Here is a 60948-nt window from a genome sequence, read left to right on the forward strand (position 1 = left end):
TAATAGAAACAGGGCCCCACAGCAGAGCTCTGAAGCAGAGCCCTTTAAAACCAAGAAATCCCGGTGTCTTTTCAAACACTGTGTGTAGAACCCCTCCAGGAACCCAGTGCACAACACTCTGATCGACGTCAGGCCCCCTTTCTTTGTGGTTCACTATGGATCACAGTACTGGCAGACCATACTGCAGCTTTAACAGGTAAATAAAAAAAACACCAGCTGTAGCATTGTGTTTTCCACCTGCATGAGGTTCTGAACATACTGGAGCATCAGTGCTGTAGCTGAGAGTTAATGTCATCAGGTCAAACAGCTCAAACCCCAGTAATGTGAAATGTTTTGCACGCGACCATTAATGGTCCAATTATAAAAAGGAACCACAGTCTTTCCAAAAGACACAAAACCAACAAGCCCAGCTTGGTACCAGTACCTTTCAGGAGACTGAGGGGGTACTGGCGCAAAAACAGCTTAGACTTGGGCTACGTCCACATTTGCTATGTTTACGCCCACTGTCCACGCAACTCCAGAGGTTTCCAGCCCATAAAACAGAGCCATTTGGAAAAACAGTTGCATTTTAATTTCAGGATGCATTTTAGTGTGGATGGGCAGAAACAGACTTTTAGAAATGATAATACAGTCACCCGTACTCTACACCATGGCTGTTCCTCATTTTCAGTAATTTCTGCGACCAATCAACCAAAGCAGTTGTAGACCATATTTCTGATACAGAGCTGAAATGCTCATCTGAATGGCCATTGTGTGGACGTAGCCTTACTGAGTGCATTAGAGCCTGGGAAGAACAAAGTGATGTGCACTGTGTAAGTTTGCCTCCAATGAAATGGTTTCATGTGATGTGGCATGCAATGAGCCCCTCAAACCCACAACTAATGTGATACTGTTTCTAACCAAAGTTCTAATGCAAACTGTCTGCCAGAAAAATAGTCCCTCAAGTTAAATAATGATAAAAATGTATTGCATCATGAAGAATCCATAAATTACTAACAATAAAATAAATAGGTACCATCAGTAAATTTGACTTAAATTCTAACAAATCTCAGATTCATTATACAAAAACTTGATAATTTTAATTAAAATTTTAGACTTTAAATATGTAGAAATGTTTACTTCCTCTTCTTTGAAAGTGCTTAGATTGTACTTACCTCCTATATGATACCTAAGTTGTAATTACTCTGCCTATCCAGTCCTTCATATGCGAACATATTTTAAAAGCCCAAACTGTTCAATTCCTTCCTTTCTCCATCCCTATTCTATAACTAACTTTTGTGCCCTGTCCTCTCTTTCTGTAAGTGCCAACATGCAGGTGCAGTTTTGTCCCAGGTGTGAAAGTGGAGGCGCCTCAGCGTCGGCTCACCTGAAGGCCCGTCCTCTGCCTCTGGGTGGTGTGTAACCACTGTAGTAGCGTGCGCGCGACGAAAAGCTTCCTCCCCGTGATCGAAAGCGAGCCCGAGGAAAGCCACGGTCTGTGGTGCTGATACCTGGTCTGTTTGTTCTTTTAGCGCCCACCTGAGGAGAGGGGAGGTTACAGAAACAAAATCCATATAAGGCAACAACTAAAACAAAGTCATTAAAATCATCAGAATTAGGGGGGTAGTCAAAAGGAGAAATTATGCTCATATTCAGGTTCATGATTTTAATTTGTGTCATTACTTTAAAAATGTTGACGTCCTCAAATATTCAGAAAACATCACTTTTCCCCACACTGTCCATTGCTGCATCTCCTCTTTTCAGCCTCTGTCTGAAACGTCCTTAAAGGCCCTCTTCTAAATAAAGCCCAGTCTGCTCTGATTGGTCAGCTGAACCTGTTGTAATTGGCCAGCCGCTTCCAATGTGTGTAGGAATGTTAGCCTCAGCGTCACCTGGCTTTGTTAGGGGGTGTGCCAGACTAACCACTAGGCTCGGTCATGCAAATGTAGGTCATACCACGGAGTGTTTCAGGAGATTCAGAAGCTCCCTCTACTGCGCACGTTGGGTTTTTTAACTTTGCAGAACTTTTTCAAACAATTGAAATTAAGAAACGCTCTCCGATAAAAGTCTTCTTAACTAGGGAAATTACTGAGTCAGAAGGTAAGACCTTTAAAAACACGGTACAACTCCCACCAACCTGACACAGAACTGGCAGGGTGATCTAATTTGTTTATGTGCCGTTGCTCCAAACATGTAACCAACAGTGTTTACTACTATACATTCAGTTCATTGTGTGAACACACAAGTATTCACACTTTGACAATTCCTAATGATTTAAGTGTTTCTAAATCATTTAAACTTCACATAACCCTATTTGCCATTTCCTCTCACAATGGCATCACTTCTCTTCGCAGTCTGAACCTTTCAGTTGTTTTGATTTTACAATTTAAAATCTCTTACCTTTATCTGCCTTCCTCTGAAAAGGGACTCATCCAAAGCCATGGCTGTCCTTACAGACTCCTTGTCTGCAAACTCGATGTAGGCAAACCTGCAGAATGAAAGTAGAGTCACTCCACTGCAGCAGCACTCACAGGTAAACAAGCAGCAACATGCAGAGAATATCATGGTTTATTATAGGCATAACAATGCTGTATATTGATAACAAATCCACAATGTTTCGTTTGGGAGCTACTATGACTTTTCAGCCCAGCCACTATACAGAGGATTCTACACAGACAGCCAGGGCCTGTTCCTGAAAGTAGGTTAAACATAATCGGACTCGAAATGAACTCTGACTTGATGATGGAAAGGGTTTGGTTCTTGATCAGCTGCTCTAAGTTAGTTCAGTTGACTGAGGTAAGTGTTTGCCTGGTGAATGAATAAAAATCATCATCAGAAGGCACTCACTGCGACTCACCATGGCAACAAGTAAATAAAGGGAAGCTCCCCAATTGTAATTTGCATGCCTTCATCTGCTTTGAAGTATGAATGAGGAGGTGAAGGTTGTTCAGCCTCAGCAGGAGGAGACAGAGAAAACTAAGTTTGTTGCAGAAAGGCTGCCGGCGAGCACGCTGGAGTCACAGAGACAGTAACCATGGTAACTGAAAACTCAGTCTTTTCCTCATTTACTAAGCCAACTTTCTGGAATACACCCTGGCGATTTTTTTGTTGTATATTTTTTTTTTTACACATAAAATGGTTGCCAAGATGTGCAGCCACAACTGACAAAATTGAGTAACAATGGTCCAAAAGACACCACATTCAAACATCCAGCAGTGAGAGTATGGTAATTTCTTTACAGATAAAATGTCATCCACACATCATCTGCCACAAAGTGAAAAGGTAAGAATGGCAGTTTTTACCCCTTGGGATGCCCTGTGTATTTGTCACACAGGATGGTGACTCTGTTTACTGAACCGCAGCCATGAAAATGAGCCTCGAGCTCTTCTGCAGTGGCACCATAGTCCACCTGTAGAAACAAAGGGTAGAGGTCAGACATCAGGACTAATTCTTTGGTATATACATTAAAGAAACAACTATACAGACAGCAGTGTAAATACAACTCAAGTGGCTATAAGAGTTAATAGCTCTCTTGAAGTTGTTAGATTCACAATAAATGTTTAAAAAATGCGACACTGACCAACAAAATTGTCTCAAACTGAAAAAGAATTCTTCACAAAAAAAAAACTTGTGTTTTTAAAAGTCCAATAGTAACTACATTGATAAGGTGCAAAAATGTCAATTGTCAGTTCCCAAACAAACACTTCATTGTGAAGACAAAAGTTCATCTAAACTTCAAATGTCAGATGACACAGTGTTATTAATGTTCCACTGGGAGCTACAAACCACTCTGAAGAAAAATCTGGTCTCTGTGGCCTGAGACTGGAAACAAAACCTGTTGGTCGTGTTCAGTGACCAGTTCACTACCTAATAGGATAGTTTGCCAGAAGGCAAACAGGAAATTTGCGTAGCTACAAACAAGAGGTCTGTCAAGATAAGTGTCTTTAAAATAGCAATAATAAAGTCCTGGTATGCAGGAGTTAATAACCGTTCTTTCACAGTGTTACTTCAAATAGCTTGAATAGAGATTGATTGTGGTTTCATCTTAAAAAAAGTACAACAAGACAAATGTGACCAAAAATAACATCTGTATGAGACAAAGACAGTTACTCACATTCCGACATAAATAGATCTGCCATCTGCTTCCATCTTCGCCTCGATGGACATGATGACAGGGCGACTGCAGGGGTGTGCACAAGAGACAAAATATTTCAATTAAACCACGACATTTAAGTGTTGGTTCCTGACTTGTTACAAAACAAGCATCTACAATGTGTCTTGCTTTAGAACAAGATGAACTGGTTTAGGGTTATTTTAGGACTTCATTCTCTCCATCTTGTTTATTAACTTAATAAAACACCAGTACTTTAAATTTTGCTGTATATTCAAGCCTAAATTTAATGTAACTTTCCTATGATGTAAACCTTGATGTGTAGGTGGAGCATTAAGTAATAGACCTATATTTTTCATGTAGCAAACTGCTTTTAATAGCACCGTGCAGTTACAGTTCACAGCAATTTCTCTATTACTAAATCAAGTAAGCAGCTAGTAAACCAACTATGTTTAACAGAACAGACTTGTGCCCAGTCACAGATTGACTCAGGGCAGAGAAGGACACATAGATGTTTTCTAAGAGATCCATACTCTAATCGCACTAGTACTGTAATAATTCTCTCTGTGAAGGTCAGCATGTTCAGGCTTTACTTGCAGAGCTGTTGATTCAACTCTATGATGATTTTTGAGGCAGCAGGACCAGTGTATTACACAGCAATATGTTTGTGTACCTGATATGACTGTCAGTTTGGGACCACTAATTAAAAGTGACATACGGTACAAAGGATCTGATTAATGAGATTATTATGGTATGGCAGAAAGACAGCATATGTGGACATATGGTAAGAAAGAAGTGATCTCCCTCTAAAGCACATACACACCTGGTGGGGGGCTCAGGTTCATCTGTTTCTCCACCTCGTTCTGCAGCTCCTTTAGCTTCTCTGCCTCTTCCTCCATCTCTCGGACCCGAGCTTTGATTGCCTCCAGCTCCTGCAAAGCAGACACCGTTTTGTTTAGAGCTCATACACAGATACACTTTAGTTTCACGGTGATACAATCGCTGCACTAACAAGTTCTGGCCAAGTACAAATACAACCATGAAAATGCTGTCATGTGCAAAGGGCACAATAACTACGTGTCATAACACAGCAGTGAGGATTCTGCATCAAGATGTTGTACTTGTGAGTGCTGGTGCTGTTATAACACGCCTTCAATCTAAAACAGTGGAAGTGTTTAACATAATACACACAATAATCCATCCACACTCTGCACCTTCATTGTGGTTGCACTGTTTTTTCCATGGTTGCACATTTTCACAGTTGTTTTCACTATCCAGCCTAAATTTGGAAGTCGCTGCCTCTTGCAACTTGACCCTAAGGCAATGAAATAAAAGTGCCTCATCCGGCTATAACACCGTCCAGCTGCATCTAAAACATAATGGACACTGATGAATACATCAGCGTGACCCTGTTTTATGTTTCCCGGCACTTCATAATGAGGTGCAAGCTAACGCTCAGAAAAAACATTTATGACACAACACAGGACCCAAATGAGGAGGACACATTGCTTTGGGCTCATGCACCAGACCATGGGCATTTGCTACTTATCTCTAAATATCAACATCAATCAGTAAATCTACCATGTTGCAGCAGAAACCCAATTAACCCCCGTTTTGGAAACACAATCGGAAAGGTATTTCAGGGGGGGGGGTAATGGGGTCAGAGGACAAGCCTGAAAGCAACACAACGCCGACTGGCACCACATTAAATATTCCTGTGGTGAGCACAGAGATGGGAGACGACCCTCCTTGTCTGACAGTGCTGCACTGCAGCACAGTGGAGTCACTCTAGCTGCATCCACAGCTGCTGCATGTGCTGGCGGTTTATAATGCAAAGCTGTGGGGGGACACAGACTGACCATGCGATGATAAAATGAGTAAATCTGCACGATGATTTCGTGGTAGCATGATGTGCACGATATAACCCGACACATCACATGTCAACAAGCTCCATGGTCACATCGAGGGATCCACACACACACATTCGGAGGGATGCTGGAATGAGACACCCGACCACGATGTTAGTCGCGTTTTTGTCGCATATTCCGTGACCCCCTGTCCTCCCCCCTTCCCCGATCAGTCCAACAAAACAGTGTAGGATGCAATAACCCAGCCCCTGAAATACCGCAGACCGATGCATCCTCGCTGCAGCCAACCTGCACAAGACCACGATTTAAATGAAATCCAGCAGCCCTGACTGTGCCATCATCCACCATCTCCACACAGCACCACGTAGAGCTCATGTCCCGCTGATGCCTGACACCAGATGTGGTCTAACACGACCGACGGAGGTGGTCAGGTGCATGGGAGCCATCTCCACCCCAGCTTTGTTAGAGGCGGCTGGCTTGTTAGCTAGCCGGAGCCCCGGTTATCTGGTGGTATGGGCTGTAGCAAGCATTCTTACGGCAGCTCCATATTGAAATGTTGCATTCTATCTTGTGGGCTGGAGATAATGGCCGAAGGATCGCTGGTCATTTCAATAGCTGCACATGATGCCTCGGTGGGCTAATGATAGCCCTCCGCCGCTGGGTCATTAGCACGAGCCCACCCCGGCGCTGGAGACGCAGCCCCGGGCTGAAGAAAGGTGTCGGGGAGCTGGATAAAAGCATTCCGTTACCGTAAGCAGGTCGCCTTCCCGAGGAGATGGACTCGCACCGCGGCGGCCTGTCCTACCCTCGCCCCGGACGCTCTCCTGCTTCTCCGTCTCGCATTTTTTTCGCGACGAGGATTTTTTTCTCCCCCAGCGGCTCGAGCTGCTCCCTGGCGCAGAGAAACTGGTGCCGCTGTTGCGCCAAGATGGCTGCCAGCACCACGCATGTCACCACCCATTTTTACTGCACTGCGTGAACCACAATGGCGGTTAATGTCGACCAAGCAACTGCTAGTAACGCACACGGCATGTGACCATCGATTAGTGAAAGAAAGAAAAACCAAGCCGTCCGCCTGTTTTCACAAACTGATCCGACCTGACCACAGCGTGCCCCGGTCCTCCATGTGGGCTCACGGGGCTCAGACAATGCCCTTCACTTACCGGGTCTTCGATCGCGGCCTCTCCCTCTTCTAACCCCGGTTCTTCATCTCCGACACCCGGGTCTTCCAACTCGGGATGTCCGGGGTCCGAGTCTAGTAGGGATTCCTCCGTCAGTCCGTTACCGAACTCCGCCATCGCCCTGTTCCAGCTGTTCCGACGCTCCTCGTGGCCAAACCGACGCTGCAGGCCCCGACTCTCACGCGGGGGTAACGTTAGAGTGAGCGGGGCGACGAGGAGAAAAAAAACGGCGGAAAACGCCGCTCGGTAAAGTTAAAATGCGGAATAAACTGCGGGCGAGAGTTGCAGCCACTTCTCGAACAGCACACTACGATGGCCGGGGGCTACCGTCTGACCCGCTGCCTCCAGGTTCTGGTCCCGGTTCCCGGTTTATTTACTAAAAGTGTGAACGCGGAAAGACGAGGACGCTGTACCGTCCCTCTACTCCAGACATGGAAGCCGGAGGCGGAGCTACGCGGCACTGCGGCCGTAAAAACTTTCAATCCCATTGGTCCGCGCACGATTCGTCAAATAAATCTCTGGCGTCTGCTGCGTTCCCATTGGCTAACCCAGCAGGACGTTCCGGTTCCCCAACGTCTCATGCGTGGCTTTGATTGGACTAGATAGCTGTCGATCAAACCCTGACAGCTGTAAATCAATTGGTCGAGCCAATTGTTGATTAGATCGATAGCGAGTTTATAATTTTATTCTGAGAGAAAGAAGCCGGGAAATCTAATCAGAAGAACTTTGTTTTCAAAGGATCTACAGGTATAAGGGAGTTAAAAAAAAAGAATAAAGTATAAGAAAAATGGAACAGCAACATTGTAATCAGTAAAAACAACTTCCCAGAACACAATATACAGAGATTTGGTAAACAGATTTTATAAATTAATTTGGAATTACTTTACAGTGGGTCAGATTCATGCAAATTGATAGACACTCCCTTCTTTGTTTAATACACTGAAAATTGACTTTGGAGCCATGAATTAAACTTTGCTTTATGCTCTTTTATTCTTCATTTTTAATTGCTCATGTTCTTTCATTTTGTTTTGTACATTAAATGGCTGACTTAGTTTTTGGTCCTTTGTAAGGTAAACTTCCAGGCGTTTCATTCCCGACCCGATAGGGATATTATAAATATCTTTAAGTGGTGTGTAATGTATCATTTTTAAATGTAATTTTAATCGTGGAGCATAGGGGAATTTATCTTCAATAATTGGTGGATGGTAATATCTGTACCTGGCACATTTCCTTTTTTAATGCTTTTTTCATGTCAATACAATTAAGGTAAACTGCACATTACTGGTGCTAATATACAAAATATAGTGAAATGGGGAAACCCTGAGAGATTCCTACATTCCTCTTAAAGCTGAGAGTGCTGTTTGTCAGTGTGACACAGCTGCTCATATTCTGATATAGTCCATGAACTAGAGTCCTACATTTTACTTCAGAATGTTCTACCAAAAATACCCCTGCGGACGCCCTACACAGTCAAAGGTTTTATAGAAAAACCATTACATTTCTGTATTCAGCAATGTCCATTACCAGACTTACATTATTGTGGATTTATCCTTAAGAAACAGGATTGTGTTTTGTGCAGTAAGATTTGAAATCCCTGTTTGAAGACGAGCAGTGAAAATGTAGGTTAGCAGTTTGTAGTCCGACTTTCTAAGAGTATTACTCTTCTGTTTTCTACTAATCTGGACTCTTTGTCCGGCTTTAGGGACAGTAATCCCTTTTTTCATTGTGGGTGGACGTATATAGGTTTCAAATATTTCCATAAAAACTCAATACAGTGGTTTTTTATTTCTTTCCAGACATGCTTGTAAAGATCTCCTGAGACCTGTCTGTTCCAGAGCCTTTGTTAGGGGATAGGAGACCAATTACAGCACAGCTCTATTGAAAAATGTATTTAGAACTGTAAACCTGGCTATAGAATTTGAAGATTCAGGATTTAAATTACATTTTTAATCAGTGATTCCTATTGACTGCAATCAAGGATCTGATGTTCTCATTTTCAAAACCACAAATATCAAGCCCCTATTTCATGTTGTCATAGAAACCATGTGACCATGTGATCACACACCACTTACATGATGAATTTAAACCTGTGGTGAAACCAAAATCAAGAGCAAATCATAAATTCCCCTGCGGCACTGCAATTACACAGGTATACTTTGTTGTTCAACTGATTTTATTTCTTTTTCTGTATATCAAAGAAAGCATAATGGAGACCAAACACAAAAAGGCAGGTACAAGTGAGGAGGAAAAAATAAGCTTAATCAAAAATCTAACAATTCATAACAACACTGCCACTATTATTGTTCAATATTCAAAGGAATACCATACTCTTGATGAGCAGAGGTGGCATTTAAACCATTATGGATCAATAATAATCAAAAAACAGTGATGAGTAGTAATGATAAATCGTATAAGTAGTAGTACAGTTATAACAATAGTGATAATCAAAGTGACAAAACATAAGATAATAAAAAGCAGATCTCCATAAAAACCTATCTAGTTTGGACAGTGCAACACCGTGTGTTTGAGTGTGTGTGTTTGTGTGTGAGATCCCAGTCTTGAGGTCCAAGCACTGCAGTCCTTGCTTTACAGACAAGATACAGTTTGCAACAGGAGTACAGGTTATTATTCATGAAAGCGCATTGTTACCCTCCTCCTCATTTCGAAAAACCACACCGAGTGACTCTTAAATGTCGTGTTAATGGCTGTGTTCTTTTTAAAATGTCTGTAGCTTGTGCAAAAAAATTGTGGACTAGTGCAAGTGTCAAGCCGTGGGATGTCCTTTACAGTTTGCATTTATGAACACCTCTCCCGCTCTCTGTCGACCTCAAGATAGCTTTTTGGTTTTTGAATGACAGAAAAGCAAAGGGGAGGATTACTTTGGAATATCAGTTATTTTTTTAATATATTTCTTTACAAAAGTTCACGTTTTCATTTTGCATTTTTTGTTAAAACTATCAATAGTAACATTAATATACAACTTAAATCGAAGGAAAACATCTCTAGTATGTTATGTGTCCTTCAACACAGCACCATCTTATTAGCTCTCAGTCAACACATTTAATTTTTCCCAATTCGCTTCCAAGACTGAAGTATCCATTAGTCCCTTAAGGATACTGGTAAAAACCCAACTTTCTACCGCGTCACTCACTGTTTCAGGTCTCTTCACAGCACGTGCTTTACCAGGATTAGTAAAGTCCGAAAAACGGGGACAGAAAAAATGTGGGACACAGCCCATTTCAAGCCCCATTCTTTTAACATTAGAGGTTTGGGTTTGACCTAAATAAAAAAATCTGTTAAACCGATTTTTAATTGCTTGTATTGTCATTTGTATAAATACTGAATTGAATAGAACGGAGACCATAACTTTGTCTTATGCACAGAACTCATGGAAAACAAAACTGTAAAACTTTGTGGAATCAATCCGACCCTTCGTGCCAGATGTGGATGAAATTCACCAACATTACACAATGATCACCTGGGCTTAAGCTGATGTACCTGGTGGTGTTTCCTCATAAGGCCGTCATATTTCTACACCCACACTAGGTGCAGACATCATCTTCCAACAGGTTTGAAGAGCTGTATTCCAACATGACATCTAAACATTTGGGTGAAAAGTTTAAAATCCACAGGATCAAACCAATTTGTTGTAAAAGCAATAGAGTTGGTAGTTCAAGTCCTTGGCCACGAGGATAATGAGAACTTTACAGGCAGGATTCCTTATGTCCCAGATAAAGAATACGACATTCAGAGACTTTCCCCCCCAGACATGCATTTGAAGACATTTTGGAACAGAGCTCTTCACCATTTTTCCCCAGGATTTTTTATCTTCCACAGATCATTCTCACACCTAAAGCATGTTTCATTACACTAGAAAAACAAATTTATTTCACGTGATTTATATTAATCATCCAAAATGCTTTACTGTATCTTTCCATAAAAAGACACTTGCATTAGAATGCTTAAAAACATTTCAAACTATGTAAAATGTGTCAAAGTGCCGTATGCCAGGATTCTAGGTTCCTCAGCCTCTTTTTGCCCTGTCTATTTGGATTGTCGTGAAAACTGCAAACAGGTAAAAGGGGACAATTAAACAGCCCTATTCTCTCTTAAGTACCTCTTTTTTTATATATCCCAAGTCAGTAGACACAACACTTGTCTGATCACACTGCCATAGCAAATTAAAAGGTGACAGTCAATACCAGTTAATCCTCTTTCAATGGTTCAGTCCAGTCCTGGTTTCTCCAAGCAATCTTTGCTCTAGAGGTGAAAGGAGGTGTAAGAAAAGCAATTCCACAGGAGCAAACTGGGAGTTACTAATGTGAATATCTCGTGTTATTATCCCAAAAAGTGTTTCTGGGCCGACCATCAAATGGCCACTTCCAAAGAGGAAATACTTTTGCATCAGTCTTTAGAGTAGGACAGTTCAAGCATGGCAAGTTGAGTGCCTTTACAAATTATGGGAAGGTCACAGAAGGAAGGTTTTTTATAACCACAGGGTTAGGACCAAAAAAGTTTGGACAAAGTGTGTGTTAGGATCGGGGGGGAACTTGAGACGCGTTCATCACTAATCAGACAGTAGCTGATTAGGTGGGAAGCAGCATGGAAATAGTCTGCTGTTGTGTTGAATTTCCAGGTGTAGATTATGTAGAGACAGTGAAGGTGGAGCAAATGATAACGGGTGCAGCGGAGCCAACTTCAAAAACTAAACAATATTAGCTTTTGATTAGTGCTCAATTTTGTTTATTAAAATCTGAGGAGCCCAAATGGGTCCGAGAAAAGTCAGTGTGCAGACCAATCGTGATCTGAGTCTTTTAACTGTTGCTGGTGGCCGTTGGTGGAGGCGACTCAATAACCATCTCCCCTCCAGAACCAGTGCCCGAACTGGTAACCGGAGTGGAATGAGAGACCTGCGAGCCCGGCGCAGCACTTCCGGGTCCGCCATTACCGGTGCCGTTCTTGTTGACGGTTGTCGCTGGTTGGCCAAAGTTAGTGGTTCTCAGGGTTGCCAGATGCCGTGGGGAGAAGACGTGGGCCCTTGCTGCAGCTCGGGATTCGAAGCAGACGTTGCAGGCATCGCAGCGGCCTGTCAGGGTTTCCTTTGGCACCGGCTGGCCGGCCACTGGGGAAGCTGCAGGTTCAGTTATTGTGAGATGAACGGGTTTGGGAAGGATGGGACGATTAGCTTTGAGAGCGTTGTACTGCAAGTAGGTTCCTGAGCTCATGTCCACCTTTCCACCTGACAGAGGAGACTGGGAATTGGAGGGTGGGGTGGAAAGACGGGAACAAGTTTAAAGCCATGACTGTTTAAAGCCAAATTTGTTGCAGTTTTGATTGAAAGAAAATATTCTCCATTGTCGACAGTATCATAATGTTCATGCATTAAAATTTGATTACCTCCACCAAGAAGTTTGTATTTCACCCATGTCTTTGTTTATTTGCCAGCAGTGTAATCTGCAATACTGAACCGAGTGGCACCGAACATGGTGGACGAACTCGTCAAAACTGAATCAGTTAAGAGGGGTAGATACAAAATTTATAATGGCTTTTTTCTTAATTTTCATTAAAAAATATATATTTGTGTCTTGACATAAAAATTTGACATGGGGTGTTGTTTTAGGAGTTTTGTTTTTGTACGATAAGAGCGAGACAGACACGTAGGATTGTATAGCCTTGGCAGAGGTATGCATTTAAGTGCTTTTACAGTTTAATATATTGTTTGTCTTTATGGATAGCAAAGTGTGACTACTTGAAAATTGGTGAAAATTAGGTCTCTGTATAATTATATGACAACAAAGTTACATTAATACCAAATATTATGATTAAAATAATGCTGGACAGTATTTTCAGAAGTCAAACATTTTTCTGTCAGAGAAAATTAAACTTGAATAAATTAGGGCTGTGCAATTAGGTTGAACTCTATTATATGATAAATGGTTTGTTTATATGAAAGTATGTGGAAAATATAGCAAATTAAAATAAAATCAATATCCAATGTGAAATTATTGCACAGTAATGGTCATAAAGGCCTGTAGTTTGTGTGTGTGTACTAAAGTTAATTAAGCTTCAATTCCACTTACCAATTTTTCTTGCTGCAACCTCCATCGCTTCTCCTTGGCTCTTGTGTTTTGGAACCAGATCTGCACCACTTTGAGCGGCAGACTGAGCTCAGTGCCAATCGCCTCACACTCCATGGCATTAGGATGAGCACAGGTCTCGTAACAGGACTGCAGGATGGACAGCTGTAGGCAGGACAAGTGTGTGCGTGGCCTACGGCTGGATGAGTGGGACAGAAAGCCGCTTTCTGTTGGACTCGATTTAGCCACGACTGGGGTGGAGGGGCTGGCTACTTTGGCAGAGCTGGGGGTGTTCGGGCTAACTGGTGCAATGCTGGGGGTGGGGGGCGGGGGGATGGTGCGAGGAGGCGTATGTGTGGGAAGAGCCAGCTGTTCTCTTGATAGAGTGTTGATCTTTATGGGGACCTTGGGGGTCCAGTAGTTCAGCCCATTCTGTTTTTGTGGCACCACCGTCGTGGAAGGAGGCCTGTTGTTGATGGGAGTCAACTTGGGCACCATGCGGTTAGTGCTCCCTGGCCCAGGACCAATCTCATCCTCATTGTCTCTATCTTCATCAGTCTTTTCCTCGTCACTCTCCTCTAGTTTTCGTTTCTGGGCTGGTCGTGGGGCAATGGGGATTGGATCCTTGGGTGGGGCTAAAAGGCCAGGAGTGTTGACTTTGGGTGCAACTTTGACCATAGTAACATTGCTGGTGGTTTCAAGCTTGGTCTTTGGCACTGCAGAGATGCTGCTGCTGCTCAAAGGAGAGACCACAGTAGAAGAAACAACCTCTTTAGGCTTTATGGGAACTGGGATGAATTTTTTTACCATAGTTGGTTTGCCCAGCTCTTTTACAGGGTCCCGCTCAGTCTTGATAAGCGTGCGCACAATTGGAGAAGTTGTAATGGACCCAGTATTGTTTGAAGCAGGCTTGTTGGAGAATATGGGTTTGGAGAGAGGCCAGGTAAACTTGATGAGAGGCTTGCCAACTGCAGCCAGAGTGCCATCACTGATAAACCTGACCTCACCCTTTCGTTCCCTTGCCCTCATGTTCTGGAACCAAATCTGAACAACCTTCTTTGGAAGGTGGACCCACTCTGAAATCTGTTCAAACTCATGCTTCCCAGGATTTGGGTCTTTGAAATAGCAGCCATACAGAATGTCAAGTTGTTCAGCTTGAATGATGGTTCTTGAACGACGCATGTCCCGATACCTTTTTCCTTTAGCCTTTCTTTGCTGCTGGTCTTGGTCTCTCTCCTTTTCCTTCTCGTGTTCCCTTTCCAATAATGTTGCATTCATTTTCTCTGTCGCCCTCATGTAAATACTAGACTTTGTCATGTTATTGCAGTTGACCAGACTCATGCTGCTGTTGGAGGAGGGCATGGCACTAACAGATTCAGGCTTAACTTGGACGACTACCAGACCTTTGGATGTGGGCCTCAGGCCAAGCCCATCCAGCAGCTGCCCCTTCTGTGCTGCAATTTTATCAGCCAGGGAGGAAGAAGCCGATTTTGAACTGTTTTTCCCCATGCTGAGGTCCAGGGCAGACTCACAGTCCCCGCCGTTTGACAGATAATGAGAATTTTGGTTGTGGGAGAGGGACTGCGAGAGAAGGGAGCTTGAGAAGCGTGTGATGGTTGGTGGATTAGTAAAGACTGGTACTTTATTCCCATCTCCAATCATTGAGGGAGCAAGAGAGAGGACATATGGGCTGAGGAACTGAGTAGAAAAGTGAGCGAGGGACAAGGGAAGTGAATGCAGAGCACTGGTGGGAATCCCAGGATGATTCACTGAGTGGGAGTGTGAACTTGGAGGATCCCCTTGGGCCTCCAACTCTAGATCCACATCTGAGTCCAGTCTCTCCTTCTTGACCTTTACCTCATCGCGCTCAAACTCCCCCTTTCGTTTTTTCCTTCGGGCCCTCTGACCTCCTCCACCCTCCTCATCTTCATACTCCTCCTCAGCATCAGAGAGAAACACAGTTGTGGAGCGCAACACCTTTCCTCCAACTGATCCTTTATCACCATGGACCTCCCGCTGTGCTTCACCTTTAGCAGGGCTCTCAGTATCCTCCCTCACAGACCCACTTTGACTTTCCTCATCAGACACAATGACAGAGGTGTAGACCTCATTTTCCGAATCAGAAGTGAGACAGGAATCTCTCCGACCCGCCATTCTCATATCCCTCTGTCTGCGTTTCCCTCTTGTACGAGACAAATCTATTGCCTGACTCCCTGAAGCTTCAGCATCCTCGCCTTCTGCTATAATCAGTGAGTTTTCCTCGTCATCATAATCATTGTCAGAACTCTGGGAGTGCCTTGTAAATCCTGCCAAACCTTGCAGGTGGTCTGCCTCGGTTGCCCTTTGCCTCTGTCTGGCATGTCGCGCTTGTCTCATCCACCTACGTACTTCATCCTCGGAGAGCCCAACCTCTCTGCCCAGCGCCTCACAGTCTTCATGGGGAGGACTTGCAGCATCAGCCTCGCTACGTGACTCAAAGAACGCCCAGAGAACCTCAGACTGGAACTCTGACAGCACTGGAAGGTCTTTATAAATTGATCCTATTATATTACAATGGGATCGAATTTGGTTGTTAGTTAAGGCATTTGTACTTGGACTGGATTTTGGGGTGCCAAGGGAACCACAAGGGCTAGTCCCAGATTGTGATTTTTGAGGGGTAGAATCAGGACTAAGTGTAAGGTTTAAATTAACAGGACTGAGGGTTGCGTTGCTGGGCACAGATGCAGAAGGCGAGAGGCTGTTATTGCGGAGGCTTTTCTCTGTGCCCGCTGGGGAGAGATTCAGGCTAGCTGCTTTATCACCTTCCAGGTCCAACTGATTAGTCGAGCGGTCCCCATCTGTTGTGCTATCTCTATGTGCCTTCCCACTGTCTTCACTATTCTCAGCTGTCACTTTTCTTTCTATATCAGGACACTGTACTTCTTTGGTGTCCTTTTCCTTAACTTTCTCTGTTTCCAAGTCATCTGTCATCCTGCTATCCCTGTCCTTAATCTGAGCTGAGACCTTCTCCTCAACTGTCTCCTCACTCTCTTGTTCTCTCTCACACTTTATAGTCTGTTTTTGCTCTTCTGGGCAGAGCTGTATGTTTGTTGGAAGTCCTGCAGAGGGCCATTGGCTCTGTAAGCTGTTAAGTCTTTGGGTTAGGAGGGCTTGCTGGGCTGTGCTGAGACCTACAAATGGCACACACTGGGTTAAGAGCTGGCCTTGCTGGTTCTCTTGGTGCTGCTGAGTTTGGGCTTGCAGCCCGTTCAAGATCAAGGGCATGACCATTTGAGGCTGAGGCACGAGCTGATGTGCGGCTGCACCAGGAGCAGCACCGGCAGCAAACAGGGAGGGGAGGAGGGAGTGAGAGAGGGTGAGGAAGGCTGAGACTGCCTGAGCTGAGGCCACGGGGGAGGTGAGGAGGGAGGGAGCCACTTGTGCAGTCTGAATTTGCTCTCCGTCTTTTGTAGTAGTCACCATCACGGTTCCAGGAGCCGTACAGTTTGTGGTGGTCACTAACTGAGTGGATGCACTTCCAGATGTGCTCACTCCAGCATTTGGAGCAGCTGAGGTGCTGCCTCCTAAACCAGCAGTGGCCACTGCACTGTTTGCAGCTTGTGCAACAATTCCAGCATTCCTGCTGCGAGTCTGGTGCAAGACAGATTTCATATGGCTCTCAAGGGTGATGGCATGATTGTAAGAGACTCTACATACAGCACACTGGTAGGGTTTGTTTGATATAAATGGCCGAGACAGAACAGGAACTGCGGGAGGTTGGGGATCGCTTTCCCCACTTTGTTTTGCAGGGCCTGTCGTCATCCTCTGAATGTGGGATGTAGAGTTGTAATGAACGCTCAAGGCAGTTTTGCTAGGAAAACTTTCCAGACAGGCATTGCATTTGAATGACCGAGTGTTATTTTCAGCTGGCACACCATTTTTACCAACTGACTTTTCGCTGGCGTCTGGGATTTCTGTGTTTTCAGTTGCATTTTGCTGTTTGGCTCCTGTCAATTGATTTCCCTCCTCTTCTGGCTCGGGCTCAGCTTCACATCCCTCCTTCTCCATTATTTTCTCTTCCTCCATCTCTTTGTCTCCAACTGTCGGGGTAGCGTCTGAATTCTCGCTTGATTGGCAGGGCTCTGAACCGCCGTCTACAGCAGGCTTTGATTGTGAGGCTTCAGAATCTGATAAAGGAAAATAAAAGGTTTAATTTTTATGTTATAGTAAATGGGGCACTAACTAAAATCAGAGGTAAAAATGTACATAATTAATCATTATATCAACCCACATCGGTGAAACATTTCCACTGTAAATAAATGGCTTAAATTCCTCAGAACTTTTCCAGTCTTTGCAGAATTTCTAAAGTACAACTAACAGAATTTTTGAAAAGGTCCACATTCTACAAACCCATCCAATAATCAGAATGTGTTAATAGTGGTCAATGTCGTGATTTTCTTCATTTAAGTTTTTTTCGAGCTTACCTGAAGACTTCTGAGCCCCTTTGTGCTCCGCTCTTCCACTGGCACTGTGTTTCAGAACAGCCTGTAAAAACAATAAAAGGAGACAGTCAGCAAAATCACCACAGAAAACTTTGCTCTCAACCGGTTCCTTTCAGATGAGTTTAAATCTACCAACTCTTTGAGCAGCCCGAAATTTGGGCGTGACTCACTGATGTTATACACAGCTTGCTTGGCTAGCCTATGATTTTCAAATTATCCTAAAAGGTGTGTCATAAACTGTCTGATCAATTCATTCACCGCATTAGTTCCCTATTAAACACTTACGCACATACTAAACTGTCATGGACCCAACACAAATCATGAGTTCACCGACATGTTTATTTTTGTGATATTTACTCAACCCTTTAAGCACTAATCCAAACATTACAATAATAAACATGTGTTGACTGCCTTAAATTAATCTGCACAAAGAAGTCATCTCCCTCAGTCACAACTCAAACTTCTCATTTCTAATGTATCAAGAGATTATGCAAGAATAAGTGTAAATTTATGTTTTAATTTTATTTAGATTTCATTATGTTCACATCACAATGTCAACACTCATCCATCAAATAATGACGCAACGCTGAGGTTGTTTGGATAATTTTAGTAAAATCTGTATAGTCATTAGGTTGGATAGAAATCCTTGTATTTTGATAAAATATAAACTGAATAAAAGATTTGTTGATGAGCTCTTACCTATGTTATTGCACTGATAATATATTATAAACAAGTACTAGACAAAGAAACTTTCCAGTGCATCTATTCTTTGTAACCTGTTTAATATAGTGTATGCGTGACCACAGAAAGGGATTAATAAAGCTATGGGATCCTTTCTCATAAATACGGCAGATTTTAGACAAAATAACAGTAAAAGAACAGTTAGACAACAGTCACTTCTCTTTGGCGAGGCTAATGTGTGTTAAAAGTTAATTCAAAACTTTGTGAGAGTCTATTTATGACAATTGTTTCAATTTTGTCAACGAGATTTTTGATCATTCTATACAACTCTCCACAAAACACTTTGTTTTTGTATTGTTTGTTTCTGATGCCCCAAAGTTGAGGTATCTATTTTAAAGCTTAATTTACATCAACTGCCTCAAAAGCTGAAATCAACCTCTCAGACTCTCACAAAAAGGAGAACTTAATTTTAACCACAGAGCTACAAATTATAATGTGTTTGTACCACTCCTGTTCATCAACCAGCAACAAGGGGGCTCATTAAACAATATGTACAAAAGTTATGTATGACCCAGAGTAACCATGTCTCACCCTTCAGGGTGTATACTATGTGTAGGGAATATACATTGGCCATATCACCCAGCCATACTTACAATGTCCAGCAGTCTGTTGACACAAGATGGAAGTACACTGTGTTGCTCGGTTAGATGCAGAGACAGGAAGGATCTGTCTGTTTGGCCTTTTTGGCAGAGGGGGCACAGCCACTCTGCCACCCCATTGCTTTCACTGCTCAGTGTCTCTCCAGACTCCTCCTGACAATTACAAGAGCATGTTAGAGAATCCTTCTCAATTCTGGAGCAGCAAATGTTGATCACAAAAAGACTATATAAAAAAGGAGTTCACAAGGCGGCAAAATGGGATGCAAGAAAGTAATTTCATGTGACCAATTTTAAGATAAAAGCATATTTGTGACCAGCCTTTATCATGCACAGCCCTGATCTGCAAGTCCCCTCTTCAATTAGCATGCAACAGTAAAACTAACCCTAGCTCAGTATCTCAATCCTGCAGGCTTTTAAAGTTTCATTTGTGGTTTCTTCAAACATTAACTACGGTCTGTAGGGAGGTTCCCAACATTCTGTCTGGAATGAGTGTCTCAAATCACACAATAAAGCAATTGTCTTTGAAAAGTAGTGGAGGATCCATCTAATGATTGCAGTGGGTTTTTACAATGCACCATAATAAACTGGGCTCCAGATTTAACAAATACCATTGTGTCAGACTCCTTTGCATTCAATCTCACTGCGCACACTGATCCAATATCACGTGAGCACATAAATGTAATAAATGCAGAACAGACTGGAGGAGAAGCAGCAAATGATAACATGTGCTGCTTGACAATTTACAATCACTTCAGTGCCCCCTCCCACTCAGTTTGACCGATACACGGAGCATGTGGCCAACATGTTAACTGGGATCCCAGATCATACTTGGCTCCAGCTCGGAGCAGTGAAGTCGAGAGCAGACCTCGCAGCTCTGGTGGGGGTTTTTTTTCACCCTGCTGCAAACATCCATAATCCGAGATGCAGCCGGACAGCAGTTGAACGCCACCACAGCTACAGTCCTCACTTCCTCCTCATGCCAATTAGCAGGCTAGCGAGGGGTAATACGACCACATAATGTCCCGACGAGGCTGCATCTGCACACTATACCATCTTTATAACCCACCCTTAATCACCATCTCATAATTAAAAGCCGAGACAGAGCTGGACTGACGCCTCTTCGAGCGTAGTTGGCTAATTAACGAGAAGTCTAATTAGCTATGCCGAGCGGAGATGAATCAATTAGCTAGCAGCTAGGCTTGATCGGCGGCTGAAACGTCGCATTACAGCGGTGTTTCTGTGCGAGCTGGTACCGTAGTTGAGAGGTAATAATCCCCGCAGTGAGAGCCGCTCACTTCTGCGTGACAGGCGTCGGATCGGGCTGGCTGCCGTTCCTCTCCGTTGAAAAACTCGTAAGCCCGAAATGAACCAGGAGCTCGGGAACAGTCGTGTGACTTTGCTAGCTAGCCTGTTAGCAGACAGATAATTAACTGCACCCCCCTCCCTCCGGAAAAACTCTGCCCGGTCCAGGTGGGAACTGCAGCTCCAGCAACAACCGACTGGTTCAGCGGGATAGAGGAGGGAAAAAAGCACAAACACACACCGACTTCGGGTCACAAACCTCGGCCTCGAGTTAGCTCCGTGCCCCGCTGGCTGAGGACGTGTAGCGCCGTTCCGCCGCCGCCGCCGAGCGCAGACCGAGGCCTACACAGCCGTTTAATTAACGAACGTGGCTCCGCTCACAGATGTGTTAGAAAACACTGCCTCCCCCCGTCCCTCTCACACATACCCCCCGCCCAGCAGACCCCCTTTAGCCGCGTCCTAGCGCTGGAATCCACACCTTAAAAACACTTCGGTGCAACACATGTCCATGTAAACTATGATTTCACCCGTAACTGGCTCCGAAGAAGAAGCGCACACACACCAGCTCCGAAAGCGGAGGCACGGGCCCCGACGGTGGGGGTGGTGTCGGGAGGGAGCAGGGCGAAGGAGACGGAGGAGGAAAAAAAAAAAAGTTTGGGTTTAACGTTGGATTCGTGCGGGGGATCGGGTCAGCGGCAGGCTCGTCACCGTCGCCCCTCGGTGCCCCGGCGGTCGCAGGCCACTCTCCCGCACGAAGCACCGCGATCAATCGATCGGGGGAGCGCGTTTAATTAAGTTGAGAGCAATTAGCTAATGCGTTTTACCTGCATGGTCTCCGCTCCAGCACGCACACACGCACACGCTTCCTCCGTGGCTCCTCAGAAGTGAAAAGTTTTCTTTCCTGCCCTCCCCTCTCCTCCTCCTCCTCCTCCTCCCTCCTCTCCTCTCCGGCGCTCCCCCCTCCCTCTCCCCTGTAGTAAACAGACCACAGCTCCCCCCGAGGCTCGCTGCTGACATTCAGAGAGGGGACACGGAGATAAAGCCTTATATAACCCGCATATCACTCTTATTTCGGTATTATATCAGCGCTGATCGCCGATCATCGATCCCAGATCAGTGCCTGGATCCATTAGAGTCCGCAGATTACGCTGATCCCACCCTCCTATCTCCGCCCCTCCCTTTTAATATTAAACCTTCCTCATTCTCACGTTAAAGGTGAACAGGAGTGAAGTCCCCCGTCCCGCCCGCCCGCCTGCACCGTGGCGCGGTGGCGACCCTTATGACAGCTGGATGGAGGGCCAGGCCTCTCGTGTTTTCCTCGCCACACCGTCCCGTGTGAAGGAGGGTCTTAGCGGGGTAAATATTGACGGAGCAGGGCGGATTAAAACGGCTCCATTTCTGCCCCCGCTGCCTGCGTTACTGGGGCAGCAGAGGTGATGCTCCTCAACACTCCCCTTAGCTGTCCGCCACTGCGCCTGTGCAGAATTAAATTTTCGCTGACGTGTTGCAGCTGCCCGATTTGGTCTATCGCTCCGTTTTTGACGCCGAATGACACGGATCTCAGAACCTGACCTGCGAAGGTGCGTGAGGGGGCAGTACGCGCGGTTTCACGGGCTTTTTTAAACGCCCCGCGGTTGAGTTTGTGGATTTATGACTCGGAGTTCGTGCCATGACCCTGCATTAGCTGCGTGGGCTGAATAAGTCAAGCCTGATTAGAAAGAAATATCACTTTACACAAACGTGCAACTGAGCACTTAATATTTACAAAGCAGTGACGAACAGGTTATAGTAGTAAAGGGTTCGGAAATAAGAATTAATAGCTAACAGAATAACTGAATGCACGTTGGGGAAATCTAGGTTAAATACCAAGGTAAGGCTATAAGTAACAGTAGTAATGTAAATCTTTGCCATTACAAGTAAGGGTCACAGAAAAGAGGAAGAAACAGAGGGTTTATTATTGTTATTATTATTATTGCATAGTTCAGTTATTGTTTAAATGTTTTATAATGTTGGTAGTTGTATCCATAATAGTGCTTTATATCATAATCTTTTTTTACATTAGTAATAAATTACTCTGCACAGTAGCTGTTGCTGTTGCAGGGTAATAAAGTACAATGTCTCTTTCTGAAAATACTTAGTTCCTCAAAACTAAAGAAAGGTATTCTCAAGTAAATTCCAGGTTCATTAAAACTGTACTTACTGTATAGTACTTAATAAATATGCATAGTTTATTTTCTCTGGTTTATGTATAATGCATTCAAGTTAGTATTGTGGTAAATGTAGAGTCTATTGCAAATGTTATTGTTGTTAATGCCATTATTGTTAATATCATTATTATTATCATTAAAACATAAAAAAAACGATACACTTTCAGCAGAAGAATAAAAAAACATAACCTGGTTATATAGGATTATGTTGCTGGTGCATAACTGTCTTTGAGTATTATTTTGGTAGTAACTGCTAACTGAAGCTGTAAGGGGTAATAAAGTACACTATATCTGTGTGAAACAACTTAGTTGTTTAAAACTAACAAATGCACTAGAGTTAAGATAAGATAAGAAGTCCTTTATTAGTCCCGCAATGGGGAAATTTGCAATGTTACAGCAGCAGAAGACATCACATAAGTAGCATGCAGTACATGTGTGAAGGAATATAAAGAAATAGAAATATACAACAATATATAGAAAAAATATAAAATGTGATTAAATCGGTATATACAGTGTAAAGAAAATAGAATGTGTTAGGTTCAGGTTCCACAAAACTGTACTTTCTGTACTATGCATTGTTAATTTCCTCCGCTGGTTACTGTTTAATACATTCAAGTTAGTGTCGGGGTAAATGTTGATGGATAGGTAGATTATTTCCTAAAAAACATGGCAAAAACTATAATACAGCATATATTACAGTGCATTCTTATTTTTATTGTTCTATTGTTATTATTATGATAAAATGTTAAAAATGAATACCTTTTCAGTAGAGAAAAAAAACATATCTTTACACCTGCCTGTTAGGTTACTGACTGTTAAGGCTTGAAGCAGGTTAGAGGTAATTTAGCCGGACTCAAGATCCTACAGTACCGTCGGTGTTGATGACACTGTGTCCATTTCAGATGAGCCTGGAAGTGGAGAGAAAGTTTATATGCGACGCTGACACTCTGAAGACTCTGGAGGAGCTCGGGGGTACGTGTTAAATTTGTCTACCACACATTTAACAGATGGGTAATTTTAGAGTCCAGTTATTTATCCGATGCAGTGATCCCTGTCAGCTTACAAATGTTCACAGAAATTATTTTCCAACCTCTAACAGTGCTCGTCTCTGTGGTTGGTTGATGTTTAACTGCAGAAACACTTCATGGCCATCTGTGTATTTATTTAACCATCTCTCTTCCCCCTCTTTTCTTTCCTCAGCCGTCTGTGTTGGTCAGCAACAGTTTCTAGACCAGTATTTTGACAACCCCCAGTTTGATTTGACATTGAGAGACATGTGGCTGCGTAAACGTAAAGGATGCTGGGAGCTCAAGTGTCCAGCAGAGGAGACGAGTGGGGAGCAAAGTAGAGCGGCAGCACTGTGCACTCGCTACAAGGAGATAATCACCCTGCATGAAATTCAGCTGAGAGTGGCAGAAGTCATCCCAGACGTTTGTGAGGACAGAGACGCAGAGACGGCCTCCTCACACCAGGACGAGTCTTGGCTGAGCAGAAGTAATCTGGCATGCTTTGCAGAGTTTACGACAGTGAGGCAGTCGTTCAATTTAGAGGAGGGGGGCGTGCAGATAGATCTGGACCAGGCGGACTTTGGCTACCATGTGGGGGAGCTAGAGGTGGTCGTACCTGAGGGAGGAGATGTGCAGGCCGCTCTGGAGAAGATTGAAAGAACAGCTCAAAAGCTGGGTGAGCTCAAAGCTGTCATCCTGCTCAGCCATTTAAAACCATACAGCACCATGTATCATGATATTAAATTGCCATTTCTTATCCTTTACAGGTCTGACCGGAGATCAGCGAGTTGAGGGAAAAATGACGATTTTCCTCAAAAGATATCACCCAGAGCACTACGCGAAATTGCTAAGTGCGCACATTTTGTGAGAGACCACTGATGGTTTTAACATGTGTGTAAAGTGAGATATTATTTATTAGAAAAAGATTTATCTAAAATGTGCCAGTAACTTTAGGGATGCTCAAAGTTGACGTGTATCTCTAAGACATTTCCTGTACATTCAAGTTGGGTAAAGCAACAGACCTTTCCTCTCAACCTGAACTTTATTGGCCAATATATTGTAAAACAACAGTTGTGTGAGAGTAACTGTAAATACTGAAAATAAACAGGGTGACATACTCTCCATTTACCATCAATGATGATTGTTTTGTACTGCGATGTTATGATTAGACAGACAGCACCAGATAAAGAGCTGGTGACTATGTTTATTCTCAAACCACAATCTGATGGTCTCAGACTTTTTCTTCTGTCAGAAGTTACTGCTTCGTGTGCTGGAATCAACAGCTGCAACATTCCTCTTGTCTTTTAACAACAGTTCAAACTCACGTCAAGTTTTCACAATTAAAAATCTTTACATCCATGTTTATGCCTCAATAATTAACTGGGGCTTTGCCCCTGTACGTTGGGATGGGACATGGGCCGAGAAAGAACTCGTTAAACTTTATTCCTGTTCTTTTTCACTTTCTTTAACGTTGCCAGATGAGGGCGTTTTTTTGACATTTTCACCAATTTCCTAGGGAATACCGCCTTAAAACAACATTATGAAATACCACTTTACAATTGACACAAAATGAAGATATGAAATAAAACAGAATAAAAAGACAGGTAGAAATAAAAAGGGTAAGGGGTCGGGGAGGGAGGGGGGCATTGTATTCATGAAAGGGACCTCGGTCTCAAAATAAGACGGAAACCTTTGCCAGATCTTATTATAGTTCTGGGTGGAGCTATGGGGTGTGTATTTAAGACGTTCAAGGTTAAGATTGGACAGGCCCCTCTGGCAGCCCTTTGTGGTGGTTACATGACTTTAAGATAAATCGGGTAATAACACACACAGCGACATAACTTTATTCTTTTAGGTAAAAAATAAGAGGAGGCCTGTTTAATCTCTTCACAAACCTTTGAGCAAGTTTGGAGTAATTTGGGATCTTTTTTTTTTTTTTTTTAAAGCATACTACTGGACACCCATCAGGGCCTAATGCATTTGTGGTTCAGTTTTTATAATCTCTCCTGAAGATAAAATAATATTCTGTCTAGATACATCCAGTTTACCAAAGAATTCCTCAGGCATGTTTATGCTGAATCAATATGTTTTTGGTTTGAACATGAATTAAATTACTTTTCTATTGTAAGTAAAAAGGGGGAGCTGGAGCCAATCACAGCTGACGTACAGATAGATGCATTACTTTGGAGTGACTTTGCCTCTCAGATTTGAACCAAGACGGTGCTAACCACTGCATCACCATGCCATGCCACTGACACAGTTCATATGCAAAAACATGTTTGCATATTGAACTGTGACTTTAAGTCAAACGGAAAGCAAATCTGAAAAGGTTTATAAAGAGAGAAACCTGATTCATCCCATCAGCAATCATGTAGGCTTATTAATACATGAATGCTATAAACATAGAGTCAGACATCCAGAGGAGGGACGCGTTTAAGTGCAGAGGCTTTTAGAAGATGTGTAGAGCTGCAGTTGTCAATCATCACTGCTCAATAGTTTCAGTTGTAATAAACACATAATGCACTGTTAGGTAGAATTTGTAGTTTTAGCTGTAGATGGTTGTTTTCTATCAAAGAGAAATATCTCTTTGAACGCAGAAACTACTGCATCAGCCACATTAGAAGGAACAAATTAAACTGTAATGAAGATAAACGCAACAGAACGCAGTGCATCTTGCAGAACAAACATGGTATGATTATGTGTCACTTTGCACAGACACAGCACAATCATGAGTAAAACAGATATGTATAATACAGTGGCATGCCCTAATGTTTACACATGTCTAACCCAAAGCCAGGTTCGATTGTCAATATGCATGCATGAAAATGCTGCTCCCCATTCACCTCGACTAACCCTGACTTTGTCTAAGGACACACCCAGGAAAATGACTGAAATGACAAGTGGCATCAACTGGTAGTCAAACCAGCTTCTAAACACAACAGCCTCCTGTCACCACAAGTGAGCCACAAAACAACATGATCACAAATGGGCAACCTCAGAGATAAGGAGAGAGGTAAAGCGTCCACTTTGTTAACACCAAACTCATGTTAAAATAACATTATGTTTGATTTACATACACATACTCTTAGGTCCATAACAGTATACAAATAAAATAAAAAGGAGCTAAATACAAAATACAGCACAAAAGGATGCAATGCAATAAAATACAATCATTAAACACATACAGACTTTTGTTTCAGTGTTCCCCAAAACAATAGCTTTTTACCTTTACCTAGCTCTTACGATCCCATTTTCTGAGTCAGTTAATTGAAACATAAAATGATCAATAACATTTCTCAGCAGAGCCTGGCAGGGTGGGCCTCTTCAGAGTGAAGATGTGTTTCACAGATGCTTTGTGAATCGTCCACGTTGTCGGGTAAATAAACTCAGCACCATGGTCGTCACTGTCTGAGGATGAGCAGGAGAGATGCTGTTCGTCGTAAAACACTTTCCCTCGTCTTTGTACACATTCATCTGATAAGTTAACTATATTTCAAGTTGCACATTTTAATCTCTGTGCCTTTGTTTATGCTATTTCCCTGTATTTCTAGTGTAAACAGAATCTGAATCAGAAACTGGTTTTATTGCCAAGCAGGTTTACACATACAAAGAATTGGCTGTGGTGTATTTGTGCAAGTGTAAATATAACAAATATATAACAAATATAAAAAAAGAAAAATACTATAAGCACCAGGGGAGGGGTTGTGTAAGTACTTTGTAACATTGGTGTTACACAACAATGACCTTTGGGTTTTTCTCGGTGTCATTATTCAGTGAGATAATATTGTTGGGGGGGGTTACTCCTTGTTTCATTAGTGAAACTGAGTGTGTCACATGACAGTGAACGGGCACGCGCAGTTTTTTTTTTTCTCACACTTTTGTAAACAACATGGCGGCTGTCGGAGTGGCCCAGCGAGCAGACTGATCCCGCACCGAGCTGTCAAACCCGCAGCTCTCAGGGGGCGAACACCTCGTCACTGTCGGAGTCGCACCAGACACAAGCTGTTCTCTCGGTACCGACCCACGACGAGCTGGACCGACGTGCTGCCGAGAGGACAGACAGACACACGGTGAGGTTGACGCGTTAGCATCTGGAGCTAGCTCCACTAGGACCACCAGTGCGTACGGGCGGACGCGGTGCAGAACAACAACCGGGGGGGGAGGCGGAACACCCCGGGACAGTTTGTTCTGACAACTCCCCGTGGTGTCCGCTCAGCTCGTGCACACGTGTGTCGCCCTGCCATTGTTAGCTAACTTGTGTTTGTGTCCGATCGTCTCACCCCACTGTCTCTAACCAGGCCCTCCTCAGTCTATGGGCTCTCAGTCCAGTTCTGGGATGTCTGGTGGAAGGAGCTCCTCCAGTGACAACCCAGCGGAGCGGTCTGAAGCAGCAGAGCCGAACCGGAGCCGCAGGACGGCGGACAGACAGACAACAACAGCATCATCATCAGCAGCAGCAGCAGCAGCCCCAGCACCAGAGGAGGACGTCGACCTAGCTGAAGTGCTGGCTTACCTACTGAGGAGGTGACATGACCCGGACACTGATTTAAACACCCTGAGGGGTCGTTCCATACCGTGTCAGATCATCACGCTGTGGGGCCACACTGCCACAGATCGTAATTTACTTTGTCATGCTGATTTGGTCACATGAGGAACCTATGGAACTGAAATTTCACCTGTCTGGCATTTAATTAAGATAAGAATAAGATAAGATGTACTTGCATTGAACCTCCGTAGAGGAAATGCAAAGTTCACACAGCAGCACAAGGGGAATATATATATAGAATAAAAGATAAGAATACGACAAGAAATACTATATTTACTATAAAAATGAAATGGTCTGGTGGCAAAATGAGCCCCCAAGCGCTTTGACGCACAGAGGGAGATATGGGCTTCCAACGTTTTTTTACTGGTCATATTTGCCTTAATGTAAACCACAGAGAAATGGTTATTACACTGTAAAGCTCCTTTCCAGCTCCATATTCAATCTAAAAAAATAACAACTGTTTTATGACTGATCATTACAGTTAAAATTGAATTGCATAAAAGAACGATATTTCAACATTTTGACCAAAGTTAGCTCTCATCAAAACCTCCAGAAAGTTTGGTCTTTGGTTTTTGAGTTGTTGCTGGTATATCATTAGTAATTCCTAACAGTGTTGTCTAACAGCAGTGAGTGAACAGTGTGTGTGGTCAGGCACATGGTACGTCTGATTTAATGTTATTAAATTATTCAAGTGTTTGTTGTGATGCACAATTTTCATTTCATTTCAGATTTCTTGCCGATGTATGTTCCTACGTGTGTTCCTCTTTAACTTACTGGTGGTTGAACTGGTGTGTTGTTTGTGTGTGTGCAGGGGCCAGGTCAGACTGGTCCATGGCAGTGGAGCCACAGGGCTGCAGCTGGTCCAGTCGTACTCTGACTCTGACGAGGACAGCGATGGAGCATGGGAGGGTCGGCTGGGAGACCGCTACAACCCGCCAGGTAAGTCCCCACCCACTGCTGACAGATTTCACTCTCCAGGCTGTTGGACTGTATCACCAAATGCTCTCCAATCTCATTGTCTTTCCAAGCGTCTAATACGTGTTTGGCTCCTCTTTTTCATCCTGAGATAGTTGTATTCTTTTTGTATCTTTTTCCCATCGCATATTAGAAACCTAATCAATACGCCCATTCACTTGCTCACAGTGAATCCAAATCCTCCAGATAAGCTCCTGCTGTAGTCTCTCATGAGCTCACAAGGACAGTCTCCAGAGTTTTTACTCAGTGGGGGTTCTGGTGTCAAAAACTCTCGAGATTGTCTGGAGCATCTGACTCTGACATTTGCATAGACACATACAGTCCCTCCGGTTCAGTGCATGTCTGAAAGCATCTATATACTCTGGAGGGCCAGTGAATATTATTTAAAGCAAAAACTCTGTCTCCCAGTATTAAATAGCAGTGTGTTGGTACAGTATGTTACTGACTGTGTAATTGGAACCCACCCAATTCCCAGTATCAGACGCAGGATGAGCTCATACCAGTAATGTATAAGATTTCAGTTTAAGATACAAATAACTTCAGGGTAATGGTATTGCTTTGTCAATCAGATTAAAAATAGATGTTTTGAAGATGAAAGGAAGTTAAGAGTATTTTTTTGCCTTTAAGCATATACAACGCTCTTTAATGCTCATGAAATGAACACATTGATTGAACAAACTCACAGTTTTATTCAGCTAGTGAATAGTAATTCCTGTTTCTTCTACTCTATATCTACTTGCCCACGCTCCCCTTGTCAGAGAACATCAGTAGAAATTTTTTGTGTTTAGTTTGTCATTGAAACATTAGTTATTTGTTTAGAGGTCCAGCAGTTTGGTGTCATAAATACATAGGACCATTGAATCTCAATGAAATGTATGTAGAACGTCCAGAAAGTTTGTTTACTGTTTGTGTTACTTTTCCAGTGGACACCCAGCCGGACACACACGAAGTGGACCTTAGCGAGATCCGAACTCAGATCCTGCTGGCCACAGCCTCGTCTGTCCAGAAAGGCCGACGCAGCTTCACACACATGCTAGCAGAGGTCAGCGCACTCACACGGAAACTCATGAGCAGACTGGCAAATTTCAAGCACTTTTGAAAATAAAGATGATTTAGTTCTCATCAGTTTCACGTTGTTGACTTAATGTGATGTTTTCTTTACATTTTAGAGGGAAAAAGGCAGATGTAAAGGCTCCAGTTTTTCTCATGGGGAGTGCAGTCGTATCCGCACACAGTAAGCGCCTCAAACAATTACACATGTCTGATATTTCTCAACAAATTACCAGAGGGTGGCACTGAGAAAAACATCAGTTCAGAAAAGCAGCACATTAAAAAACCTGATTAAGTATTAACTTCTGTCTGTTAATTTATGTTAACCCTTGTTTTCCCCTCACAGTTTCTTGCCAAACTATGTATCCCACAAGGACACATACCAGCAGAAAGCGTTCTGTGGAGTGTACAGCGAGGAGGGCAACATGTTCCTCTCTGCCTGCCAAGGTAAATAACTCCAGATCCAACATGAGAACCCAGAGGAACCGATTCCGATCTGATCAGGATTCTTTGTGGTTGTTTAAAACTGCTTAGAAATCAGAGGAAAAACATGTTGTGTTACGTAGAGAATGTAGTCAGTCCCAGGGAACCACTGTTTTATTTTGTAGTTCCTTGATACAAAATGTATCTGTGTAAAAATACCAGAAAACACCACAACTACTAAATCTAGTGGCAATATGTTTATTTTCACGATTTAATACATCATTACTTTTTTATGCAGTTGCTGTTTTGCTGTCAGTTTTTCTTTTCTCACCAAGATACAGATGTTTTCCTCCTGGAAACACTGAATTAGAAGCCAAATGCTGTTTACAGGACTGTTAAATATAATGATTTGTATTTTCGGTTGCTCTGTGCAGACCAGAACATCCGCTTGTACGACACCACCAAGGGGCGTTTTAATCTGCTGCGAACGGTGAGGGCTCGAGATGTAGGCTGGAGCGTGCTCGACGTCTGCTTCACTCCCGATGCGCAACATGTGCTCTACTCCAGCTGGTCTGATTACAGTAAGGGTCCTGTCTTTCACCGTGTGATACAATGAGCCAATCATTACAGAGCTTTGGTAATACAGGAGTTGCCTGCCATCCCCCCAAACCAATTCAAAACATGAGCTAAATGTGATTTTGTGTTACTACCTTCCACAACCTGTGAGAAGTTTTCTCTCCAAACCACCTGTGCCACACGTTTCTTGAAAGGTGACAGAGTTTTTTTTGTGTAATATTGCTTAAAACAAACACAAACCGAGGTAATGAAAAAATAATTTCAGCTCACTAATTGAAAAACGCTTCAGAAAACACAGAGAATCAAGTTTTTTGTAAATTCCATTATCATGACTGTCAATATGCTGTTTTATTCATGTCCGTTTTATCTGTCTGTGTTTTCCCCACAGTTCATTTGTGCAGTATAGATGGCGACAGTGAAAACCACACCTCCCTGGACCTCAAGTTAGTGTTTCCCTCATAGTATCTTATAACATAACAGAGAAGGTAATCCATCATTCCCTCCGTTCATTACCACCTGGATGAATGATGCTGTCATCACCTCAACCCCCACCCTCTCGTTCTGTGTCTTCTGTTCATTGATTCACACAAAGCACTGCTATTAAAACTCATGCACTCCTAACACTAGCATTGTTTAATGTGTGCCTTCATCAAGCTTTATGCTGTGGCATGATGCAGTACACAGTGTAGTTATGATTCAGTGATTGTGCCACTGCTGCAGTGTCAACCTGTGTGTGTGTGTGTGTGTGTGTGTGTGTGTGGGTGTGTGTGTGTGTGTGTGTGTGTGTGTGTGTGTGTGTGTGTGTGTGTGTGTGTGTGTGTGTGTGTGTGTGTGTGTGTGTGTGTGTGTGTGTGTGTGTGTGTGTGTGTGTGTGTGTGTGTGTTTAGTCCAGATGAGAGGAGGTTCTGTGTGTTCTCCCTAGCAGCCTCCACAGATGGCAAAGAGATCCTGGGAGGGTGAGTACACTTCACGTTTATGATTCAAGGGGGCGTGGAAACCAGGACTGAGGCTACTTCCACAATACTACGTTTTTGTTTGAAAACACCGTTTTATTTTTAATACCCGTCCACACAAACAGTTGCATCATTGTAAAATGCAGAATTTAACTGCACAGCAGCTGTTAGCAAAGACAACAGGGTCAGCAACACATGTAATTAATTATCCATGTTGCGTTCTACATAAGTGGCCGAGGCTAATGCTGGTTGTTTTCTACCGGAAGAGGGTCATGTGATAGGAGCCTGAGGAATCAGCAAAGGCTACATTGTGACTGAAAAGAACCAATCAGCAAGCAGTTGTGAGTGTCTACGTAATGTTTTTCCAAACATCTCATGCAGCCCTGGAGTTTTTCCAAACCTCTCGCCAGGATATATCTGTAGCAGAGCATGCGTTTTCAAACAAAGACTTAGTAATGTGGATGTAGTGCGAAATGTAAATCCGCACATCTCTTCTTTTTCTGACAGACGTTCGAGCGAGGTGGAAGTTGAATACATCTTTTCAACTTGTAGCTAGTGCTGTTAGTTCTTGAACTTTTTTACAGAAAACAGACCAACATTTAATACATACACGCAAACATTCACTTTAAACTACTACTTTTAATCCATTCAGTTTATCGCTCCTCTCCTTTCAGAGCAAACGATGGCTGCCTGTATGTTTTTGACCTTGAGCAGAATAAACGAACGTTGAAGGTGAGTGTGTTCGTATTTACTTTGTATTTGTATTATATGTGTTTTCTGTTTTTGCTTTGCTGGCATTGCTGCATCTTTGCATGTACCTGTAAAATCCACCACTGTTAAAGCGCTTTCTTCCACCTCCTGTGTTCAAGGTGAGCAGAATAGTAACTTATCAAGCTCACATCAAGTTTTACACCACCCTGCCGCCTGTAAAGCCCCTTTTCCATTGGTCAAAAAACCCACCGACACCCACTAACATCTGGCTTTTGGCTGCAATGGTAATGAATTCAATCAGCTTTTACTCCCGGGTCATGTAACATCTTCAGTAGACACAGGTTTTAATCGGCCCCTGCTCCGATCGGCAGTGATGGAAACATGACTAATTTGGCAAGACAGTGAGGTGAGACAACGCCTCAGTTGTCGGTGCATTTCTGATGTCAAACATGACTTAGCAGGGGGGGGAAACAGAAAAGGCAAAGTCCTGCACTGTCAATGGGAAAGAAGTCAATCGCCTTTTTCTTGCTAATTTTGGTGCAGCTGAGGTGTAATGTAGAATAACAGAAGGCTGCTGCCTTCAGAGGGACTAAGGGGGTTAAATCCACCTCCCTCCTCCCACAACCTCCCCCCGTGCAGAAGTCAGTCTCTGACCTCTACCATCTGCTTCAGCATGATCTTACACTCTCTCAGTCCGTCCCTAATTACCTCTGCATTACCGTGTCTGTGATTTATTTTGAACTTTTGCCCTTCTCTGCTTTCCTTTAACTTCCTCATGTATGTGGCTGCATGGAAAAGGATTATTCTTTGAATTTTCTTAATTTGAACATATCCCATTAAAAGACTTAACCTACACCTACTGTCTCCGACTAACAAGCACTGTAATATATTTTACTGAGGGAGAGCTCCAATGTTTCGAAAGACTATTAAAACATCCCGCACTTTCATCACCATGAACACACACCTTGTGTGTCCTCCACTCACCAAACTCCTACCACCAATACACACTCCAGCCCCACATAAGGATTAATCTGCTGCTGAAAGTAGTCTTCCAACATGCTCTGTTTCCTCCAGGTTAGTTAAACACTACAGCGAGCAGGACAGTCAGGGAATGGCCCACTGTCCGTGTTCTACAAACACATTGTCTTGCACACCCTGCAGTCTTAAACACACTGAATGCTTCTGACGTGTCTCTGGTCACAGATTGATGCCCATGAGGATGACGTGAACGCAGTTGCATTCGCTGACGGCTCGTCCCAGCTGCTCTTCTCTGGCAGCGACGACGCACTATGCAAGGTGTGGGACAGACGGACGCTGCGGGAGGACAGACCGCAGCCTGTCGGACAGCTGGCCGGACACCGAGACGGCATCACCTTCATCCACAGCAAGGTGGGGAACACCTGATTAATTAAATGCCAAACTTAGCTGAGTAGACACACATTCAGTCCATTATATTGGTCTCAGAGCATCTGAGGGTTGTTTTGTTTTCTTTTTAAAAATCTGGTTCTTCCACTTGTGTCCCGGTTGTGCCAGGGTGATGCACGCTATCTGATCAGCAACTCCAAGGACCAGTCCATCAAGCTCTGGGACGTCAGGAAGTTCTCACCCAAAGAGGGCTTGGCAGCGTCCCGCCTGGCTGTCACCCAACAAAACTGGGATTACCGCTGGCAGCAGGTTCCACAGAGAGGTGAGGAGGGGGGGGTCATATGAAGGAAGAACAGAGGAGGAGGTAAAGATTAAATGACCGCGCCAATGGGAAGTCTGTGATTAGTGAACAAAAATAGTTAGCAGTGTTTATTTACCTACTGGCCCTGTTGTCCCTTTCAGCCCTGAGGAGACACAAGCTGACAGGTGACACATCGGTGATGACCTATCGTGGTCATGGCGTGCTGCACACCCTCATCCGTAGCCGCTTCTCACCGGAGTTCACCACCGGGCAGAGGTTCATCTACTCCGGCTGCTCAACCGGAAAGATCGTCAGTGAGTGTCACCCCGTGGGCGCATGTGTCAGTTTTAGTGCGTTGATAATACGCACATCTACAAGAAGCTGCATTGGTTGAAATGTTTGTGTGTGCGTGTTTGCAGTTTATGACGTCCTGACGGGCACCGTGGTCTCCAGACTGTCGGGTCATGACGCCTGCGTGAGGGACGTCACCTGGCATCCATACGAGGACACTATCATCAGCAGCTCTGTGAGTAAAAAAAACCCCCCATGATTCCAGACAGCTTCATGACATCATCATACTAGATCTTTTGTTATTGTTTTTATTGACAGACCCCTAGCAACCAAAGTTACATATTGTACGCTTTAACGTATAGATTTCAGCTTTGATAAATCCAGAAGAAAGTTTTTAAATATATCACTGAAGTCACAGAGGAATTTGCTATCTTTGCCGCTAACCCATTAAAAATGTGAGTCGTGACACCCTGTCCTCGTCCTTCTCTGTTTGTCCACAGTGGGACGGAGCGGTGCGAATGTGGGAGCACAGACAAACGCATCCTCTAGACGAGGAGAGAGACCGGGACAGAGACTGACGGCGAGAGAAAAGAGACAAAAAGGAAAAGATGTCGGGGGAAGAGACATCACCACAGACGGAGAGACTGGCCCGAACAGAGGCCGATGATAAACCCAGAGGGACTGGGAGAGACTTTAAATATTTCCTAAAGTTAATGCTGGATATTAATGATTCCAATTATAGCGTGGATGTGAAGTGATCAGTTGGAAAGCACCATAGCCTTGACATTGTAACGGTCAGGTTAGAGGGACACTGAGGACAACCTGCTTCTGTTTGTCTGGTTTTCTTATGTTTTTTTGCCTCACTTGTTGTGAACAGAGTAAACAGGCCAAACATTTTTCATTTGGCCTGAAACTCTGAAATATGTGCTGGAGCTGGAAAAAAAGCTACACGGCACTTAGTTAATGAGCTGTTGAAAAGTAATGGTAAGCTAGTTCAATGTCAAATCAATGTTGGATTTTGCAGGGAGCAACTGAGGAGGATGATTCTGTATAAATGTAAAGTACTTTAATGGTATGTGCATTCAGGGAGTGTATTTAGATTGTTGTTAGTGCTGATTTGACTTTGCTTCAGAGATTCCACATGTAAAAAAACATATTGTATATGAAAATATGGAAACAATCCAGTACCGTACTTGCCCTACAATAAACCTATTATGTCATTTTGTAAACCCGGTGGTCACCAGGCCCGCCCGAGCACACTGTTAGTTTACAGTCGACCTCACGGTAATGTTAGTCCTCTTTAAAGATGTCTTAAAGTGGAAAGCAGCTCCTGTATTTAAACACAGCACTGGTCTTGAGCACTCAACTCTGTAAACACCAGCCCTGAGCCAATAAAAACAAATTGTTGGCCAATATAAGCCTGTGATCTGCTCAAAAAAGGTTTGAATGTGTGTAATAATGTGTTAGAGACAGAAATAGGGGACGGGGGATATGAGTGTGTGGATTAAAACATACACACTCATCTGTTTATGCAATTTTCAGGTGTTTATATCAAAGCCCATATTTCTCTCTCTGACTGTTGTTTTACAGTAACAATAAAATCTTTATTTAAATGTTCTTGGTGAAATTACACTTTCATGCAAAAAATGCTACAATTTCATATTTTTACAGGAAAGTGTGAAGCTTACACTATAAAACACTGGAAACACATTTTTACGTTATTCAGACTTTTATTTTTCAATTTGACTATTTTCCTAAACTAATTTGTCCATTTAACTTGGTTTGAATGCCTCTGACGAATATGTGTTACATAGCACATAGCAGACAGCTGAGTCTCAGCTGCTGCAGGAACCAAAGCAAAGTCGTCTTTAGGTCGTCGTAACGACCAGTGCAGTAAGTGCTCTAAAATTAGACTCAGGTTCTTTTTATGGCTTGTCTGCTTTCATTTACACTTCTTGTTCCCACTTGAGTCCAATGTGTTTCTTATAAAACCTCAATGACACAGTTGTGGTGATAATTGAGTCTCGGCTACTGTTTCGATGAAAAATCGTTTTTTTGATTATTTGGTAAGAAAAGTAGTTGCTACTTTATTTTGGATCATGTGGATCCATATCTCTAAAGTCATCAAAATGCCATTTTGCTATCAAAGTATTACACTGTGATGCCTTTTGGGATTTAGCAGTTACATAAAAGAAATGAGAAGAAATTATGTGTAAGCTACTCCCACACTACAATTTAATTTTACATTTGTCAGAACATAAAATCACGATTTTGGAGCCATTTTTTTGGGGTGGGCCTTCAGCCAATCAGACGTAAGACGTTGAGTGGGATGTTTAGACCGAAACCACAAATATAAATGAAAACTTACAAATTTTCTATTTTTCCATTTAATCTTTCCAAAATAGGAAATTGGAAATATAGATTTTTATATCATTTTGACAAATGAAAAACAGGCTACATACATACAGGCTATTTTTACTTTTTTTTTTTACTTTGCAGATGAGGTTATGGTTTTGTCTCTGTTTATTAAGTTGGATTACGTAAGAACTCTCCAAGCAATATTTATGAAATTATTTATATATTATTCATATATCTGTAAATGGATTGTGGTCGTCTGTATTAGTAGTGTGGCTTCATGTCCCCACCAGTGGGTTTTACTCAGCATGAATGCCATGAATGCAGAGACTAATTTACTCCATTTAGCTAAAGAGGTTGTGGATGACTCAGGCCCGGGCCTAGAAATAAAAAGTGCTGAATGCAGCCGTGTGCGGCACCAAATGTGGAAGCAGTTAACAAATTAAATTAAGTGTTGAGTATTAAATGTGTGGCTCCAGCAGATGAGTGTAAGAATGTGGGTGAGGGGGAATAAAGGCGAGCCAAAAAAGGAGGGCCACATGTGAGGCTGGTGTCGGATTGTTGTGGAGGAGAATGGGGTCAGCGATGTGCCATGTTTCCACTTTCAGTCTGTGCTGGACGGGGGGGAGGGGGCATTAGAGGGTAAAGGGGCAGAGGGGTTGTATTTTTATAAAACATTTGCTCTCCTGCACGCCTGACACTGTTAAAGCAGAAAGGGCCCACAGAAGGACTGCTGTGCCTTTCACTCAAAAGGACAGCGAGGCACACTCCGGCCTGGAGCTGCAATTTGGACACAAAGAGAAAAGAAAAGTGTCAAAAAGAACGAAAGAAGATGGATGTAAAGACTAAAAACTCGGACATCAGCCTGGAGAAGTTAGGCAGGATGGCCGAGGAGCTGATGCTGCCGGGAAGGTTTATTCTCCGAGTCCTTAACTCCGCTCTGGAGTCTGTCACAAACGTCCTGGCTGCGATTTTAGGAAGTCAAGTGGTCAGAAGACACTTCCACCTGATGCTGTCTGGTCTGGTTCTGTTTGGGCCTGTGCTGAGTCTGTGGGTGTCAAAGTTCAGCATCTTCACAAACAGCCACCATTACCTGTACAGGTAAGAGCCCCTTTAAATAGACAGCGTCATTTATATTTAACCGAAAGGATCCTTGTCCTCTTTAAATCTGTCATATCACAAGTGTACTTTCCCTGGACTGAGAATCTGACTTCCTTTTACTTAACAGTTTTTTTTAATCCTGGCTCCGAACATACTGACTATGTAAGCTTGGGAAAATGTTTTAATTAATTTTGTTATTTACTTTTCTCATGAATGTTAGAATTTATTATATAACCATGTGGTGTGGCAACAGATGGCTGATGCGAGCTAGTTCTCCACTCGTTACACAACACTCAGTTGTTGAGTAAAACTCACTTGGTTTAATAATGACGGACATATAATATTAATTGCAGTAATAACAGTAATTTATGACACGTGGATGCACTGCAGCTACATGAATGTGTCACATTATTAAATAAGCCACCTGCCAATCCAAATTGTAAAACTAATAAAACATGAAAAAATGTGGAATTAAAAGTAATTTCTGATGAGAACATTGATGACATTTCTCCTTTACAGGAAGTTTCTGAAGTCCACTTGGGGTTGGACCTGGATCTTCAGCGGCTCCTTCATCCTCCTCCTCTCCCTCTCTGCCCGTCACTCCCTCTCTCTCTCCCTCCGCCACCTCTCTCGGATTGGGGTGGTGGGCTTGCTTTGGTGGGGGTGTCGCCGCCTTCTGACCCTGCTGGAGGACGCGACGGGGACCTGCTACGAGCCGATTGCCCAGGAAACCCAGAGCTCTGCCTCCCTGGGACTTCCACCGCCGCTGCTGCTCTTGCATGAGGGCCGGAGCAAGGCCTCCTGCCTCAGGGACAACATGGTGTGGAGGGGCTACGAGGTTTCCCAGGACGTCCTCATCCTCTGCTTGTGCTGCCTGCTGCTGGTGGAGGAACTGTCCGTCTTTGGCCCTCACGTGACCCGAGCGAGGAGGAGTGGTCCCCCCGGGGCCCCGTTGAGATTCGTCTTCCTTCTGTGTGTCGCTCTGCTCGCCGTGTGGATGTTCCTGCTGCTGTGTATGCTCTCATACTTCCCAAAGTTCCCCTCGCAGCAGCTGGGGGGAGCTCTGGGCTACCTGGGCTGGAAAGGACTTTATCAGGGATGGTACACACTCGGGCCGAGCTGGTGCTTCACTGGTTTGCCAGGAGACGGACCATTAACAACCACGGAAACCGGAAAACAATCGGAGTAGATGATATTTAGGGGGTGTGAGTGTGACCTCGAAAAGAGGATTTCCCATTAGGTCTTCGGAGGCAATCTAGGTATTAAACACTGTGTGTAAACGACACCACGAGTCTGGCATCACGTGAATATGCAGGTTCATTTCACTGTTTGTAACATTAGATACAAATTCCCATTCAGACAGATTAAGTTCAGGCAGATTTATTGGAATCATGTTGCTTTATTTTGTAATCTGAACCAAAATGCATGATATGAGATGACACGAGACGTTTTTGTCAGAGCGGGTTTTTTGTTACTTGATGGCAGCGTCACACGAGACGAGCTGCATCTTATCTGAGAGCCCGTGAGTGTGCTGATGCCCGTCTCAGTAGATGAGAGCCTTCCCGTCCCCTCGGGGCTTCTTGATCTTGTCGTAGTTCTTGTTGATGACGTCGAACAGCACGGCCTGTGGAGAGAAACGAGGGCGAGAGTCAGGCAGACACAGGCAACAGCAGAGATGTGAGACGGAGCGTGAATAAGACAGAGACGCATAGAGCACTTTCTGTATAATCGTGTCCTTTCATCGTCACCTGCACCGCCGCATTCATAAACGGCATCAAACGCCGCAGGAAGTAAAGATTAATGGACAGGAGAGGGAGCACAAATCACTTTAACACAAGCACAGCAATTAGTTTAATTAGCGTCCTATTAAGAAGGAAGTGATTCCATTTAGCCTCCGTCCCTGCTGCGGAGACACGGCTGGAATATTTAACAGATGTGAGGGGAGTTATATTCAAAATTCAGTGTTTGATTACCACAGATGAGATACTGGGTTCAAAAAATAAGTATTCAGTCAAACATTATCAATCGAATCAATACCACTTGGGTTTTTTCTACAATAAAGTTTTTATCAAGTTAAAAATGTCAGAGGCCTGAGAGTGAAGATCAAAGTATCGGTATCTCACATATGTGTTGCAGATGTCCTGGAGCACGAGGAGGAGCTCGAAGTACTGATACTGGTCCAGCTCGTGAACCAGCTGCCTGTAGTCTCCCTGCACCACACAAACACAAAACAATTATGGGTTAGGGTCACGACATTACTCAAATGAAGTCTTAAAAACTAAAAAATTTACGAGAAACTTAAGTCGTAATTTAATGAGAAAAAAGTCATAATATTACAAGAAGTATTACTTACTACTACTTAACTAAAGCCTTTTTTCTAGTCATGTTCCGATTTTCTTGTAGTTTGACAACTTTTTTCTGAAAATACTACAACTTCGTTATTGTAAAATTATGAGAACTTTTCTAGTAATATAAAAAAAAAATCCTTGTAATATGACTTTTTTCTTGAAGTCTCGAAGTGGCTCTAACACTCAATTACTTACTTGTATATTATTTTGTCTGAATTCATTCTATCACTGACTGTGTGAGCGCTATCACACAGAAACACACGGACACGTAGGAAAATATGGATCAAGACAACATAGGGTACTGACCACGTGGGGTTGTTTGGAGGCTTTGGCCACAGCGTCACCTCTCTCATTGTAATATCTAACAAAACAGGGAAAGAGAAGTGTCATTTTGAACAGATACTATCTAACACACTTAAAAATCCCTCTGAGGTCCTCACTAAATGTTAAAATGTCTGATTCCAACATGACGTCTCTGAAACCGACAGTCAAGTTCTGGTTAGAGCGCGAAATGTGTAACCCGCTAAAATATTCACAGCTCAAGAAGATTCAGAAGATTCTCCTGGATTATTTTTTAGTTGCAGGTCCTGGTCTTTTTCCCCCATGAATCTTAATGAATTGTGTTTTTGAACTGCATCCTTTGGTTCATGCTGACTGAATAAAGTGTCCACTCTGTCACAGTCAACCTTTGCTGCACCTCTTTTTTACGCTCTGCATAGCACGTCACACTGATTAGGTGGTAAAACATAAAACTCACATTGGTTTGTCTTGGCTTTTAAAAGTTATCTGTGAGTCTACAGCAGTATACAGTAATTCACTTAGTGTGTGAGGTGGTGCAGTGGTAATGACAGGGGGCTGGGGGTGGACGGCTGGGAAAACGGATTAAATAAATGTCATCTCGCACATTTCTGGGACTGTGAACTGTGAATGATCCAATTCTTTTGACCGGCTCTTTGGTAGGAACAAAGATAACTGAGTCTTAGGCTAATTGAGCTGTTCCTTCTATAATCTGGCCCAACTTTTGCTGCCCTAGACGAGATTGAGAGGGGACTTCTCCGCCCTCATTCACTACATTGATATGGAATCAAATCCACACATGCATAAAGAAATTGATGGGATGTTTGATTCTGATCTAAATCCCCAAAAAGAACCAACGGCTCTCTGAAACAAACGCCGCCATAAGATCTGTATCTCTTCAAAGAGCCAATATTCATATCACTACTTAGTTAAAAAATTTTAATTCTGAACTATAAATTCTACCAGCACAAACCCATTTCACAAATGAATAAGTGGTAAATTAGAAAAAAGCCCTGTAGGTCCGCCTAGGTTCAGTTATTCTCTACACACTGCCCTACTTGTGATTATAATTAGTATTATTATTACAAGCAAGGCCTCCTTAGCATTGCGTGGGCCTGTACTTTGTACAGGATTGACTAACAGCTCAGACCTGTTGGGACATGACAACAGGGACACGAAGGCACAAAGTTATGATACTATAAAGTAAATGGTGTCTGTATGATCTCAGCAAACTCCCTAGCATCAAAAGAGCTCTGATCAGCTCAAAAACACAGACGACAGCAGTGTGTGGACGAGGGAGGACCGGGACATCACATGTTACAGCCACTGCATCTAAAAATGCTGCTATAAAGTAGCTGTTTTAATGTGGCAGGGGCGCTCTTACTTTGAAATCTGAGTTTGGAATCCCTCGATCTTGGTGCGGGTGTTGGTGAGCAGCTCGAACACTTTCTCCTGTTGGATTAAAAAGCAAAGCTGTTATTATATAAACCAAACTGGCTTCTTCTCTCCAAAGAGATCAACATCAATTAGGAAAATGCACAAACACACAAGACGTGACGTCACTAAAAGGATCAGCAATTACTGACCTGCACAGCCACTCCAAAGTTGTTCCCGTCTTCAATTTTAGGGATTTGGATTTGCATCCACATTGACACCTTCCAGAGATAAAAATATGAATATATTAACCTGTCTGTCCATTTTAAACTCTTTATACCACTGCAACATGGGGCCTGCGCTCCTGTTGCCTTAAATCATACACACTCCTTCCTTGTGTAAAGCCAACTATGATTTTCTTTGTTGAAAATGATCCAGAAGACTAATCCAGAGACTGACCGTGTTGAGCTTCTCCTTCAGTGTATGGATCTGAGGCTTCACCTCCTGCAGGAGACTCTGCACTCGCCCATTGATGCAGATGGGACCACAGGGAGGCTCTGAAGGAAAGAAACGCCCCATAACATCACTCACATTAGCTGCTTTCAGTTATTACATCATTTTATTATCAGTACAGTTTGCATTGTGCATCATAGATTTATAAAATAACAGAACACATTTTTCCACTTATATAAATAATTCTCCACACCTATCTTCAGGCAAATTTTCTTCAAAATTTAAGACTAGTAGCATCTCATCACAATAACCTGGTAACAATAACAGAAAACTGTTATCACACAGAACTTGTCGACCTTGTGACAATGACCGGTGACTTTTAAAATATAATACTAATCTTATAAATATCCTATTTTATTTATAAATACTCATCCAGCAGTTTTCTTTATCACCTCTCTCTCCCCATTTACCTGAATCTTCGTCGTCATCGCTGTCCTTATCTTTCTTCCCCTCCTTCGCCTTCGCCTGTGATAAAAGAACAAACGGCAATCGGAAATCATTAGGACTGACATTTATATCATCTGATATATTATCTGTGATAATGATTATGATTTGGATTTTGCGAATATAAATAAATATTTTATTCAGTTACTGTACGTTTCTGTCCACATAGTTCAATTTGGTGATAGAGTGGCCTTGGTGGAGTTATCCTCTCTCTGAGTGCCCTTACACTTTAATTTATGATTACCAGTTGATTGAGACAGCAGAGCCTCAACATTACACCGTGTGGGACCTACCGCCTCCTTCTTCTTCTTGCGTTTGGCCTCCTCTTTCACAGGGTCAGGCATCGGGATGTCCAGCGGAGCCTTTAAGGACTCCAGGTCGGCACAGCAGGGAGCCGACTGGCAGCAAAAACACAAGAGATAAATGTCCTGACGTGTCTTCGAATAGAATCACAACAGACTTATCACAACAGGGTATTTCTCTATGTATGTGAAGGCGGACACGACAGTCACACTGCAGGTTTCCTGTTTCCTTATTATTCTAATTCTTTTTTGGTCACAATTTGTGGGCACAAGTCGCCAAAACTCTTGCAAACTTCCACTGATTTTAATCATTTAAATAACAAAATGTTCAACTTGTTCGGGACATGTCTGTTCTCCTTTTTCTTTTTCCAACTCCTCCCTTAAAATAAAATTTTGGGGACATCAAGCAAGGACCTGGTGACATCATCACATGCATTTACAGCGTGATTCCGCAAAGCATTTACAGCAGTTTGCCTCAGGACCCCCCCTCACCCCCAAGTTAAGCCCCCAAATACACCTTTCAACACACAGATACCTTCAGCAGCGTCTGCAGCTCTTCAATCTTCTGAGGGAAGAAAACTGCAACCAGCTGCTCTGCCTGCAGGAAAAACACAATATTTATTACAATAATTATTATGTAACACAGTTGAAGGTGAAAGGATTGATTTAATGAAAGAGTCGGAATATATTTCTGGAAAAATTACCTCTTTGGTGAGTTTCTGGCAGAAACCATCCACCTGCAAATCAAGAGATAGGTTGAGACTTTTCATCTAGATATAAAACATCCCATAGTCATCTTGTAGAATGAAAATGTTCATTTATTGGACTCCTCTGTGTCATTGTCCATTAGAATTTTTTTAATTTAAAAAACAGTGAAACTATGTTAACAAACTTAGGGGCTTACAATTCAGAATATTAATAAATATTTGAAATGTATAACAATGACTGAATTAAGTAATTGGAAGTGTAGAGTAATATTAATGTCTTTAAAAATTTTCATAGCAGTTTTGGGAGGGAACATTTTTGTCCTTAACATATAGTGAGGGAGTTTTTGTGATGTGACACAATGATGCAAAAACACAAATGCTGTTGCTATTCGACTTCAAATTAAGTCATTGAAAGTGTAAAATAGAATACGAGTTTTACAATAATAATAACTATTTGTATCCAGCACTTTTCAATACAAGTAACAAAGTGCTTTACAACAAACAATGTGAAATTCACGGAGTCAAAATCAATGGAGATACAGATAATAAAAGACATCATGCCATAAAAGCTGAATCTGCCGTCTCATCTCATCTGCTTCCATTTTGTCCTTAACATCACCAGAGGAAGTGTTTTTAAACGTGGTGCATATTTGATTTGTAATGAAAACGTCATTCACACTGTGAATATGAGATCTATTCTTCCCTCTGTTATACTAACATATGTCCCATTCTGTGTCTGATAGTAATAAATACACTTACACAAAAAAACACAAAAACCAATAGAGCAGAAACATTAGATTTTGTAACCAGCTCTTCGGCCTGTTGTTAAAACAATGGAAGTGTTATGTAATGTGACACATTTCAGATCAACGTGAACGGGTTGAGCTCCGGTTAGAAACGAGTGTGACACACGATCGGGGAGCTGATCTCGAACCTGATCACCAGCTCAGGAGTCGGAAGGACACATGGATTTAAAGGAATCCGTGTAACTCAGGTTCAACTCTTCTCACCTGTTTCTTTGACGCCTGTGGAATATCCTTAGCAGCCATGTTGTGTCTCCACGTGAACACTCAAGTTTAAATAAAGTTTTGAAGCGTTAAATCCGATCTGGAGATAACAATATTAACGTCTTTACTCGTCTCGACACGAAGAAGCTGCTGCGCACTAAAAGTGAAAATGAAAGTAAAAGCGCATTTTCAGACAGTTCCGTACTTTCCCGTTTGGAAAGAAGCGACTCCTGTTGCCTTGTGGGACTTGTAGTTTTTTATTTTCAATTCCTATAACCAGAGCCGCTGATGATAAATACTGATGGATGAATTTCAAATGTCAACAGTCTGTTTGATCTGTTTTTGAACGTGTACATGTATAAATATGCAACATGTATGAAATGCTGCACATGTATGAAATGTTGTACATATGTGAATCATATTAACTGCATCTTGTTATTTGTATTATTATTATTAATAGTATTATTATTATTACTAGTATTAGTATTAATAGAGGTAGTAGTAGTATTAGTATTTGTATAAGTAGTAGTAGTAGTAGTAGTATCTTCGTTTGCATACTGTACAAGCACACTTGTTTTATTCGTGGATGTAGAAAAAACATGTTATTGATAGCCTTATCCTAAAATTATATTAGTATATTCCAAAGATCATAATCAACAGCTCACAACAATTTATATATCAATTAATTCTCACATGTAATCGATCACATATAAATATTGCAGTTTCTTCTGTAGGTTCTAAGATTGTCCACTAGATGGGGCTGCTGCTCTGTATGAAATAAAGCAAACTGTCCTGTGGCAAAATACAGGAAATAGATAATGATTGACAGCAGCTGAGTAAACTTGTTAAAACTGTGTTTTGAGAGAAGATGTAGATGTAGATTAAAAGGTGGAGAATAAAAGGAGATCTCATAGAAAAACAGTCTGAATGTGTATTGTTGGGTTAAAAACTTAGTTCAGATGAAGTTGTTACGGGGAATTTCATTGTTTTTCCCATTTTCTCAGGGTCAGACACTAATAAAGACTTTAGGACAAACCTTATTATGTATTTGGGGCAGACTGATGTTATATCAAACAGCAACAATAGGCCATTTCTGCTCAGTTGTCATGGGATCAAATGAAATAATCATGATCACACTGTCACCAGGTAAACCACGGTCACTCCAGATGCCTTTTTGCAAGCTTTGTCTGACGTGACGATAACACAACCTCTGCTTTAGGTGACTATTGATCAAAGCTGGGGGCCAAAGTGCGTCTGCTCTTACGCTCCAGCTTTTCAGGGGCCTGCCGTCGCACATCTGATGTCACACGGGGCCTTTAATCAGGAGCCGTGTGGACAGAGCCGGTCTGACACAGTCGGGTTAAAGCCTTGAACAAATACAAGATCCTGAGTGGACAAAAAGGACGTCAGATGCTCCCAGTGTCAACACAGCACTGATCATCTCACTGTTACACACAATCATTATACCAACGTTAACTGTTCAATCCCATCAGATATAGATTTAATCACTGGGCTGATATTTACTCAATATGTCGTCCTGATTATCCTTAAAACCTTCTGTGTAAATTCTAGTTCTCTTTCTTTTTAACCTTTTAAAATCTGACCCTTTTCTCATGCCCAAAATTAATAGAGTATATTTCTGCAACTACAGGGTCTATATGAATAAGCTTGGTCTCTACACAAAGGTAACACTTGTGAGGTTTCTGCAAAGGCGTAAGCATCAGTATATGTTACTAGGTCAGAGTAAATGAAGACGGAACACAACAACATTTTTATATTTCATGTATTCCTAAAAAAAATGGTGAAATCTGTCCCCTCTGAAATTGTGCAGGTGAAGCCGAAAATCCTCAACTAATCCATATCCCAACATGTGAACACTGTGTGTAATCTGCAGCAGAGCAGTCTGAACATCTGCAGCTTTTTACCACCACAATAACACGACACCTGGGTCGATACCTGGTTGGACCCAAAGAGCAAAGGCTGCGCTCATTTACAATGCGAGCGCCATTAGTTATTGATTCTGTGATTTGATTGCGTGAGTGATCAAAAACTCTGCCCTGTTATTCAGTTCAGGGCGTTGAGAAACATGGAGGACAAAGGTCAGGTGTGTGAGGCCAACTGGAGCAGGGAGAGGTGGAGGGGCGGAGAGAGGACAACAACAAGTTTAGGATTTGTGAGCACGTCGGTAAATTATCTTGTTGTTTGTGTTTAAACAGGATTTCATCACAACCCTCCCACTGTTGCACACTAACTATATTAACTGAATAGATCAACAGTATATTGATGTATGATACTCAAACGTAAACAAATAACTCAGTCTAGTAAACTTGTCTAGACGTTACAGTCTTTATGCGTCTATACCGCAGTTTTCATATGCTTGGATTTACATGTGATCATCATGTTCTAAAAATCAAACGATAAAAAGTTTGAAATTGTGCTGTAGTGAAAAAGAGTGCCCCTAAAGTCTCCTTTAAATTATTATTTTTTATGTTGTTGCACATGATAGTAACTTGTGTTCACATTACATTGTGTTGTGCATGAGATTGTTTAAATTATATTTGATCTTATTTGTGGTTTTGTGACTTTTACGTCTTTTTGGGTAAATGATGTGATCACGTCTTCCACCACTGATAATATTTAGTTTCATATCTTGTCATTTCCTTGTGATGTTCAGACTAGAAGTGTTTGGCTCTGAATATAAAAATATTCACACTGTGACTCTTAATTTTCGATTCTGCACAGTCTGAGAGAAAAGTGTTGCTTCATCTTCAGTAAAGAAGCTTTGCTCGTTGTCCTTATTGAGACTTTGCCTGCAGCATTAGATTTATCATGTGAGAACAAATGTAGCATTGTATTTCTAAGTGTCCGATAGTCCCATCAATGTTCTATCGGATGTTGGGTTCATTCTACCTCATAAGTATATATTTTTTATGTTTTGTTATAATAAAATCGTTGCTCAAGTCACATTCACACAGGGAAGCTGTCAGGGGCAATGTGGGGTTCAGTGACTTGCCCAAGGAAACTATGGCAAACAGACTGAAGGATGCAAGGGATCGCACCACAGATCGTCTGGTAATGGACGACCCGTTCTACCTCCTGAGCTACAGCCGCCTATTTTAGACTCCACTTATACAACACACTAGTGAACAGAATTACTTAGATGTACTGGTCTCTCTAAATGACATCCATAGTCATGCAAACCACACCAACAATAAACGCACTTTTAAACATGTTGGATGTACTGACACAGTGAATGGTAGATATTTGGATTTGGAGCCGTTATCTCTATGATGTGTCATACGTCACAAGGGGGCAGACCCCACCTGCTGAACCAGCAGTACACAAAACAACCCAACTCCCTGTAGGTAACCCAGAAAATGGTCAAACAGCCTCAACCCTGCGTTTGGAGGGATAGAATAACCCAGTATTTCTCTGTGTCTGACGAGAATAAAATGGCTTTGAATTCTGTTTTTCCCCCCAAGAGATATGTCATTTTCTTGCTCTGATATGTATACAATACATTATATGGAATTACCAATAAGTAGTATGGGCAATTGTGGCATTTAACAGGCAAATAAGATTCCTGTAAAAGCCACTAACCACAGCTGTGTAGGCTGAAACTGAAATGACAGGACACAGTTAAATGATTAAAGATGTCGCCTTCCCTCTTAGCTGCATTCTGGAATGTTTGAATGTCACCTGCATGTGTGTGTGTGTACGTGCACAGAGTCTGTTTGGTTGACTGCTGACTGTGCAGGGCCTATCATCAGAGACCATGAGACTGGAGGGCTGAAGTTTAACCAGACATGTTGGACTGTGCATTTCTCCTTATCTCCTATCTACAGTATATTCCTCGGTCCAACCCGCATGCCTCTACTTCCTCTCTGTCTCACTGCAGTGTGTGTGTGACCCTCTCTAATTTCCCAGAGAGAAACATTAACAGGAAATCCACCATTAAAAACCACATACAGACCCATTTGTTTCCCCTCTGCAGTTAGAAGAAAATGTGTTAAAACCTCCTGGTGGCTCGGGTCTGAAAATCCAACTATTTCACTCATGCAACAGGTCGATCTGTTAAAGACTTATAAATAAATAACCACACTAAACTTTTAACTACAAACCATTAGAGAGAAACACTGCAGCCTCCAGGACCCTGAACCGAACTCTTACCCAAGAGGGAACCGCTGTAAATCTGAGCTCTGGTAATCAAACATTACAACTTTTTGCGCAAGATCATATTTAGCATGTTGTTTTCAAGTTTTCATTCTTCAACATTTCCTTTTGCTATTATAGTATGCAGACAGAGTGGAGAGGGTAAACTGTGGCATTTCTCACTATAGTCAATTAATCATTAATGAATTAATCAAGAAAATAATCAAGTTAATAGATAACGAAAACCACTGTTACATCTGCCCTGTAACGCAGGTCCAATTTTACCATAAAATGGCTTTGTGATCAAAGTAATCTACTCAGTGAAGACAGACACTTTTTGTGGAAATACAACAAATGGAAAATATTTGGAAACTTGAGTACTGTTGAACCTCAAAGTGAAGGCAGATATAATAATGTAATCCCTTAACAAGACATTTATTCTGCACTCTGCCACTGGAAACCTTTTATTCTCCTGTTTATTTTCCTGGTTTTATTTTGGTAACTTTATTGAAAAGAATCAGTCAAATGCATGCAGAAGAAGAGAAGGAAGAAAGTGGGTGAAATGATACATTACACAAATAAACATTGAGTATAAGTAAGTATAATGCATGGAGCCATATAGTTTCAGCACACAAATTATAGGGCTAATAAATGAATAAATGATGTAATCTTTGGGATGTAATCAGGGGCCATCTCAGATTCTCTGAAACATAAAATTTTGTTAATTAAATTATTATTATTTTATTAAATTAGTTAACAGAAAGCTTAAGTTAGGCTACATCACTTCCCATTGTCAAGATCCTAAAATGTAACCATACACTATTTATAAAGATGGACGTCACGTCTTGACTTCTTCCCACTATCCAGAAATGAAGCCAAAATATCTGTGATACGAATGCTGCCATCTTGTATCCAAGTGCTAAAAACCGGTCAACTGGAGTTGGTTCCCATGTATTTACCTTGTGGGTCGTTAGGAGCTGTTGAGGTTACCTGAGAGGCTGGTCCCACCCTGCTGTTGGTTTGACTGGGAGTCCTGGCTCTTTGAACCACCCACCCCCAGTGTGTCATGTGTCCTAAGGCATGAATTGTAGTGAAACTTCCTGGGGATGGAAGTCAAGATAGAATGATTTGAAGACAACAATGTCCACATTTTGGCCAGGGGTGGTTTGAAAGAGGAGTGAAGAAAGTCATCTATGTCAAACTAGAGAAACCATCTCTGACCAGAGGAGGAGGTCTAAGACACCTGTCAGACACATACAATACAGTGTTGACTTCCATCCCCAGGAAGTTTCACAAAATAAAATAATGAATGTGAATAAAACACGTGAGAAATATAAAAATAACATAAAACACATAGTGATGGTGAATAACAAAGCTACAGGACACTGTGGAGAAGTGAATTAAATACTTTCCTAGAAAACAACGGATGAATGAAAAAGTAAAAGTACGTGAAGTTATCTCTTCTGCTTGTGTGTATTCCTGTAATTAAACCTTTGTGAGGACCATTTTAAGCATAGACCCCACAGAGTGAGGACATTTTGACTGGTCCTAACTATTTCAATGTGGGTTTAGACTTGGTTTTAGGATTAGAATTAGGGTTAGGGTTAGGGTTAAGCATTTAGTTTGGATGGTTATGTTTAGGGTACGGGGCTAAGGAAGTGTGTTATGTCAATGAGTGTCCTCACTAAGATAGAAGTACAAACATGTGTATGCGTGTGTTCATGTGTGCAGCAGCAGCCGGTTTCCGTCGTGCTCGTGTTTCCGGGTTGGGTCTCCTCCTCCTCCTCCTCCTCCGGGTGGAACTTGCATCAGCCCGCAGGTTCCACGGCGACATGACCGAGCATCGCCGACGGTGGAGGAGCAGAGGACCGGAGGGGACATGTTGTGCTGGAGCCGGTGAGCAGTAAACAGCTGTGGAGGACTGTGTGCTCATCCAGGTGTTTGACTGTGGACAAAGTACAAGGTCCCGTCTGAACACACACGAACACACGCACTCTGCTCCCCTCCACATCTCTCACATGAGCCTTTTTCACGCTCTCCGAGTTTTATAAGCTAGTTAGTGTTTTTATTTTTGCACCGAACATGTCGTCTCTTCTGCTGGGAGTCATTCGGAGGTGAGTAACTCTGACTTTCTTCTCTTTTATTGTGTCTTCAGCGGAATTAGCTTCGTCAACTGAACTTTATTTCATTTAAAACGGCGCCTCGCTGCAACCCAGCTAATGCTAAGAGCTTATTTATGCCACAGCTCAATCTTTATACTTGTTATTCAATCAACCATATCCCCATGTGTTTTTACCTGCATTGTTAATGATGTCTTATTTTTTTAAACTTTATACACACAAATACTTTTCAGACGTGTATCTATGTTCTAACTTGTTTTCTTTCATGTTTTGTGAGCTGAACACAAAATTACATCCACTTTCTACCACAAGTCAATTAATATATATAGGTAAATAATATGCAGACACTGAAAGAACAAGATGTGACTTGTGGCTGCAGTCCAGAATGCATATGTATGCTTTTATTTTGAAAGAGACACTTTTTTCAAAAAGTTTTATTTTGACAATTTAGTTGATTAGAAAGACATGTGGGTGTCTTTGCATTAAAAATACACGTAAGCAGAGAGGTGTGCAATCTTAATAGTGAACCCCCCCCCCCTCCTTCCTCCCCCCCTCCTATTTTTATAAGAAGCCTTAGAAGTGAGCAACGTGTATATATGTGTGTGTGTGCTTTTATTTTTTCATTAAAGCCACATGTGTGTGACTGACAGACACTGTGGTGGGACATGTGAGTTACAGTCAGGATGTTCCTGTGCATTGTGTTGGCACTTCTGCCTGAGAGATTAACGACTGGAGTCATCAGTCCTGTTTGTGTGAATACCCCATAGCATGTTTTCTATGTTTCTTTATTTTGTAACTCCCCCTCCCCCTGTACTGGCTCTGTGAGGTGAATGCATGCCGCACGTGTGCATGCAGTCCAGCTTGTATCTGCTCCATGTGTAGACTCTGCACCTAAAGGGGCTATTGACTAGGATCCATAAGGGCACTGGAGGATGGTGGGGAGAGTGTAGGCGTGTCGGCCTGCGGTGTGTTAGGATTGGCCTGCACACTGGGAGGTGTGTGTTGAGGGAAAACCCGTTTAACAGGAGCAAAGAGACAGTCATGGCTCATGTGTTACACGTCGTTCATTCTCTCCTGCTCTGGATCATGTATCCTCTTCGAAAGAGAAAATGTCTCCTTTAAAAAAAATAGAAGTTGGTTGTTACATGGGTCAGTGCTGCAAAGGCTTTCTTGAAAGTGTGTGCTCATCACGTGTAGGGGATGGGGGGAGGAATGGGGAGACAGAGACAAAAGGCTTGAGGGGATGAATAACTGCAGAGGTCATCAGAGGCATTTCAGGATTTCTAAAAAAGATTCAAAGAAGAAAGTAGAGGGCGAACTTCACCCTGTTGCTTCTTCCTCCAGCATCTGGCTCAAGTCAGCTGCTGCCCGAGACTTGGCTACATCCAAACTTCTATGTTTTTCGATCACACACATGTTTTTGCTCCTTATAAGGAAATGCAGTGTGAAAACACCTATCACATGACCAATGGCCTAGTCTGTGCATTCGTGTGCCGGTGTAAACAGGAATTGAAAAATATCTTGTCTCCTAAACATGGAATCAGTTGTATCGTTGTAAAAATGCCCAAATTTAACTGCTGTTTAGCAAAGTAAACATGGTCATCAACTCTTGTAATTATTTATCCATGTTGACTTCTACACTGGTAGCAGAGGCTAATGCCGGTTGCTTTCTTCCGGAAGGGGGTCATGTGATAGGAGCCCGATGAATCAGCGAAGGCTACGTTGTTGCCTAAAGATCCAATCAGCAAGCAGTTGTCAGTGTCCACGTCATAGTTTCCAAACCTTTCTGTTCCTGCCCATTCAGACCAAAACTTATCCCCAGAGTTTTCAAACTAAAACGATGCCAGCAGCAAGTTTCAAACTTCTCAGTTTAAGTGCCTCTAAAACTCCAGAGTAGTGTAGACACCAGGCAGAGTTGACAGGCAGCGTTTTCAAATGAACAGTTTGCTTCTGTTGATTAAATTCAAATTCAGTCCAGCTCGTCTCTTTTCCTAATCCAAATCACACTGGAGATCATTTTCAGCATGACTTTAATGGAAACAGTAACTGGTTGCATGACAGGGTGGACGATCAGGCGCATAGGTAATTGATTTAGTGTGAAGGAGAACGGGACTAAAGGGCTGTAGAGCTTATTTTAATCAGACTGCTTCTTTTAATATCTCCCTGGGGGATGTGAAGTAATGAAAAGGGAAAGAAAAGTACAGCAGTAGATGGCGGTAATGCCCCTTGACGTTGGTATCCAGCCGCCAATAAACCAAACAAAGAAGAAGAAGATGTGACACAGTAACTCTCCTGTTCTCTCACTTCCAATGAATGTCAATGAAGCATGTTTGATTGACAGTCCCCTGAACAGTCCCCTGAACTTTCCTCTATAGCGCCTTCATGTGTTTGACATTTGTTGTTTTCAGTTAAATATCTCAACTACTGTCGGACGAACTGTGATTATATGGTTCAGATCTTCATGTTGCTTTATTCCAGCCTCAGCTGGACACAGTGTTTACTGCTAGTTACCAAATGTTAGTGATGCTAACATACAGATAGTAAACTTGGTAAAACACCTGCTAAACATCAGCATATCAGCATTAGTTCATAGTACTATTGTGTTCAAGTACAGCCTCACAGAGCAGCCAGCATGGATGAGAGTCTTCTGGGTTGACCTGATAACAAATGGTTAGGGTATATACCATACACTGTACGCTCCCATACAGAAAGCCAAACCACTTTGATCGCCAATCTTTCTATACAATCTATGGTGTGTATACCACACTGGTGTTTAAGCCTTAAGCAGCAGGTTTCTGGTTTGACTCCTGGCTGATCGGATCAATGACTGCAAGTCATCCTCTCTCTCTCATCCAGTTTCTCTGTCTGTCCTTCATTGACTATCAAAAAAAGGCACAAAACACTTTTATCCATCCATTTACCAGCACTGCTTCCCAAGCTACAGCCATGTCCCAACTGTGGTCAAAATCACAAAATATAAGATTAGATCAGATTTGATCAGAGAAAATAAATGATTCAGCTTCCAGTGTCTGTCCCTGTACTCTGAGTCAGCATTTTCAACACAACTGCAGTGTGCTCCCTCATCAATGGTTAAACTCCTGGTGAGAGAGAGGGAGATGAGTTTGAACCCTTAACCTGGCATTAGACTGTTACACGTTATCTTCCCTCCGTGTGTGTGTGTGTGTGTGTGTGTGTGTGTGTGTGTGTGTGTGTGTGTGTGTGTGTGTGTGTGTGTGTGTGTGTGTGTGTGTGTGTGTGTGTGTGTGTGTGTGTGTGCGCGCGTGCGCGTGCAAGTGAGCACTTTGCACATATGATGTCACACTCAGTGCTAGCTAACCAGGAGGTGTGTGCCTGCACTTGATTGGCCGATTGATTTATGGTTGAAACTAGTTTTAGAGCAGTTTAGAAAAAAATTGTATTTACAGTTCCTGTAGATTTTCTCATCTGATGATAAAGAACAAAATGTGTACATGTGTATATATATATTTTATCAGTATAGATGATGGATGGATGGATACACGCACACATTAGTTTTTTCTGAAGCTGTCATCTGAGGTCAGCCAGGCGCCCATAGACAGACAGACAAAGGAACAAAGGATCACATACACACACTGATTTTTCCATTGTCAGAACGTTGTTGAGGACAGACAGAACACACACACCCTCAAACAGGCTTGTGTTTTATCAGCTTCCAAAGCAGTGGCCCTCTCAATGGCATGTTTTTGTGTATATCATGCTGCTGACACACAATAGATGCCCACCCCCCACGTGCCTCTCTGAATGAAGAGAAGTCAATTTGAGGGTCTCTGGTTTCACTAATAACCACCACAGGAACTAACTCAACTTAATTGAGAGAAGATTTAATTAGATGATTATGGTTGCATGTATAATAGGTGTGTTTGTGTTATGAGGCAGCCACAGTGACTGTTTCTCTTGTGCTTGTCATTAACTCATCAGCTCACCATTAGAGGCAAAAGAGTAACTTTGTATTTCCTTTTTTTCCACAGACATGGTGGTGTTGGGGCAAATGTCACAGTTCGGTCCCTGGCCTCACTTAACTCGCTGCCCCCGGCGGTGGCTGAGTTTGTCAAGGGGGCAGTGGAGGAGTGTAAGCCCACCGGTGTTCATGTAGTAACAGGGACACCGGAGGAAGCGGCCAACATCCTCGCAGGGCTGGAGAAGGAGGGGATGGTCAAGAAGCTATCCAAATATGACAACTGGTAGGAGCTTTGTATACAGAGTCAGTGGGGCATTTGTTTTAGGCCTCATCTATTCTATTGTATTCATATTTGATCCCTCTTAGTCTTTTCTTGCATCACACCCAGATTTTAACCCTCTGTCCCTCAGCTGGTTGGCACGTACAGACCCAAAAGATGTTGCTCGAGTGGAGAGCAAGACTGTGATTGTGACCAAGAACCAGAGGGACACCATCCCCATCCCTGCCGATGGCGTGAAGAGCCAGCTCGGCAGCTGGATGTGTGAGTCGGACTGGCAGAAAGCCAGAGAGGACAGATTCCCCGGCTGCATGGCAGGTATGTCGTTGGATAGTGGATCTGACTTTCAGTTTGGTCATTGAATTTAAACATGATCAGACTATTTAAAAAATAAATGAGAATAAAATGGGATGATTTAGCTTTAAAGTCTTGAACTAAAATGTAACACCAGACAGAGCAGCCGTTTTCAGTTCACCCACTGATGGGTGTGCTGGTGTAATGGGTCACTGGAGTCGAAACGGCACCGGTTTCCAGGTTGAACGACATGTTTGCTAGAAACAGTGTGCAATGGGCTTGGCGGTACGCTTTCTCTCGTTTGGTGGGTGTATTAGAGATGTGACGTATAAACCCCCATGCACACAATTGAATCTTAAGTTCTCTATGAATGCAGGAGCTGCATCCTGTTCACTTGAATTGAAGATGTTGAAAGCACGACGACAAAAAGACAACAAAAGCAGACTGTAAAACTTACATTTGTAAACTTCTTATTTCTTGACTGGCTTCACTTCTTTGTTGGTGTATTGCTGCACTTCTTTTCTACTTTTGTGTCACCACCAACTGTCGCTCAGTGGGACTGCGTGAAATTCTGCTGGAACGTGTTTTTTTGTCAAACATGACATTGTGTGCTAGGCTGGAGATATAGTTGCTTTTTAATCATACGTTTCTGAAGACAACGAGATGCATCATGGGCATAATTGTTCACATACTTTCTGGGAACTACGCTTGTTACTGTTCCACTAGAGGGCAGCAGGGCACGCCACAGAACTCAGACCATGTAGAACAGGGGTGCAGAACGGCTTAATAGAAAAAAGGTTCCCCTGTGTGTATTGCATCTTGCAGACACATAGCAATAATTTCTGACTTGCACAAACGATAGAGATATATCGAACCTAACATACTTTAAAGGGATCTGGAGTCCATAAAGAAAAGGCTGGGGTGTCTTCAGCCCAAAAAGACCTCAATTTCAACACTTGTCTGTGTTGAAACAATGTGTCTTGTTGTGCAAAGATAACCTGTATTCTGTTGTATAAACTTCTCCTTTCCCTCTGCAGGTCGGACCATGTATGTGATTCCCTTCAGTATGGGTCCTGTTGGCTCCACTCTGAGTAAATATGGCGTCCAGGTATAGTTACTGTGCTCCTGTCGAGACTTCATACAAATCAATGCTTTGTTTCATCGCTGTACTTTATCATATATACTCTAATAGACGACTACAGTAAAGTCTCAGGTTGTCGATCAGGGTGTAAACGTTCTTCTTCACTTCCACTTCTTCAAGGTGACGGACTCGCCGTACGTCGTGGCCAGTATGGGGATCATGACACGCATGGGGACACCAGTCCTGAACAAATTGGCAGAAGGAGAGGAGTTTGTCCGCTGCCAGCACTCTCTGGGACGACCTTTACCACTCAGAGGTACACAAAGAGCCTGAAACAAGTTCTAGTCCTTTGTATAAACTTAATACGATTTTTCAAATTCCCCTCTCTTCCTCTTTTCCTGTTTTCCAGCCCCTCTGGTCAACTCATGGCCCTGTAACCCAGAGAAGGTGCTGATATCTCACCTGCCGGACACCAGGCAGATTATGTCCTTCGGCAGCGGCTACGGAGGAAACTCTCTCTTGGGAAAGAAGTGCTTCGCCCTCCGCATTGCCTCCCGCATCGCCAAGGACGAGGGCTGGCTGGCAGAGCACATGCTGGTGAGGATGAAGGATGTGATGTTGTGACAGGAAATTCACTGGGAAACTGTGCTGATGCTCAAGTAAAAATGATGATTTAAATGTTTTTATTCTCCGCTCCATGCTCTCCTCAGATCCTGGGTATTACCAACCCCCAGGGAGTGAAGCGTTACGTAGCGGCAGCCTTCCCCAGCGCCTGCGGTAAAACCAACCTGGCCATGATGAAACCAACTTTGCCAGGCTGGAAGGTCGAGTGTGTGGGAGACGACATTGCGTGGATGAAGTTTGACAGCCAAGGTGAGAAGGAGGGGACTCGCTCGGTCGCTCCATGTGCAAAAATGTATCAAATCTTAAGTGTCAATCCCATGAACCATCTGCAATCATTGCAGGTAAACTGAGGGCCATCAACCCAGAGAACGGTTTCTTCGGCGTGGCTCCAGGCACCTCGGACAAGACCAACCCCTACGCCATGGCCACCATCGGCAAAAACACAGTGTTCACCAACGTCGGTGAGACCAGCGATGGAGGAGTGTGGTGGGAGGGACTTCCCCCCCCTGCCGCCGGCATCACACTCACAGACTGGCATGGCAAAACCTGGAAGCAAGGTATTATCAGTTAGAGGAAGGTCATTAAGTTTAAGTGTCCTGTTTTTATGGTGCAGCTTTACTGACAGAGATATCCTTCCCCCACTTATGATTATTAATAGACTTATCTGCAGACAAGAAAATGGATCTGGTTCGTTTAAAGCTGCAGGAGTAGGAATCAGTTTGTCTTAAATGGCAGACTTTCTCATTGATCATTAACTTAACAATAGTAATTTGAGCATATTTTTGTTTGTGGTGAGGATCTGACAGAGTTTGCACCACGATATTTAAATGTACAGTCGGTGTAATTAAATATTGTCAAGAACACATCCCAAACTCTTCATTTCCTTTTTGTAAACAGGAAGTTCGACCCCTTGTGCCCACCCCAACTCCCGCTTCTGCGCCCCAGCGGCTCAGTGTCCCATCATCGACCCCCAGTGGGAGAGCGAGGAGGGGGTCCCCATCGATGCCATCATCTTCGGAGGCAGGAGGCCAGAAGGTTAGTGCCACTTCTATATACACGTTAAGGAGTTTTTAATTATCACTTTTTATTTTGTATCTATTTACTTACTTAACTTGCCTTTACTGTGTGTGTGTTTGTGATTAAGTTTTTAAATGGTGCTCAATTTGTTTTATTTTTAAAAAGACATTAGTAGCGGTGTATTGATATAATGTTTGTTTGTGTAGGAGTCCCTCTGGTCTATGAGTCTTTCAACTGGCAACACGGCGTCTTTGTTGGAGCCGCGATGAGGTCTGAGGCCACGGCAGCTGCCGAACACCAAGGTACAGACTCGCACACCTCTGACTTTTTTATGGTGTTTTCCTGATTTTAAAGCTATGAGAAAAGACTTGTGCTTTAGGGTTCATTTTCTTCAAATAATTACTTTATTGTAGAAATCACTTGCAACACTACAAAGTTAAGATATTGGGATGATAAGGAAGTGGATTCTTTCAATTACTAAAGTTATTTCTTGATCAGAATTACAAGGCGTTTCATGTTTTCCTTCAGGTAAAGCTATTATGCATGACCCCTTCGCCATGCGACCATTCTTCGGCTACAACTTTGGCGACTACCTCGCTCACTGGCTGAGCATGCAGAGCCGCAAGGCCCCCACTCAGCTGCCCAAGATCTTCCACGTCAACTGGTTCAGAAAGAACCCCAGCGGATCTTTCCTCTGGCCCGGCTTTGGCGAGAATGCCCGCGTGCTGGAGTGGATCTTCAAGCGCTGCAGCCGGGAGAGGGAGGACGAGGCGGCCAAGAAGAGCATCATCGGCTGGCTGCCGGTAGACGGCGCCATCAACACTGAAGGCCTCGGCAGCAGCATCGATATGGGAGCCCTGTTTGATGTGCCCAAGGCTTTCTGGCAGAATGAGACCAAAGAGCTGAGATCGTACTTCACGCAGCAGGTCGGTGCTGATCTGCCGGCTCAGATTGGGGCTGAGCTGAAGGCACTGGAGGACAGGGTGCACAAGTAAAACCATAGTGACGACACAAACAAGGTGGTCGTCCCTGGTGACACAGGATCACATCATTATGGTGCAATCAGAGTCACTGCCTGGGTTTATATACACACAGAGAATGAAGCTGTGAAAAAGGTTAGCTTTGCAAACCGGCTCTGGTTTAATGCGTATGAACATGAAATAAGAATTTGTTTGACGTGCTCGACTAAAAGATAAGATCAAGATACTAAACCTCTTTCTTGACTTAGGACTGTAAAGGTAGACGTGTTTAGTCACTGGTTGACAATGAAGGTACGCTTCAGAAAGACCAACACTCAGGCCAGTATTTATATTTCTCTGTGTTTAAAAAAACACAGTCAGTGACTCTTCTTGTCGGGGAGAGAAATCAGTAAAGAATGAATCGGGGGGGGGGGGGGGAGAAGTTAATCTACAATGCAAAACCTACATCACACTGCGACACTGACAGACTGGTGCTAGGTCAGTGGTGGCAGGGAGGTTTGACTCGACATGAGGGATTTTATTCCCGAAGGTCAGAGGAGCTAATGTCCCTCCCTGCATCCACTCACACAACCTGTCGCAGTACTGGAGCAAAGTCTTCATGGCCTACTTGTGCCTTTTTTCAGCTTAACAATAGATTCCAGGCTGCTAATGTTTACAGGCTGAAGCACAAAGATCTTTTCAGACCAATTTTTGACCAAAAAGTAGAAAAATGTTTATCATAGAGGTTTTGAATGCTTTAAAATGTCCTTAAGGGGTCAAAAAGTTAATTAACTGCTCAGCACATTTCCACTGGGCTGACATTTACTATGCATCACTCATCTGGCCGCTTATGTAATGTTTAATGATTAAAGTGTTTGATTCCGGGTGACATGTGAAATGTTGGACCAATAAATGCAACTGATATTTGTCAAAGGTGTATGCCGAGGTTGTTATTACAGTGCAATGAATAAATATTTTCACACACGCAGATGACGTCTCCTACTCATTTTTTTCTGTGAGTGAAAATAAAGCTGTAAGAAGATCTGATGCAGAGATGGATGAGCAGATGACATTTACATGCCATGTCAGAAAATAATCTGAATGAATATCAGACAATTAAATTACAAGTTTACGTACAATTTAAAGTACTCTGATGATTTGTGCAGACCTGCTGCTGGTCTCACATTCATTTTCACACTCATTGAAACTTCTGTTTGAAACTTTCTGGTGATTAGTTCAGATAAGTTATTGTATTGAGTAATCACACAACATCTGCTGTGAGCTCAGCACACAAA

The 60948-nt window shown here is 42.8% G+C and overlaps 7 protein-coding genes across 16 annotated transcripts in view; 4 read left to right on the plus strand and 3 right to left on the minus strand.

The window, feature by feature from the left end:
* pabpn1 (poly(A) binding protein, nuclear 1) overlaps window positions 1-7583 on the minus strand; it is an 11392-nt gene extending 3809 nt beyond the window's left edge. The window contains 6 exon segments of the mRNA XM_034573041.1: window positions 1367-1518; window positions 2380-2467; window positions 3282-3388; window positions 4084-4159; window positions 4910-5022; window positions 7122-7583. Of these exon segments, the coding sequence (XP_034428932.1) occupies window positions 1367-1518; window positions 2380-2467; window positions 3282-3388; window positions 4084-4159; window positions 4910-5022; window positions 7122-7256 (671 nt within the window). The 5' untranslated portion in view covers window positions 7257-7583.
* Window positions 7584-9294: 1711 nt separating this feature from the next.
* zfhx2 (zinc finger homeobox 2) lies at window positions 9295-21653 on the minus strand. Of its 6 annotated transcripts, none has more exons than XM_034573029.1 (5): window positions 21164-21306; window positions 19032-19190; window positions 17680-17740; window positions 13220-17382; window positions 9295-12391 (listed from the first exon to the last, which is right to left on the minus strand). In XM_034573029.1, the coding sequence occupies exons 1-5, from the start codon at window positions 21167-21169 to the stop codon at window positions 11954-11956; spliced, it is 4827 nt and encodes a 1608-aa protein (XP_034428920.1). In that variant the 5' UTR covers window positions 21170-21306; the 3' UTR covers window positions 9295-11953. The 6 variants fall into 6 exon arrangements, with proteins under 6 accessions (XP_034428920.1, XP_034428921.1, XP_034428925.1 ...); XM_034573030.1 differs by lacking the exon at window positions 21164-21306 and adding an exon at window positions 21548-21653 and having other exon boundaries at window positions 10015-12391; XM_034573034.1 differs by having other exon boundaries at window positions 10015-12391; window positions 20599-21195.
* Window positions 21538-24906, plus strand: thtpa (thiamine triphosphatase). 4 transcript variants are annotated; one of them, XM_034573037.1, is made up of 4 exons: window positions 21538-21695; window positions 23449-23518; window positions 23747-24229; window positions 24321-24906. In XM_034573037.1, the coding sequence occupies exons 1-4, from the start codon at window positions 21630-21632 to the stop codon at window positions 24419-24421; spliced, it is 720 nt and encodes a 239-aa protein (XP_034428928.1). In that variant the 5' UTR covers window positions 21538-21629; the 3' UTR covers window positions 24422-24906. The 4 variants fall into 4 exon arrangements, with proteins under 4 accessions (XP_034428928.1, XP_034428930.1, XP_034428929.1 ...); XM_034573039.1 differs by having other exon boundaries at window positions 21573-21772; XM_034573038.1 differs by lacking the exon at window positions 21538-21695 and adding an exon at window positions 21698-21919.
* A 2512-nt stretch (window positions 24907-27418) lies between these two features.
* Window positions 27419-36361, plus strand: dcaf11 (ddb1 and cul4 associated factor 11). The gene is made up of 15 exons (XM_034573036.1): window positions 27419-27623; window positions 27852-28077; window positions 28911-29038; window positions 29998-30116; window positions 30244-30308; window positions 30471-30571; window positions 30982-31128; window positions 31512-31566; window positions 32011-32079; window positions 32751-32808; window positions 33991-34176; window positions 34321-34474; window positions 34615-34767; window positions 34873-34979; window positions 35245-36361. The coding sequence occupies exons 2-15, from the start codon at window positions 27866-27868 to the stop codon at window positions 35320-35322; spliced, it is 1632 nt and encodes a 543-aa protein (XP_034428927.1). The 5' UTR covers window positions 27419-27623; window positions 27852-27865; the 3' UTR covers window positions 35323-36361.
* A 1410-nt stretch (window positions 36362-37771) lies between these two features.
* Window positions 37772-39491, plus strand: LOC117754062 (fat storage-inducing transmembrane protein 1). The gene is made up of 2 exons (XM_034572715.1): window positions 37772-38200; window positions 38720-39491. Exons 1-2 carry the CDS (start codon window positions 37932-37934, stop codon window positions 39387-39389), a joined length of 939 nt encoding a protein of 312 aa, XP_034428606.1. The 5' UTR covers window positions 37772-37931; the 3' UTR covers window positions 39390-39491.
* Window positions 39492-39579: 88 nt separating this feature from the next.
* psme1 (proteasome activator subunit 1) lies at window positions 39580-45457 on the minus strand. Of its 2 annotated transcripts, none has more exons than XM_034572717.1 (11): window positions 45196-45457; window positions 44183-44215; window positions 44014-44076; window positions 43470-43574; window positions 43143-43197; window positions 42679-42776; window positions 42432-42500; window positions 42230-42297; window positions 40855-40909; window positions 40324-40410; window positions 39580-39824 (listed from the first exon to the last, which is right to left on the minus strand). In XM_034572717.1, the coding sequence occupies exons 1-11, from the start codon at window positions 45232-45234 to the stop codon at window positions 39744-39746; spliced, it is 753 nt and encodes a 250-aa protein (XP_034428608.1). In that variant the 5' UTR covers window positions 45235-45457; the 3' UTR covers window positions 39580-39743. The 2 variants fall into 2 exon arrangements, with proteins under 2 accessions (XP_034428608.1, XP_034428607.1); XM_034572716.1 differs by having other exon boundaries at window positions 43143-43202; window positions 43469-43574.
* A 5617-nt stretch (window positions 45458-51074) lies between these two features.
* pck2 (phosphoenolpyruvate carboxykinase 2 (mitochondrial)) lies at window positions 51075-60578 on the plus strand. The gene is made up of 11 exons (XM_034572549.1): window positions 51075-51458; window positions 55472-55684; window positions 55812-55996; window positions 57010-57080; window positions 57234-57369; window positions 57463-57650; window positions 57764-57926; window positions 58019-58234; window positions 58575-58712; window positions 58901-58996; window positions 59223-60578. The coding sequence occupies exons 1-11, from the start codon at window positions 51427-51429 to the stop codon at window positions 59687-59689; spliced, it is 1905 nt and encodes a 634-aa protein (XP_034428440.1). The 5' UTR covers window positions 51075-51426; the 3' UTR covers window positions 59690-60578.
* The last annotated feature ends 370 nt before the right edge of the window (window positions 60579-60948 follow it).

The sequence above is a fragment of the Hippoglossus hippoglossus genome, chromosome 20 (genome assembly GCF_009819705.1).
Source record: "Hippoglossus hippoglossus isolate fHipHip1 chromosome 20, fHipHip1.pri, whole genome shotgun sequence".
Lineage (NCBI taxonomy): Eukaryota > Metazoa > Chordata > Actinopteri > Pleuronectiformes > Pleuronectidae > Hippoglossus > Hippoglossus hippoglossus.

What these genes read in the sequence shown, in the direction of transcription:
- dcaf11 (XM_034573036.1), top strand. Translation starts at nt 27,866, where the DNA reads ATGGGCTCTCAGTCCAGTTCTGGGATGTCTGGTGGAAGGAGCTCCTCC. An exon ending in AGACCGCTACAACCCGCCAG is followed by an intron (nt 29,039 to 29,997) that starts GTAAGTCCCCAC and finishes TTACTTTTCCAG; the next exon opens with TGGACACCCAGCCGGACACA. An exon ending in CTCAACCGGAAAGATCGTCA is followed by an intron (nt 34,768 to 34,872) that starts GTGAGTGTCACC and finishes GCGTGTTTGCAG; the next exon opens with TTTATGACGTCCTGACGGGC.
- thtpa (XM_034573037.1), top strand. Translation starts at nt 21,630, where the DNA reads ATGGAGGGCCAGGCCTCTCGTGTTTTCCTCGCCACACCGTCCCGTGTG. An exon ending in TGAAGGAGGGTCTTAGCGGG is followed by an intron (nt 21,696 to 23,448) that starts GTAAATATTGAC and finishes TGTCCATTTCAG; the next exon opens with ATGAGCCTGGAAGTGGAGAG. An exon ending in GACTCTGGAGGAGCTCGGGG is followed by an intron (nt 23,519 to 23,746) that starts GTACGTGTTAAA and finishes TTCTTTCCTCAG; the next exon opens with CCGTCTGTGTTGGTCAGCAA.
- pck2 (XM_034572549.1), top strand. Translation starts at nt 51,427, where the DNA reads ATGTCGTCTCTTCTGCTGGGAGTCATTCGGAG. An exon ending in CTGCTGGGAGTCATTCGGAG is followed by an intron (nt 51,459 to 55,471) that starts GTGAGTAACTCT and finishes TTTTTTCCACAG; the next exon opens with ACATGGTGGTGTTGGGGCAA. An exon ending in ACGACCTTTACCACTCAGAG is followed by an intron (nt 57,370 to 57,462) that starts GTACACAAAGAG and finishes CCTGTTTTCCAG; the next exon opens with CCCCTCTGGTCAACTCATGG.
- psme1 (XM_034572716.1), bottom strand. Translation starts at nt 45,234, where the DNA reads ATGGCTGCTAAGGATATTCCACAGGCGTCAAAGAAACAG. An exon ending in AGCTGCAGACGCTGCTGAAG is followed by an intron (nt 43,575 to 44,013) that starts GTATCTGTGTGT and finishes TTTTGCTGCCAG; the next exon opens with TCGGCTCCCTGCTGTGCCGA. An exon ending in TTCCAAACTCAGATTTCAAA is followed by an intron (nt 40,910 to 42,229) that starts GTAAGAGCGCCC and finishes CTGTTTTGTTAG; the next exon opens with ATATTACAATGAGAGAGGTG.
- zfhx2 (XM_034573029.1), bottom strand. An exon ending in AGGGGCTCAGAAGTCTTCAG is followed by an intron (nt 17,383 to 17,679) that starts GTAAGCTCGAAA and finishes TTCCTTTATCAG; the next exon opens with ATTCTGAAGCCTCACAATCA. An exon ending in GGTTGCAGCAAGAAAAATTG is followed by an intron (nt 12,392 to 13,219) that starts GTAAGTGGAATT and finishes TCCAATTCCCAG; the next exon opens with TCTCCTCTGTCAGGTGGAAA.
- LOC117754062 (XM_034572715.1), top strand. Translation starts at nt 37,932, where the DNA reads ATGGATGTAAAGACTAAAAACTCGGACATCAGCCTGGAGAAGTTAGGC. An exon ending in AGCCACCATTACCTGTACAG is followed by an intron (nt 38,201 to 38,719) that starts GTAAGAGCCCCT and finishes TCTCCTTTACAG; the next exon opens with GAAGTTTCTGAAGTCCACTT.